The sequence below is a fragment of the Conger conger genome, chromosome 7 (assembly GCF_963514075.1).
Source record: "Conger conger chromosome 7, fConCon1.1, whole genome shotgun sequence".
NCBI lineage: Eukaryota > Metazoa > Chordata > Actinopteri > Anguilliformes > Congridae > Conger > Conger conger.
Window position 1 is genome coordinate 40,727,305 of NC_083766.1, and position 58,039 is coordinate 40,785,343.

General features: G+C 40.3%; 2 protein-coding genes across 2 annotated transcripts in view; both read right to left on the reverse strand.

The window, feature by feature from the left end:
• The window catches only part of nccrp1 (P1, F-box associated domain containing), a 19,588-nt gene extending 16,888 nt beyond the window's left edge, over positions 1 to 2,700 (reverse strand). The window contains exons 1-2 of the mRNA XM_061250470.1: positions 2,424 to 2,700; positions 1,619 to 1,699 (exon numbers count right to left, since the gene is read on the reverse strand). Of these exons, the coding sequence (XP_061106454.1) occupies positions 1,619 to 1,699; positions 2,424 to 2,568 (226 nt within the window). The 5' untranslated portion in view covers positions 2,569 to 2,700. The remainder of the gene's footprint in view (positions 1 to 1,618; positions 1,700 to 2,423) is intronic.
• An 18,589-nt stretch (positions 2,701 to 21,289) lies between these two features.
• On the reverse strand, positions 21,290 to 27,046 carry ckma (creatine kinase, muscle a). The gene is made up of 8 exons (XM_061247808.1): positions 26,888 to 27,046; positions 25,157 to 25,368; positions 24,735 to 24,889; positions 24,208 to 24,340; positions 23,139 to 23,310; positions 22,654 to 22,777; positions 21,883 to 22,072; positions 21,290 to 21,753 (listed from the first exon to the last, which is right to left on the reverse strand). The coding sequence occupies exons 2-8, from the start codon at positions 25,347 to 25,349 to the stop codon at positions 21,575 to 21,577; spliced, it is 1,146 nt and encodes a 381-aa protein (XP_061103792.1). The 5' UTR covers positions 25,350 to 25,368; positions 26,888 to 27,046; the 3' UTR covers positions 21,290 to 21,574.
• Between the last annotated feature and the right edge of the window lie 30,993 nt (positions 27,047 to 58,039).

Consider the following 58,039-nt stretch of genomic DNA (forward strand, 5'->3'; position numbering starts at 1 on the left):
AGAAAATGACCCAAACATGAACCATAGCAAAATAATTACTCCTGTTTCTTTGAGTCAATCGTCTTTGGTGTCTGACATTTGTATTATTTATAGATGGAGTACAGAGCCAAAACACACTGCCCTGAAGTGCCCCCTAAACTTTGTGACTGCTCCCCCAATCAGAGCAGTCTAGAACCAGGGCTGTCTGCATAAAAAAAAGAAGATGATCCTAATTTCAGCAATACAGTGGCCTCTGGAATTATTGGCACCCTTAATAATGATCTACTCACTGAGCACTTTATTAGGAACACCTTTACACGTTATTCATGCAATTATCTAATCAGCTAATCGGGTGGCAGCAGTGCAATGCATAAAATAATGCATAAAAAAGTGACTCTGACCATGGAAAGATTGTTGGTGCTAGACAGGGAGGTTTGAGTATCTCAGAAACTGCTGATCTCCTGGGATGCAAACTTGCCAGGAAGGGGACTGAAATGTATATTATCCCCACGGACAGAAAGGAAGATGGTGAGGGAGGCCATAAGTAACCCAAAAATCGCAGTTTAAGAATTGGAGAAATGGCTTGTCTCTTGGGATCACAAAGTAAAAATATAAAAAAATCATGAATTGGCAACTCATTCATCCATCCATCCATTATCCTAACCCGCTTATCCTGAACATGGTCGCAGGGGGGCTGGAGCCTATCCCAGCATACATTTGGGCGAAAGGCAGGAATACCCCCTGGAGAGGTCGCCAGTCCATCAGAGGGCACACACACCATTCACTCACACACTCATACCTATGGGCAATTTAGACTCTCCAATCAGCCTGCATGTCTTTGGACTGTGGGTGGAAACCCACGCGAACACGGGGAGAACATGCAAACTCCCGGCCGACCGGGATTCGAACCCAGGACCTCCTTGCTGTGAGGCGGCAGTGCTACCCACTGCACCATCCGTGCTGGAATAGGCAACTATACACTTATTTTTATTTGAAAAATGTAAGACTTAGTTTGATTCAATTGAATTATTAATAAAGCACACTGCTTTACATTTGTTGGAAAATAAAGCTAATGTCAATAACTTTTTTTTTTTTACCACATTTTTTGTGCATATTTATCAAGGGTGCCCACAGTTAAGAGTTATTCCATGGAGATTGCATGAGTCCTTTTTGACGTAAATCGCATAATTTCGCTTCAAAGGGTTAATAACTCTATAATGAATATATTATAAGTAATAAATATGCAGGCAGCATTCAACATAACATCTTTGGACCTTAAAATGCATCGTCAATTTTCTTTTGCTCATTTTGGACGACAGTCATTGAGCAAGGCATTACATCAAGGTGTCTAATGCCAAAGTGAGTTTTACTGAACTTTAAAATATGGCAGTCAATGTGATTTTCTTTTTTATTTATTTTATTTTTTAACTAGTCTAAAGTGGTGTCACGGGTCACATAGAGGGCGGAGCTGGGCCGTATGCGGGCCCTGGGCCGCCTGTTGCCCATCCCTGATCTATACTGTATGTTTTTGTACATTTCATCATGCTTTTACTGTTTTGCCTACTATGAAGCAGTTTGACCTGCCCTATGTATGAAAGGTGCTACTGTATACAAAATAGAGTTTGGTAGGCGCCCTAACCTTCTGGTTCAAAGCGCGGTGGCTCCGCCCCAAACATTCCGGCCAGCTCATGCTCAGGAGGCGCGATGCTGTGAGTCAGACCTGAGGAGAAACCATATCATAATTTTGAAGCCAAAATAAAACGTCCCTGATGATATTTTGAAACGCAACTTGAAAAAATATGTAATATATAATACAATTTAAATTTATATTAAAAATAAATATTTTCCCAAAACAAAACTGCTTTAATTTGATCTGTTAAAAATAATTGACAACTTTATTCTCCGATTGCAATTGTTGTTGGAATGAAACCTGCATACACAGGGCAGGGGTAGGCTACTCCAGGAAGTTTGGGAACCATTGACATTAAGAACTTTTGATATTTATTGATAAAGTATGCCGGTAGGCGACATCTACGCGGATATGGTCTACAGCCTACACGCGGCACATTATGCATTTTTTACGTGTAGCTACTATGTTACTACTAATCCAGAAGTATAAAACATCTTCATGCCCTGCAATAACACCGGACTTTTAACGAGTCTTACAAATCAGACATTCAGAAGACATTTTATTTTATTAACGTCCATATTCTCATACTTTTGTCTGACACTCAATCCTGAAAATAATAATACAAATACATTTAAAACGAATGTTGCAAATGTTGCCGTAGACTTGTATGTACACCTAATTACGAATTAAACTTCCTTAATCGAAAATATATAAACAGTCAAACTGCCTACCAAAATATTTTCTGCTTTATCAAAAAAACTCAAGTTTTGAGTTCTGATAGGCTGATAGAGATTTACAGACACCAAAAACCGACCGAAAGGCGTAGGGTTCTTCAGCAAGTTCCGACCAAACGGTTTCTTCTCGTAGATTGTTTTCCAGTCGACGGTGTCCGGCATCGGAATATCATCTCCCAGACTCCATTCCAGTTTGCATTTACTTTTCCAATCTGATGCAGCCATTGAGACACGTATATATCCTGCCACAGAATAAAATTTCAGTCCTAACTGACATTCGTAGTTAGCCTACTCATGCTTGCCTCACCCATTGCCAGGAAATTGTATCAGTAATTGCAACATTATCTTCCCACTCCCTCTTTAAAGCTGTATTGTCTTGCTGTTTCATACCGGTCTCCTACGCCCACTATTGAGACGCATTGGTCATAGCCTTCCCTCATTGCAGTCAAGCTGTCTGCGCTTAAAAAAAGAAAAAACTCGTTCAAACTATCCGCTTGTGAAATTAAGGTGCACAGCTATACATTGTACTGCGGTATTCCGTAAAGCACGATGTTGGAAAAGACAGATGCAGCCAATGGACTTTTTTTTACTCAGAATTAAATTATAGAATGTACCATTTTTTAAAATAGCCCATGTGATGGAAACTCAAAAACTTATTATTAAATGGAAAATTTTATTTCGAAAGGTTTCATGAAAATTAATAGCGTAACCAAATTTACATTTCATAACAAAAGGCAAAGTTAATTTTCCAAATGGCGTTTTTCATAATAACAGGCTTATTTCCCAATCATACTTATCCGAGACTTCCCATCTACTCGCCTTGTATCACTACCTCCTGTATGCCTACCTTGTGGAAACACCTGAAGCTGACAACGCGTAGGCTGCAGCCTACATGACAAAATGTATTTACACCCAGCCTAGTGTTTCTTCTCATCTACCTTAATTATATGGATTGAATGCATTGCGCTTTGCGGTAAATCGTGTTCTCACGAAAATGTACAGCTGGAAACTAATCGCACGTTCAATTCTGCACTCCTCGCACATTTGGTATTTTGTTTTTAAACATTCAATAAATAAAATAATAACTGCGGTCACGCCATCCGCACTTCTGAAAACGCCGGTCAAACTATCCGTACTTAGATTTCTTGTGCGCATATTCAATGCGGTTTACGGTAAATCGTGTTCTGATGATTTTATATAACTGAAAACTCACCCTGTGGTCACGCCATCCGCACTTCAAAAACCGTCGGTCACGCTATCTGCACTTGAAAGCTTTGTGCGCATCTACATTGCGCTTTACGGTAACACGTGTTTGACTACAATATATAGCTGAAATCTCCACGACTCGCTCGGTCAATACTCCAAATGATACCGTTTGGTTATTTGAAGCATTCAATGATTAAAATAATGACATTGAAACTCCAGTAATTATTTAGAATGCATGGCGATTAAAAAAAAATCCATAAATATCAAAGGTCGACTCGAAATGTTTTCAAAATTCCACAATAATCATGAAAACTTCAGCAAAGTATTCATTATTCAATTAAATACATGACACAAGTAGAAAAAATCCATGGGAAAAAATTTTTTCAGGAAAAACCATGCTATTCTTGAAGATCTCTAATGTTTGTTCAAAATGCTTTTATTTTAGAATAATGATTAAGTTTGATTTAAATGCTGTTTAGTACTACAATGATAATGTAAACAAGTCATAATGTTTAAAGGGTCATTTTAATGCTGTTAAAATGAATGAGTCAGCATGAGTGATTCAAACTGTGTGTCTTCAAACATATTGAGCTGCATAGTACAAGTACAAGTTTCTGATTACGGGCCAAGTAGCATGCGTCTTCATTCCATTACATTAATGGCATTTGGCAGACGCTCTTATCCAGAGCAATGTACAGTTGATTAAACTACAGCCAGATTTATACTTCTGCGTCAAGTCGACGCGGAGGCTATGGTGTAGCCTACACATAGACGCGTACCTTACGTCGTACCCTATGATGTAGCCTGGTGCACCTCCCCAGGAATGTAACTATGCGTTGCGTTGACGCGGACCATAAGAACTGTGATTGGTCTGCTTGGTAGCATTGCATTATGCATTTCCGGCTGCTCCGCCATTGATCAGTTTCAGTCGCCTTTGCTGTGTCCGAAACCAAAATCAGTCGACTTGATGCCTCGTTACCTGATTAGTAATCTGAAAGAAAGTTGTCAGAGTGAAAGTAAAGTGATTATGTGATGTGTAATAACAAGTAATTTAACTGCCTACCTCACGGAGGCTTAAAATGTTACATACGTTATTTCAGTGTGTTAAGCAATTAAAATGTTGTTTATAAAGTATAACTAAAACAAAATGTCAAGCTCGTTGTGTACTTGCACTTGTGGACAAGCTCCTTTACAGTTCTTTGTGAACTCCAGCGGTGTTTTCAGCTGCCATTAATTTAATGGAAGTAAGATCCATACAGTTAATTGCAAATTATTATGGGATATAAGGATGACGAAAACTAGCGTTTTGGCGATGTAGTTGCAAGGCGACGCAGACACCCCAATGCACAAGTATAAATGCTCTCAACGGTGTAGGGGTGTAGACTCGACGCAGAAGTATAAACCAAGCTTTAGCAGGAGACAATCCTCCCCTGGAGCAATGCAGGGTTAAGGGCCATGCTCAAGGGCCCAATGGCTGTGCATATCTTGTGGCTACAGATTCCTACACTACCCTACAGCCCACCCCACAAGGGAATTGCTTTTATTTGGTGATTGCAGGCCAGGCAGCCTGACATTGCAGAGATGGGGGATTAAGACAGCTCAGCTGTCATAGAGTGACAGAGTGAATATTAAGGTGGGTTAAGAGAGACAATGTATGACATGATTGGTTTGCTATATTGCATAAAGGCTAGGATACTTCCTACTGTTACTTTGGAATTCTCTGGTCTCTTGAAGCTTTTTGCCCGGAGCACACAGATTCATCTGTTTTATGTTTGAACTAAAGATTCTTTTTGAACTATTGACTCTTGAGTGCTTTTTCAACGTGCTGTAAATGTAACGAAAAAAGACATGCAGATGCACAAGAAATGCAGATGCAGCCACTGTAGCCAAAGCTTTGGTCATAGAAATTTTCCCGGTCTGCCAGACACATTTCACATTGTGAAATCAGTTTGCTTAATGACAGGGGTCAAACAAAAATTCTCAGCAGTTTACCATCCACAGTCAGCCGGTATAGTCGGTACATTCTCAAAAATAAAATAATCAAAGCATGCAAAGAGACAGGAACGTCATGGGTCAAGTGCCTGTCCCTAGCTCGCATGGCCATGAGAAATAGCAGGAGCAGGATAACACACTTGACACCCCATGAAATGATTATGGGGAGGGTAATGAATGTTCCAGCGACCATGCCCAGGATGGGAGAAGTAAGTTTGGAAATGTAGGAATCAGAACTTGGGGGGTATTTGAAAAACTTAAATTGGGTTGTCAATGTCATTTATTCCCAGAACAAACAGGCCCAAGGACCTCCACCAAAAGCAGAGGAAGGAGAACAGCTGGAGGTGATCCCTGGCGACTGGGTCTACGTGAAAAAATTGAAGCAGAAGTAGAAACACCCCAGACAAGTGGGACCCTATCAGGTGATACATTCCACACCCACTGCAGTTAAGGTCAAGGAAATCACACCATGGATACTGTCACAGACTGAGCCGTGACGCTTACGCAGCGCATAGCGCACAGGCAGCCATTTACCGGCATATTTAGAAGGCAAATGTTTGTACTTTATATTCCATTCAAAATGTTCGTTCAAAGCTCGTCGTCTACTTTCAAGAAATGCTCTTAAAAACATTCTCATTTATTGGTTAAAACTCTACAATTACATCACCATATTCAGTTTACTCACCACCGTACCGCCTCACACTTTACTTCCTGGTTGGGAAACCGAGGGACACTACCACTAGGGGTAAAAGTAGAGGGGTTTCCCGGGGTGATGTTGGGTCTGACTATTTTGACAGGGGTGTTTTGATATTCTTTGGTGAAATGGGGTTTGTATCTGTTTAGAAGCTATATTGGTGAAAGAAAATGGTTTTGTGCTTTTGTTTATTTTGTGTTTGTTTCTTTGAATTATTATTTTGTAGTAATGATCATGGAGTTAATTGATTTATGTTAGACAGTGGGGTTGTCCAGTAGGTGGGGCTACAGCTATCTCTAGGCTGTATTAGGCCCCATGGCCTCAGTTTTGGGGAAGAGGTGGACAAGGTAACGTGTCTGTATGAAAATTGGCTGTTGTTGCACAGGGTCTAGAGAGATATAGGCTGGTGAACTTCCATATTGATTTTGATCAGTTTTTGATTTTGCATTTTTGAGTGTTATTACACTAAATATTTGCGCATACTTTTGGAAAGGACAAATAAAAAAGTAAAATAGCTGTGGAATTTATCAGTAGATTAGCTTTGATTTGGTATTGCTTGTGAGCAATTGTAGGCCATTTAAATAGGCGTGTCAGAGCGACGCTAGCGTATATTAGACTGGCGAAAGTTGTCCTTAGTCAGTAAGTGCATCATTCTGACCAGGTGTTTAGTATCGCTGCGGGTTTCCTCTAGACGCGGTAAAGTTGATTTTTTTAAATTGCTAATTTGAACAGCAAGGGTTAGGGCTTGAGCCACGTTGTTTGTCTATTACCTGTTAATCACTTCTACTGGTTGCATACCCGTAGAGTGATTGAACATTCGTCTTAAGTAACTTAAATAGCTGTGGAATTTATCAGTAGATTAGCTTTGATTTGGTATTGCTTGTGAGCAATTGTAGGCCATTTAAATAGGCGTGTCAGAGCGACGCTAGCGTATATTAGACTGGCGAAAGTTGTCCTTAGTCAGTAAGTGCATCATTCTGACCAGGTGTTTAGTATCGCTGCGGGTTTCCTCTAGACGCGGTAAAGTTGATTTTTTTAAATTGCTAATTTGAACAGCAAGGGTTAGGGCTTGAGCCACGTTGTTTGTCTATTACCTGTTAATCACTTCTACTGGTTGCATACCCGTAGAGTGATTGAACATTCGTCTTAAGTAACTTAAATAGCTGTGGAATTCATCAGTAGATTAGCTTTGATTTGGTATTGCTTGTGAGCAATTGTAGGCCATTTAAATAGGCGTGTCAGAGCGACGCTAGCGTATATTAGACTGGCGAAAGTTGTCCTTAGTCAGTAAGTGCATCATTCTGACCAGGTGTTTAGTATCGCTGCGGGTTTCCTCTAGACGCGGTAAAGTTGATTTTTTTAAATTGCTCATTTGAACAGCAAGGGTTAGGGCTTGAGCCACGTTGTTTGTCTATTACCTGTTAATCACTTCTACTGGTTGCATACCCGTAGAGTGATTGAACATTCGTCTTAAGTAACTTAAATAGCTGTGGAATTTATCAGTAGATTAGCTTTGATTTGGTATTGCTTGTGAGCAATTGTAGGCCATTTAAATAGGCGTGTCAGTCCTCCTTCGCTGCTGATGACTTTGCTGATTTCTTCGATGAGAAGGTCACAGTCATCCGCAGATCCTTTACAACCACCACCCCCCTCACTGTGCCCCTCCCCCCCTCTAGGCCCATCCCTTCCTTTTCCACTTTCTCCCCCCTTACGGACTCTGATGTTTCTCAACTCCTGCTCTGCCACCGCCCTACAACCTGTGCCCTTGACCCTATCCCCTCTTCTCTTCTCCAAACTATCACACCTGACATTCTCCCATTTGTCACCTCCCTTGTCAACTCCTCCCTGTCTTCCGGCTGTTTTCCGGCATCCTCCAAGAGGGCCCACATCACTCCGCTGCTAAAAAAGCCTACCCTGGATCCCTCCATCATCCAGAACTACCGCCCGGTATCTCTTCTTCCTTTCCTTTCTAAAACTATAGAACGAGCTGCTTCTACTCAACTTTTTTCTTTCTTTTCTAACAACAACCTGCTAGACCCCCATCAGTCTGGCTTCAGATCGGGCCACTCGACAGAGATTGCGCTCCTCTCCGTCAGTGAGTCACTTCATGCCGCACGAGCAGCCTCCCTCTCCTCTATCCTCATTCTTCTAGATCTCTCTGCTGCCTTCGACACTGTGGATCACTCCATCCTCCTGTCTGCCCTGTCAGCAACGGGCATCTGTGGCACAGCCCTGGACTGGATTGAGTCCTACCTCTCTGGTCGCTCCTTCCAGGTTGCCTGGGCTGGTTCGGTATCGACACCTCGGCCCCTCGCCACAGGGGTTCCCCAGGGCTCAGTCCTTGGCCCGCTTCTTTTTTCTCTCTACACTCGCTCCCTTGGCCCTGTGATCACTGCACATGGGCTATCCTACCACTGCTATGCGGACGATACCCAACTCTTCGTCTCGTTCCCGCCGTCTGATACGCAGGTTTCAGCCCGTATCTCTGCTTGCCTGAGGGACATCCAGAGCTGGATGGACAACCACCATCTAAAGCTCAACCCAGGTAAAACTGAAATGATATTCATCCCTGCTAATACCTCTCCCCATCTGGATCTCTCCATTTCTCTCGGGGATACCACACTCACGCCGTCACCCAGTACAAGGAACCTCGGCGTGGTGATGGACAGCAGACTGTCCCTTTCCGAGAACATTGCGGCAGTGACCGGGTCTTGCAGGTTCTTCCTCTACAACATACGGAGAATCCGCCCCTTTCTCACCCCCTACTCGACCCAGCTCCTGGTCCAAGCGATGGTTCTGTCCCGCCTGGACTACTGCAATTCCCTCTTGGCTGGCCTCCCAGCGTCCGCCATCAGACCCCTCCAACTCATCCAGAATGCAGCAGCTCGTCTGGTCTTCAACCTTCCCAAATACTCACACGTCACCCCCCTGCTTACTTCCCTCCACTGGCTGCCTGTCATGGCTCGCATCAAATTCAAAACATTGGTGCTAGCCTTCCAAGCAGTTAAAGGGTCTTCCCCAGCTTATCTGCAAAAAATCATCAGACCCTACACCCCTGCCAGACCTCTTCGTTCAGCCTCCACAGGCCGCTTGGCACCTCCCCCTCTCAGAACCTCCACCTCACGCTCACGACTACTGTCTGTTCTGGCTCCACGGTGGTGGAACGAACTCCCTGTTGAGGTCAGAACTATAGAATCTCTCCCCACCTTCAAGCGCAAGCTGAAGACGCACCTCTTCAAGCAGCACCTCTCCCCATCCCTCCCTACCTCCCTGTGAACCTTAATTGTTGTCTCTGTGACTTCCTTTGTGTATCGGTATTTTTAGTTGGCTAGGTAAGCAGTGTTTGGATAGTTAACTTTGGTCACTTTTGCTCTTGTTTGTTTGTTTGTTTGTTCAAAAAAAAAAAAAAAAAAAAAATGGCCCTTGTCCTTATCTTTGTTGTACAGGTAGCAGTTGAAATTGTACTTACCTCTAGGGTCTTTCAGCGAACTTATCCCTGGTTATGGGTATGCACTTTGTTGTACGTCGCTCTGGATAAGAGCGTCTGCCAAATGCCAATAATGTAATGTAATGTAAAAGTGTATGTGCTATAATGCCTCACTCCACTGCTTCCCCCACCTTTCTTTTGGCCAAACCATATTCCCAGAGTGAATCATTAGGGTTAGCTTGCGCAGTGGGATATGCTGCACACAGCACTGCCCCACCCAACACCACACAACCACGTATGCTGATGTAACAGGTGAAGAATTGCCTGAGTCCGAGGTGGGATTTGAACCCCTGCCTCTCACTTGTCCAAATTATTTGTTGAACGAACGCGTTACCAGTCAGCTAAAGACAAACTCGTCTCTAGCCAAGGGCAACAACGTTCTTTTGAATTTGAGGGTTACGTCATCGGGGAGAGTTGTCGCGATAATCTGCTACCACCCTTCGCTTTCACTGCACCATCCGTGCTTACTAGCGAACTAACTGAGCTAACCATGCTACACTGACACCAGTGGGCCCATTCTTACAATGCCTTTTGGAATAGCCACTCCGTACTACCAAGCCACCAATCCCCTGTAAAAACTATTGCCCCAAAACGACCCAGAACCCTTTTTCCTGTCTGCTTCAAAGGAAGTTTAGATATGGGAACAACTACCCATTGTAAATGAACCTTAAATGCCACCAAAATGCAGGAAATGACTAACACTAATTTAACTAAAGGGACTGCTATTACACTCGACATGTATTGGCAGTGTGGGGAAAATGCTTGGAACCGCCTGCCAGTTCACTGGGGGGGAATATGTGCCCCTGTCAAACTAGTACAGTCAGTTGTCATAGTTCAAGCGAAGCTAGAGGATCTAGGAAAACATAAAATAACACATAGAAGGAGAAGACAGGTGAGCTGGGGAGCCAGGCCTTAGTCACATACCATATGACCAAAGACTTTTCAGTGGAGTAGAGATGTTCTTCTCCTCCGGTCTCAGCATACAATCCGTAGCAAATGCTAGATGGCTGCAAGTCATACGGTGGTACCTGCTTACGTTCATGAACAAAACTGTAGAAGCTCTTTCCGCTGTTAAGACTGAACTGAGGGCAAACACCATAATGACACTCCAAAATAGGAAATAGGATGGTATGAGATATGCATAACGCACATATGATAATGGGACCCTGAGCAAGGCCATAGATAAGCTCAAAGAAATTTGTGATGGGGCAGAAAAGGGAGCTGGGATCAATACAGACTGGAATCCCTTTGATTTTCTAAAAAAATGGTTTGGTAGCATGGGCCCTTGGTTAGGGAATTTAATAGCACCAGTCTTAGTGATTCTCACAATTTTATTTTGCATAATGCCTTGTTTCCTGAGCTGTTTGAAGAACATGTAACACAGGATGTTTCAAAACAATCTCATAATGTTACAGCATATACAGGGTATACCCCAGGCTCAAAGAAACCCGGATGGTCTTAGGAAAATTAATCCCGATTCTTGTGATGACATAGACATTATATCAGTAGCATCAAATGAGATAATAATATAATAATGCTATAATAATCGATAACTCTGATCCTGAAAATCCAAGTGAATGTGACGATGATGAAAGGCACCGCTTCAATTAAGTATTGTCATAAAACACAAAACCACACAAACAAGTAAGATGCAACACATAGAGACAAACATGAAGACCTAAGGCCAACAATCCAACTAAAGCCAACGGATTTGAAGATCACGGGACAAGAACTGATGTTATTCTCATATTTCTCTTATGCTTATTTAAAACAATGATTGATGTTTTTGATAGTTAAAATGATTGATGTTATTGATAGCTAATACATTTGGGGGTGCTAAAATAATTAATAAAAGAGTGATAACGTTAAAGTTAACTCTCAAGAATGTGAGACCTAGTGGTCTCAAACAGGGGAATGTTGAAGTTCGATCAAAATTCTTTTATTTTAGAATAATGATGAAGTTTGATTTCAATGCTGTTTAGTACCACAATGATAATGTAAACAAGTCATAATGTTTAAAGGATCATTTTAATGCTGTTAAAATGAATAAGTCAGCATGAGTGATTAAAATTGTGCATAGTACAAGTACATTTTATCAAAGTACAAGAAGCTCATTTAATCAGGTGGTTAAAAGGCCATGATGCTGGTTTCTGATTACGGGCCTAGTAGCATGCGTCTTCACAAGAGAAATGTTTTTGTTTGGTGATTGCAGGCCAGGCAGCCTGACATTGCAGAGATGGGGAAATGACATAGAAAGACAGAAAATATTAAGGCAGGTTAAGAGAGACAATGTGATGTTTGTATGACAGATGATTGGTTAGCTACATTGCATAAAGGCTAGGACACTTCTTACTGTTACTTTGGAATTCTCTGGTCCCTTGAAGCTTCTTGCACGTAGCACACAGATTCCACATTTTTTAACTAAAGTTGTAGTTTGAACAACTATTGACTCGAGTGCTTTTTCAACATCACTGCCGTAACAACTCTAGGGCATTTTACATAAGTGTGCCTCTCTGCAGACCCCCAAAAGGAAACAGACTGTGTTGACCATGTTGACAGAGGATCAGCAAGGTTTGATAAAAAGACAGTGCTCGTCAATATAGAACTATTGCTCAAATCATTGTGCTGCCTCTGCGCAATTCTGCCACCTCAGTGGAATGCTCCCAGAACTGTTGAGGTGAAATAGTACTGTATAGATCATGGGTTTTCCACGTGCAGTGTTTAGTTTCTTTAGATAGCTTGTGTTGTGGGAAATAGTTTGGTATCATTGGTGGTGTGGTGCACTGGTTGCTGAATAAAGATCTTGTAGGAATAAACCACAGGTAATACAAGTTACCTGTGAGTCAGAATCCAGTTGTACTACAAAGGTTAACCACATTTGTTTGACATACAGAGATAACATCAGCAGGGCCATTGTTGTTACTGCCGTGTTGTGACGCTATACAAGCCACAGGCATGTCTGCGTCTACATAGATAGATACCAATCGTATAGAGCCGCACTATTAGCGGACATTTGCAGTTCCTTTTGTTGAACTGCTAGAACAGAGGAGCAGTTGAACTTATCTTTTTGAGTCATATAAACAAGAACAAAATTGAATTAACCTTGTTCCAGTAGCACCTGATCAGACTGCATGCATTTCCTTCACCTCTCAGATACTTCCGCCTTTTGGTGTATTTGTGGGGGTTTCTTACACACCTAAAAGGGACAAGGAGGAACAGCGACAGAAATATTTCCTCAACACTAACCATTATACATGACATTGATTATGTGAATTTTTACCGTAAAAATTTGGAATTATGGGTAATTGTATGACACATGGCACTATTTAAAAATCTATTAAAAAAATGACATCAAATTGTTTTCAGGAAATACCAGGTACACCTTGAGAAGCACCATGCCAGGCAAACATGCTATTGATTACGTGACTTTTTACTGTAGGAATTTTGAATTATGGAATTGCAAACTCCTCCAAGATGGTAATTGTATTCTCTACATGGGACTTTTTAAAAAACAATCAAAAAATTTTATCAAACTTTTCAGGAAATACCAAGTAGACCTTGAAGAGCACCATGCCAGGTATACATGCGATTGATTGTGCAACTTTTTGCTGTAGGAATGTGGAATTATTGGATAGCAAAATCTTCCAAGACGGCCATTGCATTCAATACATGGCACCTTTCAAAAAATCTATAACATTTTTTTAATCAAACTGTTTTCAGAAAAGACCACATCCAACTTGAAGAGTACCATGCCAGGTATACGTTTTATAGTTTGCAATTATGCGACTGTAAAGTCCTCCTAGATGGTAGATGTATTCAATACATGGCACTTTTCAAAAATATATACAAATTTTATAGACCATGTCATTTTGTCGATTTGCATGTTCATGACTGATGCGTCATGAACATGGCAGCAGCAAATCCAGCTGAGAGTGCAGAGAGAGTTCTTCCAAAAACCCCTGGGAATTCTTTAAGCAAAAACCCAATAATATGGTGGTTTGCACACTGTGCAAAGCTGAAACGGCAGATCACAGCAGCACAATAGCTATGCACGAACACCTTAAAAGAAAGCATCCAGGATCCATTAATGGCATCAGCGATCGAGCATTTTGTAAGGCAAACAAAAGGCAACATCAGCAGTTGCTCAGAGAGAGGATCATGACAGCAGTACAGAGGAAAGTGAGTCTGCACCAAAGAAGAAAAGGGAAAAGCAACAGCAGATATCCATGCTAATGGTTACTGATGAAGAGCAGCAGACAGTTGGAGAGAGCAATGAAATTCATATATCATACTTGGAGGACCAAACAAATGTTGAGTGGAAAATGAGGAACGCTATCCTAAGCTTGGCAGAGCAACTAAGTGTGTGTACTCCATCCCTGCTATGTCCACGCCATCGGAGCGCATCTTCTCGAAGGCTTCATTATAAGCAAGATGCGGAGCTCACTTCTTCCCAACAATATGGACAAACTTGTCATAATATGAGAAGTCTGAGATAGGAGGAAATATGTGGCTGATATAGGCTATACGCTAATTGATCATTTGTTTGGCCTGTTGTGTAAAATGTGTGTTAATGTTACATTTTTGTTTGCATTCTGACCTCATGAAAAGGTTTGATTTCATGTTGAGGCTACTTTTCTGTTGGCCTGTTTATTTTTGCACAGATATTTCTCTTTTAGGTGTTTCAGTTTGCTGTATATTTATTTGTTCATTTGTATAATTTATATTTATTTACATTTTAAAAAGAAAGTAAAATATTTTCTCAATTGAGTTGTTTTAGTGTTTTAATAAATTAACAAAATGTTCAGTCTCCTTATTGGTTTTTCTGACACATTCATAATCATTACCGCTTTTGCCATTAAGCATTGTCATTAACAGATGGCTCGCTTTGTGCATGCGCTTGTCAAATTTAAATTTTAAGGTTTTGCATTTCTCTGTAATGTTAACAATGTTACTTATAACATTTTCAGCCCTGGAACGCAAACCATTTTCTGGTGCCCGAAAAATCTATATTTATTAATATCATAAACGTGCAATGACTAGTCAACTAATGGCTTGAACTAACGACTACTAGTCGACTAGGAAAATCTTTGGCAGCCCAGGTTTCAATTAAGGTACTGTAATTGTCGTATTTACTGAAAGAAACAATTTGAGTTATGGAGGCATTAAATTGAGTTTATAGAAAGAATGTGTTTACAAAGGAAGAAAGGTGAATTTTTAAAGAACACATGTTTAAAGTGAAGGCCTGAGGCAAATTAGTGTCATTTTGGTTGGTATCTTGTATATTGTTGTAGTATGCTGTTTAGGTGCAAAATGTTTTGTTACTGAAGTAACTTTAAAAGGGGGGAGATGTTATATAGATGTATATATTTGCAGTAGTCACTTGTTTGGTTGTTACAGAGTTATGCTTTACGGTGGTTTATGGTATAGGAGATACGCATGGCATAGAATAACGGAGTCTCAATGTAAGCTGATCCTGGAGTGTAATAAAGCAGGTCCTGGGTTCGAATCCCGGCCTCTGCCTTTCTGTGTGGAGTTTGCAGGTTCTCTCCGTGTCTGTGTGGGTACTCCGGTTTCCTCCCACCATACAAAGACATGCATGCTAGGCTACAGGGCATTAACAGTGTGCTCAGTCAACCTACCCTGTATAAATAAAGGTTAATAATAATAATAATAATAATAATAATAATAATAATCATCATAATAATAATAATAATCATAATAATTACATCTATGTCTATGAGAAAGCTTGATATGATTTGTCTCTTGATGTTCTTTATGATATTTAAGAGCTAACCATATCAAACATGACCACTTTAGGCTCACGTTAAGGTGAGATAATTAAATAATTACTAGCATTGTGGGCTAAAAAACACAGGAATGTGGAGTTACAAGATGGCCACAGACACTGGACATCCTATTTTTCCTATCCACTGAGTATCAGAAACCTAGTTAGTTATTTTTTTAAAGAGTAAGAGAGTAGTGATTATCTGGGCATCGAGGAGGCCACCAAATAGCAAGAGGCAAACATCTCATCTTTGGTTTACAATGCCAAGGTATCTGGTATTGTGCTTCAGCTGTATGTAAAGATGTTGTTAACACCCTCAGTGTCATTTACAGCTTTGATCTTAGGGCATGGGGTTTAAGAGGTGACATGGCTGGAGATCCAGTCAGGAAGTGGGAAATAGTGCAGGGCTGTTCAAGAGCTATCAGGGGTTTACTCAGAAATAAGACACTATGCATTTTACACTATACAGTATTTTTTACTGTAGGTATATTTTACCTTCACATCAAGTTATATCAAGTTAATGGTTATACCTTTATACCAAGTCAGACAATTCCCTGCCAAACAACACAGCCCGATACACTCAACTTATCTTGGGTGACCTGGAAAGCTAATTCGTGTTGTAGGCATAACTAGAGGTCGATTAACTATGTTCGCTTCTAAAGAAAATAGCTGGCAGAAGTAGCTGGCAATTTGAAGATGGCCATAGCTGGATTTTACAGCAGAGAATATATATAACACTCTAGTCTCAAGTCCGTCCCCGAAGTGAGCAAGGATGGTCATCAAGTGAACTTCTCCTGAGTCTCGATGTAACGCAAACATGTATTTCTTTTATTTTAAACATTTAACAAATGCAAATATTTATTGCAGCGCAATCAAAAAATTGTCCCTGTTGCCATTTACGAATAGCCTAAACCTGGTAGGTTTCATCAAAGTAGGCTAATCGTACCCAAGGTCGCCCGTGGTACAGGCTAATGAATCAGTCGAGTACATGGGACTGGGTTGTAATTGGCAAGGAATTGGTATGTAGTTATGAACATCCATCCATCCATCCATTATCTGAACCCGCTTATCCTGATCAGGGTCGCAGGGGGGCTGGAGCCTATCCCAGCATACATTGGGCGAAAGGCAGGAATACACCCTGGACAGGTCGCCAGTCCATCGCAGGGCACACGCACCATTCACTCACACACTCACACCTACGGGCAATTTAGACTCTCCAATCAGCCTAACCTGCATGTCTTTGGACTGTGGGAGGAAACCGGAGTACCCGGAGGAAACCCACGCAGACACCGGGAGAATATGCAAACTCCGCACAGAGAGGCCCCGGCCGACGGGGATTCGAACCCAGGACCTCCTTGCTGTGAGGCGGCAGTGCTACCCACTGCACCATCCGTGCCGCCTAGTTACGAACATACTGATGTTATTATTATTATTATTAGGCTACCACTATAAACAACATTGGGGTCCTTGTTGAAACCATCCCGATTGCCATTTACAAATAAAGCTGATAGAAACTGGGCTAATAGGGACTTTAAGCATCGACAGCTATGGGGGTTGCTACGGCGACCGGAAATGGATTTTGCAACTTTTGCGCTTGCACAAATTTTACCTGCTCGGCTCGCTCCCTGTAGCATCTTCATCTACAATGGTACAGTTACACATTTTGTCAAAATGCAACAACTGCGTTAATGTCAACATCAAACAAGCAATCACAGTAAGTTAACCGTTTCACTTCTATTAACTTTCTGTTAGTCTCTGAGGATGTAGCTTAACATTACTTAGTTAATCCCTTACAGAGACCCATCACCTGTGACCAAAACTATATTTTTGAGTCATGACAATATTTTTAACTGTAATGTTATCTTCTTAGCTAGCTTGCTAGTTGGCTTGTGCTGCTATGGACATTACAAAGTTAATGTTGCAGATTTCCCAATGGAGTGGACAGAAAAGCATGTGCTTCTTTGTTGGGAAATTCTTCATGAAAGGAAGTCAGGAAAAGGGTAAGTTCTGGACATATATAGCAGAGTCTCTAAACAGCTGCCAAGAAATTCAGTTCAGAGTAAGTCAGAGATAGGTCAGGGAGAGGTTTGCCTTAATGCATACCAAGTTCAGATCGAAGAATAATGCAGATGAGAGAAGTAGTGGGACTTCAGAAACCACAACAGAGCTTGATGAGCTTATCTATGAAGTCACAGAAAAAGAAAATGCAGCTGCAGAAAACCCAGGGAGTGAGGGTACCTCGAAGAGGAAGATGGAAGGTGACAGGTCCAAAGCAGAGAAGGCTAGGAGGATGGTGATGGAGAGGGTGGGGGAGACCAAGAGAAGGCAGGGAGAAGATGGGGAGGAGTGTCAGCCTAAAAGGAAAAGGAGAAGTGGAAGTGAGATCTTGGAGTACTTGAGGGAGAAGGCTCAAGCTGAAAGACATCTAAGAGAGAAAGAGTTGGAGTTGAAAAGTCTAGAGTTGGAAGCACAGGCTAGGAGAGCAGGGAATTCTCAGAATCAGATGACTCAGATGTTGGTCCTCATGCAGCAGCAGCAACAACAATTTCAGGCAGCCATGCTTGCAATGGTTCAGGACCTGTCTAGAAAGCAAGAGTGAAATGTAATTAATTGTATGAATGAATATGTAATCTAAACCTATTTTCTTTTTTGCATGCATTGGTTGGAGTTGGATAAGCAATAGTTTGGCTATATTTATATAAAATGAATCATTTTTCATATAATTGAAATGCTTTATTGACGTATTATTTTAAACTATTTCAATTGGTATGCTCATAGTGAAAGGTACACTGTATTTTTTTTTCTCCAAATATAAACAAACTTTTCAATATATATATATATATACACATCTAATAGTGTCTTTTAGCTCTGAGAGACCTCTTGATACAAGTTTTAGATGTACTTTAAAGACATAAAAGGTTTGTTTACATTTATATTGTTTGTAAACATTCAAGCAAATAGTTATGATAAATAGTCCAGAATGTGTGGGGGGTCAAGGCCAAAGAATTGAGACATCTGGTTGCCATACAAACAAGTGAGTGCATTCCTGAACAGCGCAGATACCACATACAGCTTTCCGTCACAACTTAGCTGAATTTTCTAATTCTTTTTAAAGTCCATGAACTTAAAGTAGTTTGCAATGTCCCCAAACAACCACTCAACTGACACCCTGACTTCACTCATACTCTTGTTGTATTCATTCATTTGTGGAGTGAGGTGAACATTTCGGAATGGGGCCGCATGTGCTCACGCAGCGGATATGCAGGGTCCCTGTCATACATACACATCTGCTGGCCACGTGCGGAAACTGCATGCTGTTCCAGAACAGGTAGTAAGCCGTAGTCTGCAAGCATTCCAGAGTCATGTTTCTTCCCCTCTGCAAAACCAAAGTGACAAATGCAACACAGGGCTTAATGAAGTTTTCTATTTTCTAGAGAGTAAGTTACAAGTTGGCTATTTTATATTATTAGTAATAATAATACATTATTTTTAGGAACAGCATTATCAGTGAAATACCTACTGGACCATAGAGATCTCCAATCAAGCTGTTGGGAATGGCTACAGCCTGAAATTTCAGGCTGTGTATGCACTTGTGACCATTGTACAGGATCCTCTGGTTTGTCCCGTGTCTGGCTATGGGTCGTGAAGTGCCATCAATGAACCCGAAGCAGTTGTCTAGCGGGGCTCCCTTCTGGTGTATGCAGTCAGCATAGGTTTGCAGAGCGGCGGGGCTTAATATGTTGTCATTCCATACAGTGATTTTCTGGTGACGGGTGGCATAAATGTAATCGAGTACACGCTGCATCATGTTGCTGTACCGGCAGGGGTATGTTAGCCTCTTCAACAGCATACATAGCGCCTCCATTCCTCCCGCAACACTTCTCGGTTTGCAAATTAAACTCTCATCTAAACACTCATCGTCCTCCATGTCTTCAAGATTAAAACGGGAGTACAGCTCATACGGTAAATCTCAATTTTTAGATTTATTTACATCATACAAAACAATGAACTCTTCTGAAATGACATTGTCAGCAAAAGCAAACAACAACTCCTCCCCGGCCCTTTTAAAATACATTTTCGCTAGCTAGTGTGTAACTCGTCAGCATAAACAGCTGTAACATTAGTATATCGCAGTAGCCCACTGTTGCTTAGTGGAACTTCTACTGATGGCTACGGCGTTGCCATAGCAACCCCCATAGCCGTTGATGCTTAAAGTCCCTAATAAAAGTATTTGCACATTTATTCTCAACAGTAGGTCAGGGAGATATATACTCAGGTATTTAACTTTATTAGGTATTTTTAGACTTGCTACTCAGAGTCTACTTAAAGTTATGATGCATTGTGTGTCCAGAGATGATATTCTGCATACCATAATGTGTGGTTATTTGTGTTACAGTCACCTTCCTGTCAGCTTTGACTAGTCTTGCCATTCTCCTCTCACATTTCTAATTATTATTATTATTATTATTATTATTATGAATCCTTTATTTTAATAGGTGGTCACATTGAGATAGGAATCTCTTTTTCAAGTGAGACCTATATACATAGGTAAAAAAACACATACAGGCATAGAGATAGATACAATTCAGGCAACCGTTATAAATAACAATAAACAGCATACTTTATCAAGGCGTTTCTGTCTGCAGAACTGCTGCTCACTAGATCAGCAGTTTCTGTGATACTCTAACCACCCTGTCTGCCACCAACAATCATTCCACGGTAACTTAGATTAAATTTTTCCCCTATTCTGATGGTTGATGTGAACATTAACTGACCCATATCTACATGATTGTATGCATTGCACTGCTGCCACACAATTGGGCTGATTAGATAATTGCATGAATAAGTATGTGTGATAAAGTAAAAATGCTTCTAATAAAGTGCTTGTTGAGTGTATATGTATGCTGCAAATAAAATGATATTTATGCAAGTGTTTCACATATGCATGTGTGAGTGTTTCACTTGTGTATGTGTGAGTATTTAATATGTACATATGTGCTTGAGTATACAGGAGTATGTATATACGTGCAAGTGTTTCATATGTGTACATGTGAGTGTTTCACATAGTTATTTGCAAGCAAAGTTTGAATTATGGCCTAGATGGCTCCTCACAACCTGCTGCTGTGTTGTAGGCTGTCAATGATTGTGTTTCGATTCATGTGAGCAAACCACCAAGCAAACCACATGCACTGTTTATAAAAGTGAAAGCATCTGATCACTTTAAAGATCCAAAACTAAGTAGGATGTGTTCATCTACTGTGTTCATTCGAAAATTGTTTACGAATAACAATTATGTTGTAACCTACTGTTACATTTGTATGTAGCTAGCTAACTGTACATCCACATAAGAAGTTAAGTTATAACGTTAGCATTGGAGATTATTCATTTTTAACCATGAATAATCTCCATTTTTAATTCAATTTATCATAACTGAGATTGGGAGATATTGAGATTTTGAGTGTTGAGATTTTGAATTGACAACAGCAAAATTCAAGATGACAGGTGAATTTTATTATCATTTTATTTTATTTGTATCATAAAATGTGTAATCTGTAATTTATAACATATACTACCCATTGTATAGGCCTATTAAGTTGCTTTTCCCGTAAGATTAAGTTGCCTTTTTTATCCTGTTGTATGTAAAATGCATCATCCATAAGCTTCTCCGTTCTGTCCTGCATCCCCCCAAATATTGAACAGAAAATGGTGCCCTTGTCTGACCCTACAATAAGCATTTTCAGTACCTTTAAATAAAGCATAGCCAAATAAAGACCAGAACATCTTTATTGATTGTGTCATGGGGCCAGTTTTATTGAATAATGTTCTGATTCTTCAACCAATAAAAACTCAAATTTTGGTGATGTCACCATGTCAGGAATGCCTGGTGGTGGAGGCTTGATCCCAGGATTTTACCAACAGAAAAGGAAATATGGAAAAAGGGAAGGACAAAGGATGAAGAGAAGAGAAAAAAGAATAGGGATGGAAGAATGGAGTCAAGAGTCTCTAGAAAGGCCAGAGTGTGTGTTGTGTGTTGGTTGGCTTTCACAATATAAAAGGTGCTCCATCTTTACTTCTGAGCTGGAATCATGCTGTCAATGGCCTCTCCCTTCTCCAGCTTCTTCTCCATTTCAACCATCAATTTCACACCATCAACTACCAGCTGGACCTGGTCAACCTCAGAGGAGCCCAGACGGTCAGCATTGGAGATGTCAAAAACACCCCCCACAGAGGCAGTGTCCACACCACCTGGAGGAAACAGGAAAGAGGTAATCACCGAAGAGCTCATCTACCACTTTATGCTATTATACCGGAAAGCAGTTCCCATGTCCGTTCATGTCCATATGTACATGTCAATTTAATGTCGGAGAGACGCACCTGTGCCACGTTTCTGCAGGCGCAGCCTGTTGAGGATCTCATCGAACTTGGCATGTGTGCTCAGCTTGGGCAACTTGACATGCACACCACCACGCAGGCCAGTGCCCAGATTAGAGGGGCAGGTCAGGACATAGCCCAGATGCTCGTTCCACATAAAACCGTGGTTGTGCTTCTTGAAGATCTCTTCAATCTGTCACAGATGAAGAGCAATAAGAATGGAATTCCAGATGAGGTACAACAATTTCCAAAATGTAATTAGTGCATATGTGATTATGGACCTTACACTATATGTTTATGTATGAATTTAAAACTGTGAATATACAGTATGGGTACCTAGAGCAGGGGTGCACAACTCCAGTCCTGGAGGGCCGGTCTGCGAGCTGGTTTTTGTTCCAACCAATTACCTTAATTTATTTTTCTGACAGCTCTAGAAATGATGTTGGTTCACTCCTATAGAATCTTTAGGATACACTTGCAGTGTGCAGCTGTAGCTGGTGCATATACCAATGTTTGATGAAGACATTATTTAGCTAATTAAAGAATTAAGAGCAGAAGTTTGTACAAAATCCTGAAGCGGATTGGCACTTGCTGTGCACCCTTGATCCAGAGGATATATGAGTACAGCAAAATAGTATGGTTCTGAGTAAGATATCAAATCATTTTTTTTTCGGGAACATGAAGGGTTGGATATGGACGGCATTGTGAGTTTGGACAGGGTTAAGGTTAAGATAGGGCTTCGTGCTAGGGTGATAAGGAATTTTGAATCCTCACCTTCTGAAGGCCCACACAGAAGCGTCTGAACACCTCTCTCATGTTACCACCTTGCTGCATGGAGATGACACGCAGATGGTCCTCTTCATTCACCCAGACCAGGAAGGTCTTGTTGTCATTGTGCCTTTATGAGAAGATCAGCTCAATCATCAATACAAATTTATTTCTAATATGGACAAATAAACACTATTTTAAATGTATATAATGAATATGTAAAAAGTCTCATACTCAGACAAGCCACCCTTGTAAAAATGATTTATGGAAGAACAGCCGGGGGGGTGGGGACTGGAGAGAGGTTGGTCCCCCAGCACATTATGCAACTGGGGGCTCTCCCTGAAAATTCCCTGAATTCCCACGCACTTCCTTAGCAACTGCTCGTCAATTCGTGACAGGATAATGCAAATTGCTAAATTTAATTTCTGCTTGTGCTGCAGATTGTTCTGGAGACTCCCAAACCAGGAAAGGTGGGATGCCTGCATACTCACCAAATGCCTCTTGCATCTGGCCAGTCACGAGCCATACCAGCAGCCAGCAGCAGGGGGGAGACAGGTTTGTCAAACAGGAAGTGGTCAGCAATCAGCTGCTCCTGCTCCTGATCGGTCATGCTTTTAAGGGGGTAGTACTTTCCCTTGAACTCTCCATCCAGGCTGTTCAGAGCTACAAGACATAGAAGTAAAACTTAATAATAGCCCACAGGTGCAGACATTTCATGAAATGTCAAAAGTTAATTTGCACATCATTTAATAAAAATTGCATAATTGCTAATTGAGGATGTTACTTATTTTGTAAGTCAGTAGGGCTGAATCCTGACTATTTCTGTTTGTATTATTGCTATTATCCGAAAATCCAAAATTACTTTTCCCCCAGGCTTTTTTGCTTAGTGAAAAAAAGTAAATTAACTTTTGCTTATTCTACAAAGTTAATGCAATCATCACATTTGGCAGATATCATGTCTGGTGTATCCTGGAAAAAAAAAGTATTTGTTACTAGAAACCATTGCCAATACATATCAATGAATTGTTGTGGGCGTGGGCATTTCTACTAAAACAGCTGCACTCGTGAATCAAATTTGAGGAAACAAGTAAGTTTGGGCACTTCTGGGTTTGATACCTCAACACATTCCCTTCCTTTGCTGTCTTTTTTGTCAAGTATTTTTACAAAGTTTGTGATGTTCAACAAGCTTGTGCCATACAAAAAACTTAAAAGGGGCTCTGTATTAATATTGACCACTGGAAAATCTGTGAATTCTTGAAGGCTATAACAAACGGAAATGCTGCCAAACATTTATACCACCATGAAGAACAGCAAAATTCATTGTCATGTATACTTTTTGTTGCTCCACTTAATTAAAGGCCCCCCACAGGCCTTTGCCCAAGTATCAATTCAAAAGCTTCATTTCTGTTCCACAACAAAAGGGGTTGTGCATTTAAGTATATATCAGGCTTAACAGCAATGCACTGGATAAGCATGGCTGTTACGTGATTGTTATGTAATGTAATGACGGAATAGCTGTTAGCTTGGTGCACATAGTAGTTAGCTAGGGGTGCTACTTACCCTCAACAGACAGCCGTTCAACGGCTCTGCGCTCACCACGGCTATTGTGGGGGGGAAGGGTGTATCCTTTGATGCTGCGGCCAGTACGCACACGTGAGCTCAAAACATAGTTGGGGTCAAGATCATCACCGCCCTGTTGAGTCACACTCATCATATCATTTACTTTTTCGTTTTTTTCATTTTTTACTACTTTACTTTCATTTGATACAATCATCATTACAAGTCCCAAAGATTACAACACAAAGAGAATTATACATTTTCTTAGAAATTTTGCAATATAAAGTAATAATAATAATAATAATAATAATAATAATAATAAATAGCCTGCACTGCTTGGACCACTAATTATAAAAATCATTCTAACAAAAATAGTACAGAGTAAAATATCCAGTGTTAATTAACCTGGGACCATATGTACTCTGTAAGATTTGCTTTAATACTGGGTATTTTGACCAGCTTCCAGAACCTGCTGGTTGGTCCCCTAACAATAATGACTTTACAGCTGTTCTGATGCCTGTGTAGCGTACCTTCAGATTCTCAAAATTCAGGTCAGTCTTATGCTTGTCTGTGGCCTTGTAGCCGCCATGGCGGTCAGAGATGATAGGGTCCAGCAGATCCTTGAAAATCTCATAGGTTTCCTCATCACCAGCAACACAGCCAACTGTCATGATGAAGGGATGGCCTGTGGACAGAGAGTGGAATCAAGAATCTGTGCACATCCACAATCAAGTTTAACATGATCCCTTATGACAGGGTATTGTATTTTTTTATGCATGTGGATTCATTGTTTTCAGTTTAAAGATTTCAGTGTTTCGCCATGCATTGATTGAAATACTTAATCAAGAAGCTCATCACACATGTGTTTAAAAATAATAGAATATCATGTTGGTTTGGATTCCTGAAATACATCAAAGCATTATTTGATAATGGCCTTCACTACAAACTTTACCTGGGTTGTCCACTCCAGTCTGGATGACATCATCCAGGGTGTAGCCGCTGGGGGTCTGCTTATCTCTCAGCTTGGCGTAGATATCCTTGGTCAGCGCTTTGGCCATGTGGTTGTTGTGCTGGGAGAGGTCTGGGTACTCCTCATCCACAGTGAAATTCATTTTGAAGTTGTTGTGGGTGTTTCCGAAAGGCATGATTGCGTTTTTATGTGGTCTGCAAAAGATAAGTTTTAAATGCTGTAATGGACAAGGGAAACTAAGCCCTCTCTACCAATGAGAAACTTCAGCTCCACAGGCATGAGTGGTAGGAAACAATGAGAAAAACACAATAAAATAGGGAGCATTGAACAGAATTGTTGCCCGGTCCATGAGGCAGATAATCCAAGAGAAACTATTTTAGCGAATAATCTAAAAGTTTTTGAGGAAGGGTCTGAAAAACCATGGTATCTCTAGTTACAATTCTAGGTGTCATTTGCCAAGTTTCTGAAAACCATGGTATCTCTATTTACAGTTCTAGGTGTCATTTGCCAACGCCTAATGTTACAAACTATCAATAGCAATGGCAAGAGGGGCAGCGCTTTCTGTATAACCCCCCCCCCCAACAAGCACAAATAGTTAGCTCTTTTACATGGTATTCCTGCAGAACCATTTACATTTGTTACAGTGCAAATATAAATTGCATTGGTGGCTTTGCAAAAAGTCTACAAGGCCTTTTAATACAGAATGTCTAAAGCAGCCAATAAACTGAACCAGTACCATACAAATCTTTATCTTTAGATATTTTGATATTCTCTGAAGTGGGATATATTTAATTCCCCTTTTCTATCATTGGATGACAAAAGATCAGTATATTTATTAAATTAATATATAAAATTCCAGGTTAAGCAGTGGTCTTTTTTCAGATCTGAGGGACAGCTGGGGTTATCAATGTCCAGAATGGGTGTTGGGTTTTGTTACCTACATTCTGCGGTATATCACATTACCAGAGAGTTGCATCACACAGATATACATATGGATATGCACAATTCTCACTAGAACATTCTATGCACCTACGCCTGGACAGTGCTGCACTCAAACCAAAACACCAACCAATGCAGCTACATATCAACATATGCATGACATATGAACTGGTCAGCCAACACTTTCCATCATTTTCCATCACTGGAAAAATACCCAATCAGAAGTGAAGTCCACCAAAAAAGAAATACGCATTTATAAATAAATAATCACCTTTTTTCAATAACATATAAAACCTCAAAATACAATCAGTAGTTGTGCAGTTTCACATTACTGTTTAGTTTTTTAACGTTAAGTTCATAAACCATATAAGCTGGAAGAAAGAATATTTTTTTGTGTGTGAAAATAGGAGAGTGAGACTGACTCATTATGGGAAGCTAATATATTAATCTGCAGTCATATTTCGATTACTTAGATGCACCATATCCCCCCTACAAGGTGTTGAAGGTAACAGAAAGCAGAGAGCAAGTTGCAAACTGCAAAATTCTAAAAGTATTTCTGTAAAACAATAGCATACCTCCCTCATAGCATAACATAACATGCACACGTGTAAAATCAAATCTTCAAACTAAGAGACCGTGGAGCTGTTCTTAGTAATTAAATTATTTTTCTTAAGTACCAATGGTTACATGTTTAAATATACCTTAGAAATGAAATAACAACCTAATTCCCTCCCACTTCCTCTCAATCCCAACCATTGACAAACCTGATTTTACCTGCACAAAAGAAAGAGGTAACAGTCCTTGGGATCAGATCCTGTTCACCAAAGCCAATATAAGGGGTTGCCCAAGTTTGAAGGTCTTAGCCCTTTGCTTATATACCCAGCAGGTGTGCACCCATTGGTTGGGACATGTTCTTCTTGCTAAATGCTCATTGGCTGGGTTTGCTCTCTCATACCCTGTTTAGTTTCTGAAAGGCAATAACTTACATCACAGTCGCCCAAGTTGGGACAACAGCTGTATCCCCCTTTCACAGCCCCTACCCCATACATAGCTGACAGAGAAGGGGGAGGGTAGAGACGGGAATGCTGGAGTGGAGACAGAAATACAAAAAAGCTGATCCACACTTTTGCCAAACATGCCAGAGATGCTTACATCTAGCTTATGGTTTGGAAAAAATAAGTAGTATTTCTTCTGTTATCACATGGCTTTATTTCCATGCTCACTCTCTAGGTTCCAAAGGTCATATCCATGTGCTTTAACTCCTGTTGTGTTCAAACATATACATGCTTCAAAATTAGTATGATGTCTCTTCAGCTTCAGTGACCAGAAATAAATTATATATGTGGCCCATAATTGGTGGAATCGGAGGCGCCTTGTGAAGCCTAATCCTGTCTATCACAGGCAACCAAGGCAATAGTTCAAGGGGAAACAGATAATAAATTAATTGATGTGTCTCACTGCTAGAGTGGAACACAAGACAACTTTCTCTTGGGAAACTCAAACAAAATGAAAAGAATAGAGCAAGGAACTTCAAAGCCACTTTCTGGAAGATCGCCGGTTTGATCACTTCCCTGGGTGTGTCAAAGACACCTAAGCTGACGTGCTGGTTGGCACCTTGCATGGCATACTTTCACTGTTGGTTTGTGTGTTTGAATGGGTGAATGTGAGGCATTAATTGCAAAGTGCTTTGTGTAGCTGTAGTTACTGGGAAAAGCACTGTATAAATACAGGCCATTTACCATCGTTTTTTTCAGTCATACACTAAGGTAAAAGCATATAGCTTCTTTGTTTTTTGATGGTGAGAACAGGAGTCTGCTGTCAAGTTTCAGAATTAGATAACTGTGAGAATGACTAGCGTACTATGATGTAACTGTATGCAATAGAATATGTGTGGCAGAGTGTGCAGCAGTCTATATGGATATCCTGAAATGCAATCCAACAGTAGGCACATGGGCCAAACAATCAGAGCTGGACAACAGGATGTCATACTGTTATCACAGAATAAAAATATATAAAAGAACAACAAAAAAAGTCCCCCTACCACAGGCCGGGCCAAAAGCTATACTACTCCATTCACACATACATGCACTGGACCCAGTGACACCAACCCCACTATACTGCCCTGCTCACACCTACATGGTGTTGAAGATAACACATAACACAGAAAAAGCACTGTAGCCCGATTACTTTAATTTATTTTCTGGTATTTGCTTGCTGTTACTCTGTGCAGCTTTCATAGCCCGCAGAGATGGTGCTGAAAAGTAAAAATGTGATATAAAAGGTGTCTTCTCACAGCTACTGACACCAACCTGACATCTCTAGGAACAACTTGACGTGAGGGACTAAATGGTTTGTAATGCATTTTTATAAAAACATGTCTTTTTCTCCTGAAATTTAAATATCATGTTATTGGTAAATGGAAATTCACCACCTTGCACGCTGTCTTGAATGGCCATGACACATATATGTATATTGCATTTCATACAGATCACAATGGCTACTTACAGATGGGAAAATTATGATATTTCCATTTTTTTTTGTTTTAGAGCTTGCAGGTGCTTATAGTGTGTGATCTGCATTATGATTCCCTGGTAATGGCACATCAATTAACTAATGCAATATCTCATGGGTATTAAATAAAACAGACCATACCAGATGTGATTAACCCTTGGGAAAAGAGAGGGAGAAGCCCGTGCTCAGACAGAGGAAGGACAACATAGGAAGTCTTGCCGATCTGACCCCCGGATGCCCAGGTTTCCTGTTGCAAGGTCAGTAAACCTTGGAGCAACGAATGCCCTCATCTCAAGTTTTAAACTGGCAAAAGACAAATGAATGAGAGCTGAAAAGTTGAAAGTGAATAAACTGAAACCTGGTGGAAAGGTAAATTAAACTGGATGAATAGAAACAGAGAGGATAATGCAAAATAAAAGAGAAGGATCTCAGGGGCTAGATCTGTCAGGGTGTGAGAGAGGTTGTCAGGGTGCCCTTGCCCTAAATTCATACCCAGTGTCCTGTTTCACAGCTGTCAGCCACCCGTCCATCCTTGACATGACTTACCAAATTTGTCTCTATCCTGGCTCCTGCTATCCCTCCTGCTGTTCCCATCCCACACAACCCTACCCTATTCCCTTGCACACACATCTCCTCTTGCCTGTTGTCGCAGCTTTATATGTTATATTATCAATATACTGAACCATGCATTCAATCGCGAAAAAATAAATTTTACTCATAATGAGAGAAAGAGTCATATATTTTTGCATATAGAGGAGGAAAAAGCAAGACTTCATTTTCTGTTTTAGGAATTGGTTCCTATCCTATTCCTTTTCATAATGAATCATATATTTAAATCTGGTTTTCTTACCCACATTTTCACTCAAACAATAAAAGAATCTGGTGGAATCAATATAAATAAGCATTAGTACATAACTGAACCCATATTCTAGCCAACCCCTCCCCCGGAATTCTGTACTTTACTGAGGAAAGAGGGTGTTGAATTTAATTTAAAAACATTTAGCAAATTGTTGTTATGAAATGTATAAATGAACTGATGCTGAGCAACTCTGGAATTTTGTATTGTTTTATTGTATGACACACTCTTCACCCAACAAATATTAACATGCAACTAGCTTCTCAGAGAATATGTATGGGAAGAAAATGTTTGAGGAGTGGGAGATGACTAAGCTGTATCTGTACCCAATCATGACTATGCTGTTCTTGTACAGCGAGCCTGACCAGTCAATCTGCTTGTGACCACACAGGCTGAAGTACTGGTTAAAGAACAGCATGGTTCACAGATCTATTCCTTCTCCAGGCCAAATAAGAAGCCCTACTATGTATGGAATTTACCATGTATTGCCATTATTCTTATTACAACTATAACACTATGTGTGACTACCCAAACTTCATTTTCCCTTTCTTATCTAGACCTCCCCTCTCAGTTCAAGCCCTAATGTAGTCAACTAAATTTACAGCAAATAAGAACCTTAGGCAGATGCTATTGTGACAACACAAGCTTCCTTGAGCACACAGCTAATTTGCATAAATGATGTGGATTGGCTGAACCTCAGAATGTCAGTTATAGCGAGCCTAGAGTGTAAAGAAAGCTGTTCTCAAACAAATGCTCATAATTAAAAACGTATAAGTAGGCCTACTACCCAAAAGCTGTCAACACTGAACATTGTAATTGAGTGAGTAATGACAAAAATGTGTCCAAATATTTGAACTGAACATTCCGCCATTCATTCATTCCTATGGGAAACTTTCAATATCTTGGAAATTATTGGGAATATAAAAAAGCTATAAACAAACACACCATTTAGGACCAAGCCAGACATTTTTCAGTTGGTTTGGTGTCGATCAGAAACTGTGGGAGGAGTACGCAGACAAAAAACCAGCGGAATAATAATAAATAAAACTCTGGGATAACAGTAGTGTGTTGCTTTGCAATCACACTTTTATTATTATTATTATTATTATTATTATTATTATTATTATTATTATTATATCAAACAATTTTGATCCGTTTCTTTTTTTGGTTGTTTTTGGTTGTACACCGATTGTGATGTATTTAGAAACCTAAGCAGCCAATATACACTCAGTGAACACTTTATTAGGTATTAGACTTATTTTTTAGACTTCTACTGCTGTAGCCTATCCACTTAGTTATGATGAGTTGTGTGTTCAGAGATACTCTTTCGCATACCACTGTTTTAATGTGTGGTTATTTGCGTTACTGTCACCTTCCTGTCAGCCTTGACCAGTCTGGCCATTCTCCTCTGACGTCTCTCATTAACACAGCATTTCTGTCTGCAGAACTGCTGCTCACTGGATTTATTTTGGTTTTTTTGCACCATTCTTTGCAAACTCTAGAAATCTAGTGTGCGTGAAATCCAGGAGATCAGCAGTTTCTGAGATACTCAAACCACCCTGTCTGCCACAAAAAATCATTCCCCATTCCCCATTCCCCATTCTGATGGTTGATGTGAACATAAACTGAAGCTGTATTTACATGATTGGATGCATTGCACTGCTGCCACACAATTGGCTGATTAGATAATCACATGAATAAGTAGGTGTAATAAAGTAGAAATGTTCCTAATAAAGTGCTTGGCGAGTTTAAATTGTTAATTCTTTGCTTAACAGGATATGTTGCTTTTTAGTTAACTTGTGTTCACTACAAAACTGTGAATTCTAGTCCTAGTTAAGATAACACGCCAATGAATTTGCTATGTAGCTTGATTATCAGGTGGGAAAATACAATCCTACAGAGAAAAAATGTAGTCTAGATTGGAAGCCAATTTAATCATCACTCATATTCTGTACATATGTAATGGTCAGTAGGGGAGAGTGAGGCATATTGTCACACTTGTCTCTATTTCTTACATTTCTTGGGCTCAATATATCACAAGGGAACAAATTACATGCCAAATGACAAAATGAGGAGTCACTTTTTTGTATTCATTACATCTTCATATCTTAATTCAGTACAGAGTTATAGATCATTAAGTCTAGGATGTGCACTTGTGACAACTTGCCCCATCAGTAGGGTAACTTGTAACATTGGATTTTTCAACAAATATATATATATTTTTTCAACAGCACTAAGGCATTGTGAATGTTTGATTATTATTATTTGATTTTTTTAAATTCAAAACCAAATATAACCAAAGGACCAGAGGGGCTGGATCTGGGAGGTGCTTTGCCCTGAATGTACAATTGCTGGGACCCCTGCTATTGTCAGCAGGGAACCTTTCACCATAATCCCCATGACAACAACTGCAGACCACCGCCCTTTTCCATTGCCCATCAATAATCTCAAAGAAGAACAACAGCAGAATGCAAGCTACTGACCCCCCCACCCCCAAAGTAACCAACTTGCCCCAAACTGAGATGTGTGCTAATTAGGGCTGTATCCCAATTTCAGTTTAACATAAAACTGCAGCTAAAGTATGTTAAATACACTTCATTTTCTCCTTTACTCAGTACAAAAATCTAATTTTAACAATACTAAAAAAGCCTATAACATGGTTTTTGATGAAAATGTAGATGGCCAGGACCAGAAAAGGCGGAATTGAGTTGATTTACAAGCACAGAATTATATATATAACAGTTCTGGCCGAAATTATGTGTAGCATTTTGACGGATATGACAGGCTAAAATCTTATGGAATATGTATCAGCAGGCCTATTGATGGCTTCTCCAGAAACATGGTCTGGCTAGAAACATACAAAATCAACAATGACCCACAAGTAACTGCAGGCTACTTCATACCTGCTGTCACCAACAATAACAGATGTCCACAACAGGGGCATTGCTAGACTGAAACCTTTACTGGGGCAGAGGCCCCCAGCACTGACACCCCCAAAATCTGCAGCTATAAAACTGCTTCCTATTTTCTAGCAGCTTTGTACTGACAAGCACTTGTGGTTCACAGCTGGGGCATTGTTAGGATTTGAGGATATTGGAGACTTGTAGAACATTATAGGGGGGGATGGGGGGCATCCTCCAGCAGCTGAACTTTTTTTCTTTTAAAAAAGTAAATGTATCAATTTGGTGCTCTCTGATATGAACAACAAAAGCTTACATCAAATAAGAATTTTCTTTTGAAAGTTATCTCTTTGAGTAGTAAAGATAAGAGCCGAAAGGGTCCCTTACATGGCAATAGAGTATGACCACCTGTTAGAAAAGAAATTGCCAACCCCTTTAACCCCCAGTACTATTAGATAAACCTGTTTCACTGTGTGGCAACACATAGCATGGATAGACATAGATAATGGCTGAATTTGAAGGTCACATGTGTACCATCAATTTCAAAACCTAAGATACTTTCTCATGTGTATGTGTTTGTGTATGTATGGTCATAAAAAGCAAAATAAATCGAAAATCTGCAAGGGGTAAAATTATTGTCCACAGTTCATCACTCAAAATGACTTATTTTGAACAGATAACAAAGGAAAATCAATTCTAACATGTTTGGTGTGGCCTTGCCTTCAGCCTCACAGCTACTGAAAATTTCCATTCTGCCGGATTTGTTTGTCACATTATTATTTTACATGAATGACGTAAAACAATTTCAGCTTGAACCGAACTGGGCCAGAAGACATTTGATATCTTGGAAATGTGTGTCTGGGAAATTAGGAACATTTTTACTTTACGACCTACATATTTATGCGATTATCTAATAAGCCAATTGTGTGGCAGCAGTGCAATGCATGCAATCATGTAGATATGGGTCAGGAGCTTCAGTTAATGTTCAAACCAACTATCAGAATGGGGAAGAAATGTGATCTTTGACTATGGAATGATTGTTGGTGGCAAACAGGGTGGTTTGAGTATCTTAGCGACTGCTGATCTCCTGGGATTTTCACACACACTAGTCTCTAGAGTTTGCAAACAATGGTGCAAAAGATTTTTTTAAATCCAGTGAGCAGCAGTTCTGCGGGCAAAAATGATTATTAATGAGGGAGGTTAGATGAGAACGGCCAGGCTGGTCGAAGCTGACAGGAAGGTAACAGTAACGCAAATAACCTTACAACAGTGGTATGCAGAAGACCATCTGTGAACACACAACACGTCAAACCTCTAAGTGGATAGGCTTAGTCTAAAAAATCACATGTAGTTAAAGTGTACATTGTTACATTTTAAAGGAGTAACATGGTGGTTGGTCACACTTTCTAGGTTTCCATATGCACTTTGCAAAAGCATTTTTAATTTATCATCAACAGAAAATAATGTTAGCTAGCTGGTTTGCTTTCATAAGGACGTTATAGTTGTGCTTTTATCGTAACTTGTCTAGCTAGCTAGCAAAAAGTACTATTGGATAAGCCAGCATCCTTACCTTAGCTAGTATAGTTGATATACTAAGTTAGCTGGCTTGTGAAAATTCAGTCTCCCAAGATGAGCGCATATCATGGAGGTAGCTGTGGTAACAAACAATGTGTGGAAAGTGGGAGCATGGTCTGTCAATTATAGCTAATTGAAAGTTCTCATAACCCCACCCAGACAGTTTGGGTGAACTTTTATAGTGAGAAATGTAGATAATACATTTAAATGACTGAATAATAAAAACATTATGCACATTTGTTCTGTTGTTGCCCAAAGACAACTGGCAAATGTAACATTCAACCACCATGCTACTCCTTTACAGGAGCACTGTCAGTTGAAATTATTTGGATTAAATGCTTAAATTATGTGTGCAGGCCTTTTTAAAATCACTGTCAGTGTAGCAATTTCCTAAATATGGGGCAAAAACATCTAAGGGCAAATACATCCAGTGATGTCACTGGACATGTTGGGCTTGAATCTCCAGCCTGTGTTTCCCATAAGGTAACGGGTGCTCAAAATCCACCCTTGAATACAGATTGAATAATGACAGGTTTATGGATGGCCATCCATCCAGGCGATCACATGACAATGAAAATACGGTAACGTTAGCATACAAATCACAGAACCTAACTTTGCTAGCCTGAGCAATATGAAAGACAGTTCTGACTTTGCCAAGTTAAGAGGACCAGCTTTTCAAATTTCACGAAGAAATACAGAGGAGGACGAGGCAGTTGAAGCTAACCGAGAGCAGAGAAGAGGGAATAGAAATTGCTGTCAGTGTAGGAACTGTGAATCCATGCCTAACACTACCGAGATGGAGAGCCTTTGCTGCCGCGAATGGGATCGAGGGCAACGGCTGTTGGCAGAAACCAAACACAGAGTTTGCATCACTGCCAATAATAACTTTGAACCCTTGCTACATGCTGTAGTACCCATTTTAATTCTTAATGGTGCATAGCGCAACCCTCCATTTATTGACTGTCATGAACTCTTGGCCTACGATCCACAAAGTGTCCAGCTGGGTTTTCAATTAATTCAATATTTTAGAAACATTTAAAAAGGTATTGCCTCAATCACCAGTGTATTACGATTACACTCTAAACATTAAAAGTAAATTAGGGGTTCCTCAATTTGCCACACCGGCAGAACCCCTACAGGTGTTTCCAGGAACCCCTTTTTATATCTCTTTTGGAACAGTTCCTTGAATAAATTGTCAGGGGTTGATAGGTGACTGGATGAATCTGTTATTACCCATAATAATATTATTAATAATAATAATAATAATAATAATAATAACAATAACAAGAACAATAACAACAATAAAATTGCAAAAGATCACATAAAAAGAATGTACTGTTTAGAATATATAAAATAAATATGAGTACATTTAAATAAATCTATAGTCCATGACAATTAATTCAATGTTTTTAATACATCCAGGAATCTCAACATCCCAGATGCTTCTTCAGGCAACCCTAGGATGCTTAGGAGAACCCTTTTTAAATAGGGGATCATTTTTGAAATGGTGACAGAGCAAGGCTTCTTAAATTAGCTTTAAGGTAAATTCAGGAACCTTTACTTTTTTATAGCGTATCTACTAGTTGAGTGCACATAAACTTAGTTACAGCCAAGCTGTTCTTGCCCCCCAGTTTTGTTTTCAAATAATGTGATACGTATATAATGTGTATAATGTATCTCTATAAATGCATTTCTGCTAATTGTTTTAAGAGCTGTCAGATACGTAAGAGGCTGACACTTTATTAGCTGCATAGCTATAGCCTATCCTATAGGTTAACCTACTTGAGTGGTCAATGGGATGTATTCTTGGTTACGTGTTACATAAGCAAAACTTACCCATTTTTGTTTAATATTTATTTCAATATGGCAACATGATTTTCAATATGGCAACATTATCTCAGTAGGCCTAGCTATTTATTTTGATTTGCCGATACAGACCCGTCCCCTATTAACCAACATCATCTATTTTACTATTTATTTATTTTATCACTAGTAGTAGTAGTAGCAGTAGGTATCTTTTTTATAGATATAGAAACATATATTTACAACTCAATCTTGTTACATTTACATATATGAATATTCATAGGTGTGAAAACAGTTACACTTTATTTGGAACACCTGTATACCTACTTATTCATGTGATTATCTAATCAGCCAATCTTGTGGCCACAGTAGAACGGGAACATGAATGTGCAGCTGACAAATCTGCAGAAATGATGTGATGGAATCACGTCAACATGGAACAGAATGTCAAAGGAATGTTTTCAACATCTTGTGGAATCCACGCCAGTAAGAAGTAGGCTGTTTTGAGAGCAAAGGGAGGCCCTACCCAGTATCAGTAAAGTGCTCAATGAGTGTTACTTATGTTATCTTAAGAGAATATGGCCTCTCTATGGTGTGTCAAAGAAGGGCCATAACCAGCTTTTAAAATGCACAAAAACATCCCTATTGGATTGATTACTTTTATTCTTATTTATATATTCTTATTTATCCTCAAGTTCATGAATGAAGTAAGACATTTGATTATACACATGGGATTTAATGTTTGCAGTTTAATGTTTATATTTAATGTTTATAGTTGCAATTAATCCATACACAGTGGCTTCAGAAAGTATTCATATCCGTGCCCCTTTCCCTAATGTGCTTTCACCTTGTTGTTTCACTCCGGTCCTTGTTTTTCCTCCTCCCCATTACGTGTCTCCGCCCTCCACTCCTTATATGTATTTCCTTCCGGTCTTGTCCCAGCTGTTTCTCGTCGTCTTTAGTCATCTGTTCCTCAGCACATTAATAGTTTAGTTCATTTACTTCAAATATATGTGAGCCTGCCTGTTTTGCTCTTAGGTTGATTGCTCATTTAGTCCTTGTGTTAGGCTATTTCTGTTCCTGGTCTAGCCTTTTGTTTCGGTTTGTTATCTGAGCTGTTTCTTGGATCTTCCGTTTATTTACTCTGCCTGTTATTTTGACTCTGATTCTGGACTATGTTTTTGTGTCTGTGTGGATTGCCTACCCATTGCCAAACTCTCCTGTTTACTTTTAAGCACCTTATTTCTCCTTATATACTATATTATTATTAAAGCCTGCTGTTTTTTCACCTTACCTTGAGTCTGCACCTAGTTCCTCTGTCCCGCAATTCTAGCACACTTTGTGTTGTAGATGTAATTTTAAATTGATAAAATAGCAATTTTTGGCCATCTATCAGATTGATTCCCATTCCCATCAATCGGAACTGTACTGTCCTCTCAGGTCCACTTTTGCACTTGTTCTTGTGTTTTATTTGCACTTTGTTGTACGTCGCTCTGGATAAGTTACGAGGCTAAATGCCACGTAATGTAATCTACACTCAATAACCCATAATGACAAAGTGAAAACATTTGTTTCCAAATTTTTGGACATTTTTGTACATATACAATTTTTGTATATTTTTTTACATATGTATTCAGACCCTTTGCTGTGGCACTCCAAATTGTGGTCAGGTGCAGCCTGTTTGCTTCAGTTATGGCTTGAGAGGTGTCTGTAACTTGATTGGAGTCCACCTGTGATAAATTGAATTGATAGAGAGCATGAGTGCAGAACTCCAAGCATTATGTCTGGGGAGCACCAGGCTCTGCTCATGACCTGGCTAATACCATCTATACAGTCAAGCATGGTGGTGGCAGTATCATGCCTTGGGGGTGCTTATCAGCATCAGGGACAGGGAGAGTGGTCAGAATTGCGGGAAGGATGAATGCAGCCAAATACAGAGAGATCCTTGAAAACCTGCTCCAGAGTGCATGCAACCTCAGACTGACAATGATCCGAAGCATACAGCCAAGACAGTCCTGGAGTGGCTTTGGATACGTCTCTGAGTGGCCCAGCCAAAGCCCAGGCTTAAACCCCATAGAACATCTGTGGAGACCTGATGGCAGTTCATAAATTCTTCCATCTAATCTGATGTAGCTTGACAGGATCTGCCAGGACAAATGAGAGAAACTACCCAAATTCAGGTGTGCAAAGCTGCATTTGTGACTGACCCAAAAAGACTCAAAGCTGTAATTGGGGGTGCTACAAAGTACTGAATTAAGGGTCTGAATACTTATATAAATGAGAGATTTCAGTTTTTACATTAGCAAAAAAATGTAAAACATGTTTTCACTTTTTGAAAAGTAGATTAGAGTCTACTACTCAGTATTATATACTGCCTATTCTACAGACATATCAGCATTATGGTTACATACTTTAAAACAATTACAGCAACCAAACATGACAAATAATGCAGAGAATGTATTCCAAACACTATTAATTAAATTATCTGTGATGCTGCACTTACATTTTCTTTAGCCTACTTTTCTGTAATGGCTATGCATGTGCATTGTAAAAATAATAAGAAAAAAGAAAAAAAAGAGAAAACAAGTTTCCATTTATCAATACAATGGTTCGCAATCATAGAATTTTGACAAGCACTTCACACCCCCACCGTCAGAGGAGTACGTTTTTTAAGAAATTGTTTCACAGGAGGATACTTTTTACTCTTACTCAAGTATATTTGTAAAGGAAAAAAATTGTAAAGGACATTCAGCTACGTCTCTTGCGCTACATTTTAAACTCATTTTTCTGTTCTATTTGTTCTCACATTGCAGGAATGTTCCGCCACACCTCTCAATTCAAATAAAGACACACAAGACACGCACAATAAGGAATCACTTGTAAACAGGTACTAAGCTCTATCCGGAAACCATTCCTGCTCTCAACATCTCGATGTCTTTGTGCATCTCAGTTTTTTCTAGAAGGATACAACAAAAAGTAGGATCCATAGTATTACAAAGCAGGAGTGAATGTAAAACATATACAACAGTATATCTTATCCAGACATTGTGAACGATTAGATTTTTACTCCAAGCCCTAATACCTAATAGGATTTGAAGAGCTAACAAGCTAACGGGTGGGTGAAGGAAGTAAAGGTGAAAAATGTGAAGGACAACATTGCTGTAGTTGCTGCTTTGGTATGAACATTAGCAAACTATATTTTGTGGTGAGCTGTCACCACAAAATAAAAAATAATATCCAGTCCTTGTAACGTTGTGGTCTAGTTATAACTTAAATTCCTTCTAAATTCTGATTTATGCATTGCTAAAATAAAAGTGACACTGCGGGTACTACAACCAAGTAGCCACCATCTACACTCCGCAGTTGTAATCATGCTATCAGGAATTTAGAACAACCGGACCCAATCACAGAAATCCAGAAAACGAAGTTCAGTTCAGAATCTTTATTCAAAGATTGGCAGGTCAGACAGGCGAATGGTCGATAACAAACAAGCAAAGCAGACAAAAACAGAATCCCAAGATAATCCACTCATCTTAGTAATTACCAACCAAGTAATCACGGTGCCACAATATTTACAAGCTGATGCTGGAAGTAACTAGTAGCTAACTACGCCTCCAGTTCAGACTTTACACTTGGTGCAATTAGGATTTTATTTTAGCTCACTGGCTCATGCTAGCTTGAATATGAGGATGATAGGACACATTTGAAGTAGGCCAAATTTACCAGTGACAAAATCTTATATATATTTCTGGTGTCATATCTTGCCTACTTACATTTCCACTTTTCTTTTTCCTCTGACAACCTCCTCTGTTTCTTCTTTTATACCATGAGAAACTGTCTACTGCAGAGATCACTAGAAATGCTTAATGTTAGGAAAAAGAGATTTTTTTCATTCAGTGTGTATGTAAAGTGAACAGGCTTTGAAACTACCTTACATTAATGGCATTTGGCAGACGCTCTTATCCAGAGCGGCATACAGTTGATTAGACTCAGCAGGAAACAATCCTCCCCTGGAGCAATGCAGGGTTAAGGGCCTTGCTCATGGGGCCAATGGGTGTGCGGATTTTATCATGGCTACAATGGGGATTGAACCACCGACCTTGCGTGTCCCATTTATGTACCTTAACCACTATGCTACAGGTTGCCCCGCAGAGAGAGGGGTGGTGTTTGAGATGCCAAATGCCATTAATGTAATGTAATGGTAATATGACATCTTTAGGAATCAACATTTCCTCTAGTCTGTCAGAGTTAGTCCGTCTCAACTTCAACCCACTTCTCAAAACAAAGGGCAACCTTCAACATTGGATGAATCCACCAATATCCCTCATAGGCAGAATTGCTACTGTCAAAATGATCATACTACCCATGATAAACTACCTATTCTCAATGATCCCGATCAAGCCCCCACCCTCCTGGTTCAAATCCATAGACTCACCTCGAAATTCTACTGGAAAAACAACACCAACTCAAGTACATTCATAAGCTGCTCCATCACACAACATCCATGTTTACAAAACCCAACCATAACTCTGACAGCCTGGTGGAAATTTCAATCTCACCGAACAAACACACTCCCATCTGGATTTCTTAATAAACAGAAAACTATTACATATTTCATCATGGATTAGTAAAGGTATCACTCACCTCAAACATATCTTCCATAATAACACTTTGGTCTCTTTTCCTGATTTGGTGCAGAAGTACGGCACTTTTTAGAATTCCTCCAGATCAAATCCTCTATTCAGACCTGATCAACATCACAACTAGAAAAAAAACTACTATCACAAATCTAACAATATCCATCCCTTCAGAAAGACCTAAAAAACAAGACCTAAAAATTACTTCCGGTGCTGACTTCTGGATCCAAATCTGCAAAAACATCTTCTCTATATCCACCAACACAAACATGCAACTCATTCAATACAAGATTATTCATAGAGTACACTACATGGGGGAAAGGATGTTTAAAATGGGTTTTATAGGCTCTGAGATTTGTCCACATTGCGCACAAAACATTTAGCTTTAATGTGACAGTTTTTACATCCATATCGGGTGTAGGAATTACAGCCCTTTTTATACACAGTCCCCACAATTTTAGGGGACCAAAAGTAAAGAAATTGGCTGCATTATTTCAAATTGCAGAGCCAGAACAACAAAACATGTGTCACTATCCAAATAATCACAGACTGCACTGAGACATCTTGCACACAGTGATGGTATGGCCCCCACAGAGCCCTGATCTCATCATCGAGTCTGTCTGGGATTACATGAAGAGACAGAAGCATTTGAGGTTGCCTAAATCCACAGGGGGGTTCATTTTCTGGCGTTCCTATTTCGGTATGTCCCTTCTACTGACTTAACAGAATGATTTGATGGAAGACCAAAATTTTGGCAGGTTATTACATAAAAAGTTTAAGTATTATTCATCAAATAAAATGTTGTAACCACCAGTTAATGTAATAAGTTACTACATTAAACAGCAAAAGTTATTATGTTAACCGTTCAAGATTTTCATTAAATTAACCACCAGTTATTACATTAAAGAGGACAAAGTTATTACATTAACTGTTTTTATTACATTACCCATTTTATTGCTTTAACCATTTTAATACCTCCAGGTTTCCGTTCAGCTCAGAAGTTGTCATCTGTGTCTGTACTGCTACAGTGTTTGCTTTAACTTTGATATCCTTTGAGAATTCTGATGTTGCCGTTTTCTTTAAATTTGAGTTGTAATTGAATATAAATACTTAAATAGAAATAACTCATGCTTAACAGTAAAATTGGCTGTTCAAAGTCTTATTGGACAAAGACAGTACATACTTATTCTTGGTGTGTACTATCTCCTCATGCCAGGTCAAATAAGGGTTGCCTTCAGGGCCATGCACAGACACTTTTGGGGGCAGGGGCTCAAGCAAAATAAAAAAGGGCACTCACCCCACCGAATCACACTATACCCCCCACAATGATGCCACAAGCTTGGCACACCTATCTTTGGGCAGTTTCGCCCATTCCTCTTTGCAGCACCTCTCAAGCTCCATCAGGTTGGATGGGGAGCGTCGGTGCACAGCCATTATCAGATCTCTCCAGAGATGTTCAATCGGATTTAAGTCTGGGCTCTGGCTGGGCCACTCAAGGACATTCACAGAGTTGTCCTGAAGCCGCTCCTTTGATATCTTGGCTGTGTGCTTAGGGTCGTTGTCCTGCTGAAAGATGAACTGTCGCCCCAGTCTGAGGTCAAGAGCGCTCTGGAGCAGGTTTTCATCCAGGATGTCTCTGTACATTGTTGCATTCATCTTTTCCCTCAATCCTGACTAGTGTAGGGACTACAACTTCCACATTCCCACAGGAAAATTCTGCGACGTCCACCACGAATGACGTCTAACTTGGTTCAGCAAATCCCGTAATGGCGGGAGCAATAAACGGTCCCGTATAAGAGCAAGACACGTTCTTGGGGTCTCTCTCTTCTGCTTTTTCTGCTTCTTCTGCTTCTTCTCTTCGACGCACCCTTTTTGGCCATTCGCTTCAGCTCATCTGCTCCGAGACTCGGACAGAGGTTGAATGCTGCACAGCGCACTACCAGGCCTACGGACACACCTAGTTACCTTGCGGTAACTTCGTGGCCTATAGCGAGTGGAAACTGGTGTACGCGGAACGCTACATCAGTTCACCCCTGCAAAGCTCACCAAAGAACAACAGCAACAAACTTTTCCACCCGGAAAAGGGACCAACGAACATCCTTCCAGCAACCAGGCGGACCAGACAACAACGCGCGGCTAAGACGCCCCAGCCTGCGCATCTCTCCAGGACACACATTCACAGCACCATCGCGGCTCCTACAAGGACAGCACGTCTTTTGGATCCAATGCGTATGGACTCAGTAAGAGAACAAACATTCAGGCATAGCCAGTGTTTAGTTTAGTCTTAACTGTTTTTGTGAATCTGTGTTCCCATATTTGCCGTCTTATCATTGGAATGTATTTTGTTAGCTATATATGTACGTGAATTGATTCGCCGTCTTTTGCGCATGTAAGAGTAAACTACGCAAGTAGTCTTCTCACAGCTAACAATAACTAACACACCCAGAACTCTAGCTTACCCAAGCTAGCTACTCCCACTTTTACCTTTCCTTTGTTCAAGCGACACGCGCACACACACATACTCAACTAAATTTCCTTACTAACTTCCCGTTAGTTTATCTGTTCTGTGTTTTACGTTTGTTTAATAAATATATTTTATTAAACCCCGGTGTCCGTTTTGGAATTACATAGACATGAGAGCCGAGTTAAAGCAGTCTTTCGAAGAACTTCCAACCTTCAGGTTATCGGTATGTTTAATCATTGCTTCACAACGTTTAACTGACGCCCCGGTTTCGTAGAGAGTAAAATCCCTGCGTTATTTGGCGGCCCGTGCGAGGACCCTACATAATTTGGAGACCCGTGCGAGGACCCCTACACTAGTCTCCCAGTTCCTGCCGCTGAAAAACATGATGCTGCCACCACCATGCTTCACTGTAGGGATGGTATTGGCCAGGTGATGAGCGGTGCCTGGTTTCCTCCAAACATGACGCCTGGCATTCACGCCAGAGTTCAATCTTTTTCTCATCAGACCAGAGAATTTTGTTTCTCATGGTCTGAGAGTCCTTCAGGTGCCTTTTGGCAAACTCCAGGCGGGCTGCCATGTGCCTTTTACTAAGGAGTGGCTTCCGTCTGGCCACTCTACCATACAGGCCTGATTGGTGGATTGCTGCAGAGATGGTTGTCCTTCTGGAAGGTTCTCCTCTCTCCACAGAGGAATGCTGGAGCTCTGACAGAGTGACCATCGGGTTCTTGGTCACGTAAGGCCCTTCTCCCCCGATTGCTCAGTTTAGACGGGCGGCCAGCTCTAGGAAGAGTCCTGGTGGTTCCAAACTTCTTCCATTTACGGATGATGGAGGCCACTGTGCTCATTGGGACCTTCAAAGCAGCAGAAATTTTTCTGTACCCTTCCCCAGATTTGTGCCTCGAGACAATCCCGTCTCGGAGGTCTACAGACAATTCCTTTGACTTCATGCTTGGTTTGTGCTCCGACATGCACTGTCAACTGTGGGACCTTATATAGACAGGTGTGTGCCTTTCCAAATCAGGTCCAATCAACTGAATTTACCACAGGTGGACTCCAATTAAGCTGTAGAAACATCTCAAGGTTGATCAGTGGAAACAGGATGCACCTGAGCTCAGTTTTGAGCTTCATGGCAAAGGCTGTGAATACTTATGTACATGTGATTTCTTACTTTTTTATTTTTAATAAATTTGCTAAAATTTCAAAAAAAACTTGTAATTATGGGGTGTTGTGTGTAGAATTTTTAGGAAAAAAAAGAATTTATTCCATTTTGGAATAAGGCTGTAACATATCAAAATGTGGGAAAAGTGAAGCGCTGTGAATACTTTCCGGATGCACTGTATCTCTCTCCAAATCAGAATAATATTTTCCTGTGCTTTCATTCACCCTACTGCTACTAGCTGGCCTGATCCATGAAAGGAGGGAGTTGCTACTCTAGGCTGCCTGCTGTAACTCCCCCTCTTTCTTTTTTTGTCTGCAAAAATGTCTGCAACCAGAAGAAACTGAATGACAATAATACAGTTTTACGCATCATGTTTTTAGAAAACTGGCTATAAAGAAAATGGGGTGACTAATCATTAAACTACCAAAACTATTCAAAACGTAACTACCTGCTTAGGAAATGAATTGCATATTTGTAAGTTGTGCATGATGGAGATAACGTTGTTTTAATGATAATTAGACTAGCTTGCTTGCTGACCTACTTCTTTTTTTTTTTATATCACAGAAAGTAAGTGTTGTTTAAGTGTTGAAATGAAATACCTTTATCCCTCTGTGTATATTACAATACCCTCCATATCTGCCCTCTAAAGCCTCTTGCCATCTCGGGTCATTTCCAAGAAACTAATCCATGCTCCCAAGACTGAAACTTATGAAATGTTTCAAGGGGAGATGATTATGTCATATTAAGTTTAAGCATTTTCTTTGTGTGGAAACATTTGTATTACACACTACCAACAAGCCTCCAAGGGTGCAAAAAGCCTCGCAACACCTCTCAACTTTTGCAGCAGAATACTATGTGTTAAGTTACGTATTACCCTGAAGTTTGCTGACATGCACACACACTTCTCTCTCATTTATGTTAATTTTAATAATACGTGAGTTCTAAGTAGCCTACGTTACCATTTGAAAATAGACAGCGCCGTGATGCTGAGACAAACAATGTGAGAGTTCCCCTCCAACAAACCCTAAACATCCTGAATAATTGCACAGTGAACAAACATGTTTTTAAAAACTGAGTTCATAAACTACCTTATTAATTAGTTATCCAATTAGTGTCCCTTCAACTCATTTGAGCACATAAGGTGCTGTTCACTAATCTGACTTCAATTTAGAATAGAGCTCTGTCTATTAACGCAAGTAACGGCAAGCCATTTTATCATATGGCCATAGGCTAGCCAGCAGATCACAGTTGCAGTTGCTATATGTATTACAGTGCAAAAGTTTTAGGCAGGTGCGAAAAAATGCTGTAAAGTAAGAATGCTTTCAAAAATAGATGTATTAATAGTTTATATTTTTTATCAATTAACAAAATGCAAAGTGAGTGAACAGAAGAAAAATCTGAATCAAATCAATATTTGGTGTGACCACCCTTTGCCTTAAAACCAGCATCAATTCTTCTAGGTACACTTGCACAAAGTCAGGGATTTTCAAGTGTGTGATTAACCAATAACAGGAGCTAATGATCATCAATTTAATATGTAGGTTGAAACATAATCATTAACTGAAACAGAAACAGCTGTGTAGGAGAGTTAAAACTGGGTGAGGAACAGCCAAACTCTGCCTCCAAGGTTAGGTTGCTGAAGACAGTTTAATGTCAGAAGTCATGCACCATGGCAAGACTGAGCACAACAACAAGACACAAGGTAGTTATACTGCTTCAGCAAGGTCTCTCCCAGGCAGAAATTTTAAGGCAGACAGGGGTTTCCAGATGTGATGTCCAAGCTCTGTTGAAGAAGCACAAAGAAACAGGCAACGTTGAGGACAGTAGACAGTGGTCAGCCAAGGAAACTTAGTGCAGCAGATGAAAGACCCATCATGCTTACTTCCCTTCAGAATCGGAATGTCCAGCAGTGCCATCAGCTCAGAATTCGCAGAAACCAGTGGGACCCAAAAAGCCATACCTTCAACGTGGAAACAAGGCCAAGCGACTCAACTATGCACAAAAACACAGGAACTAGCAGAAGGCAGTTTGTTCGAAGGGCAGGAGAGCGGTACAAGAATGAGTGTCTGCAGTCAACAGTGAAGCATGGTGGTGGTTCCTTGCAAGTTTGGGGCTGCATTTCTGCAAATGGGGTCAGAATGAATGGTCTCCTCAATACTGAGAAGTACAGGCAGATACTTATCCATCATGAAATACCATCAGGGAGGCATCTGATTGGCCCCAAATGTATTCTGCTGCAGGACAATGACCCCAAACATACAGCCAATGTCATTGAGAACTATCTTCAGTGTAAAGAAGAACAAGGAGTCCTGGAAGTGATGGTACACATCATTGAGTCTGTCTGGGATTACATGAAGAGACAGAAGCATTTGAGGCTGCCTAAATCCACAGAAGAACTGTTGCTAGTTCTCCAAGATGTTTGGAACAACCTACCTGCCGAGTTCCTCTAAAAACTGTGCGCAAGTATACCTAGAAGAACTGATGCTGTTTTGAAAAGGCAAAGGGTGGTCACACCAAATATTGATTTGATGTAGATTTTTCTTCTGTTCATTCTCTTCTTCTGTTCAAGCATTTTGTTAATTGATAAAACTGTTAACATTTCTATTTTTGAAAGCATTCTTATTTTACAGCATTTTTTCACACCTGCCTAAAGCTTTTGAACAGTACTGTACATACACACACACACACACACACACTCAGTGAGCACTTTATTAGGTATTTATTAGACATATTTCTTAAACTTATTGGTTTTCTGCTATAGCCTATCCACTTAGAGGTTTGATGCTCTGTGTGCTCAGAGATGCTCTTCTACATACCACTGCAATGTGTGCTTATTTGCGTTACTGTCAGCTTCCCATCAGCTTTGACCAGTCTGGTCCTTTTGACCAGTCTGGACCTCTCTCATTAACAACATGTTTTTGCCTGCAGAACTGCAGCTCCACCAGTCACTGTTGTGCATGAAAATCCCAGGAAATCCACGGTCTCTGAGATACAACCCTGTCTGGTACCAATAATCATTCCACGGTCAAAGTCACTTGGATCACATTTCAGAAATGCCTTGTTAATGAGAGAGTTCCAAGGAGAATAACCAGATTGAATGTCTCATATTTTTAAAGATCAAGCTGATGAATAATTAAATTTTTCATAGCTTTCTTTGCTTGGCTTGAGGGCACTGTAGGTGTATGTTCAGAATGGCCTGGGCTCTAAATTTAGCATGTAGTATGCAGCAAGGACAGTTATGCAACTGAACTGTGTTGGAGGCCAGGAATGGCTGGACTGTCAGCAGACCGAAAAGCCCCCCTCGTCAAAGTGAATGCTTTGGGTGAATTGGCCCGGGGGGGGGGGGGGGGGGGGGGGCAGTGTCAATTCCACATGGTACAGTATGCACTGTTAATAATTCCATGCTATTTCATTGTTTGCCTCCAAAACATGTGGGGAAGTTTTCTATTTTTTACATTTTACATCACAGTTGAAATTTGCACAATAATTTATCACATTAATGGTGGCATTTGAGCTATTATGTAGCAGTAGAGCAGTTTAGTAACACATACAGGAGGATGACAGGAAACATAGTCGTGAGAAAGCAAATTTTGTCATTATTTGTATGCAGTTAGACAGCTGCCAGAACGGTTTGTAAACATAAGTTGAGATATATGCATGTGAATTCAGGGTGACATACAGGACCAGTTAAAAGTTTGGACACACCTTGCCCTTTTCTGCTTTTTCTGATTGATGACAGAGGAAATATGTCAGATCCTTGATGACTAAAAACCATTTAATCCACAAATGTGTTCTATACTGTATCAGCATAATTTATAGCTGAATCAAGTCCCAACCCCGAATTCCCATAGAGATCCAATTAAATGCAAAGTGGTTTTAGTATTGCTTAAGGTATCCAGACTCTGGTGATTTCATTTGACTTTATGTTAATTTGCCTCAAACATTGAAATGTCTAAAAAGTGTTGTACTTGCTACATGGTAAATTTATAAATGTATAAAAATACTCTTTAATAAAAGCTGAGAATCTTCATATTGACCACAAGCTCCACATGTTTCATGAAACAGAGAAAATAAAACATTAATCAGAAAAATAACAAAAAAGGCTCCAAAATGTGTTCAAACTTTTGACTGGTTATGTACATGTGGAACATGTATTGTACAGTATCATTTAATTCTCTGATCTGTTTTGTGCAACGTGCGATATCATTTGTATGTCACATCAATGATATTGTAGCATGGCGGTGCTCCAACATGAAACTGAGACAGACCAGGAATTAAATCAATGGTTTTATTGCTCAGGAAACAGGTGATCAAGCAGTCAGGTTTCAACACAGTACAACGTTTTAATGGCGGCTGGGCTCCCCACACAGGGTAACATGCACTTTTACCATACATGCAAACCTTCACCTAGTCAACTAACACATTCTCAATTACAATTTTAGGCAGCAGTGCTCGAATAATTAAAAAAGTTATTTGGCTGGGTGCCCCCTGATCGCCAAAATATCATGTTACCCCCATGTGGAGTGGGCGCCCTGATTCTAGTTTGTGAGCTAGGCAGGCTGCCTGAAGGTCTCCCACTCAGAAGTATGAGATGGGGAAGGGGTAGGTTGACCTCAGGTTTCCCTACTTGAAGCCCAAAGTGTAATGTACTGTTCAGGAGACCCAAACACAGACCAGGGGATAATCAGAAATCATGGTTTATTTTTAGTCCGATATCAAAGCCAGCAATGCCAGAATTGAGATGCAGAAGAATAGGGAGTACACAGTCCAAGGTAAAAAAATCCAGATGATCAGAAAGACAAGGTACAAAAAGGGTAGGGCAAGAGCGTAGTCAAAAAGGCAGCAAGAAGATCCAAAAACCAAAAATGAGAAAGGCAAACAAAACAGAAGGGGTAAGGCAATCTCTGAATCAGGCAAAAGGGTGTCTCAGTATGACAGTATGACAAGTATGACAGGTTTACAAATAATCAAATCTGAAATATAGATCAACGTTCTGACAATGGAAACAACTGAGAATGGGGTTTAAATACACTGAAGGATAAGACAAACTAGGTGGGGCATGGGAGTGAGGATAATCTAACGAATATACATCAGGTGAGAAACATGAGGGCAATTATTCAATAACAAGGGGATGCACGAAGACGTGAATTGGATTCACAAAGACACACATGTAATACAAACGGCTCCGGACTAGGGAGTAGACAATTACACAGAGTTAAGGAACGTAGTGATAGTGGAGAGCAGGTGCGAACACTTTGCTGAATTAAGGCAGGCAATTTAGAGATAGAACTGACTGTTAGTAAATTAGACAGACAATTAATGTGTTAATATAATTAGTACTGTACAAAATCTATGTTAGTTGTTATTAGTAGATTAGTGCTATCTACGAACATGAATGGAGCAAAAGCAGGAAGTAAGAGAAAACGAGACTAAGAAGGAATCGTGGGAAACTTCCGAAAAAACTTCCAAAAAAACTTCCGAAAATTCTGAAAAAAACCTAAATAGTGATTCACACAGACAGGGAAGTGACTCGGGCTCAGAGATACATAAAGACACAGACATCACAGAGGAATATGGGTGCAATGAATATGAATGTGAACAGAAAACCAGACAAGATAATGAAAAATAATACATTTACAAGAATAACAAATTCAACTAACAGATAAAACCCAGGAATATAACACAAAGTTTTGTCGCATAATTGCTAATTACCCAACTCTTAATTAGCTAATACAGTTTGGAAACAACACAAATTAATCATAAGTGTCTAAAGTTTGTTTAGATACTAGCAAAACAAAAATTTAATAGATGCTTAGTCTTGTTGCAAATCAAATTATAATCAATACATTTAATCTTTCTCAAAAAGTAAATATTAGTCCGAGTCTAGTATTTCATCATGGACTATAAGTTAAGAAATTAATATCTTGTATGGGTTCCTTTGGCCTGCAGAACAGTTTCCATCCGGTTTGGCAGAGAGTCGTAGAGCTTGTTGATGAAGTCGTCGGGGATGGCATGGAAGGCCACCTTGCAGGCATCCCAAAGCTCCTCCAAGTTCTTTGGCTTGGTCCTCCAAGCTTCCTCCTTCATTCTTCCCCAGATATGCTCAATAATGTTCATATCTGGAGACTGTGCTGGCCATCCCTGAAGGACTTTGATCTTCCCCCTGAGAAACTTCATAGTGGAACCTGAGGTATGGCAAGGAGCTCCATCCTGCTGAAAAATCTGTAGTTGGGAATGTACTGGGAGGCAAGAATCTGTTGATATTTGGCACTGTCAATGTTACCATCCACCTTACAGATCTCCCTGGCACCTCCGTATTGGATGTAACCCCAAACCATAATCTTTCCACTTTTTTTCCAAATTTGACTGTCTTCTGGGTGAAACATGGATCCAGATGGGCCCCAGAGGGTTGTCGACAATATTGGCGGCACTTGGGATGGAGCTCAACTGACGATTCATCTGAAAAATCTATTTTTCGCCACTTTTCTTACCTTCCGTCAGGCTGTGGGCCTTGGCGTACGCAACACGGTTTCTTAGCTGTCTCTTGTTTAGTGCTGGTTTCTGGCCAGCAATACGACCATGGAGACCATTGCGAGCAAGAATCCGACGTACAGTTCTTGACGAAACAGGTGTTGCTGGCGTCCACTCCTCCTGGAGCTGTGAGGGGCTGGCTTTTGACAGTCGGACCAGCAAGCTGTCGTCCCGAGCAGTTGTCTTGCGCGGTCTGCCCGACCTGGGACTTTCATGGACGTCGCCAGTCTCTTGGTAGCGCTTGCGAATCCTCTCCACCTGCCGTTTGGACACATTGAAGATGTCTGCAACTTCAGCAGGAGACTTGGACTTGAGATTCTTGATGATCAGCACTTTGGTTTCTGGTTTGATCTTGGGCATATTGACAGAAGCAATGTTGATGGCTTAAAGTGTCAAATTTCTGCTTTTATAGCTCAGTTACCTACACCTGACTAATCAAGCCCCTTGTTTCTTCCTTATTCACTGTGGCCTAGAAATTGGAGTTGGCCATTGCGACTTTTGTCCGGCCAAAACTGGCCTGTTGATCATTATCAAGCTGTAACATTTAGTAACAATTTTGAAATGTCATTTTGCTAGCTTCTAATAAACTTTAGACACTTATGATTAATTTGTGTTGTTTCCTAACTTTATTAGCTAATTAAGAGTTGGGTAATTAGCAATTGTCACTTTTGTCCATTCATGCGACAAAACTTTTGGCCGGGACTGTAGGGGGGAGGGAATGGGGGATCTGTAACTTTGTTCAGCAATTAGTAAAATGTTTCAAAGAAAACATGCATTCTGGCTAGTTTGGAGGTGTATTCTGTTCTCCTTCAGCACCTTCTTAACTGGTATATATTCCTTCCGTTTGTTCTGTGTGTCCGTTGCATAATCATTGTCAAAATACACTTTGAGGATTGAGTCCAAAGTTTTGTTTTCTCTGCAACCTTCATCTTGTCCTGTTGGGATTCTGGAGGAAAGTCCTGTTGGGATTTCTGGAGGAAAGTTCTGTTGAGAAGTCCAGTGAAACATTTTTATCTTTCACCCTGTACTCCAGCAAACAGTTGGAACAGTTTAAATAATACTCACTGAAAAACAAAATCACAATTTGGTTAAAGTGCAGACTTTCAGCTTTAATTAGAGGGTTTACATCCATATTGGGTGAACGATATAGGTATTAAAAGCCTTTTGCATATATAGTCCCTCCAATTTTAGGGGACCAAAAGTAAATTGGACAAATACACAAACTGAAATAAAGTAATCATATTCAATATTTCATTGCAAATAATGACTGCCTGAAGTATACGACCCATACACATTACCAGATGCTTAGTATCTTTCCTGGTGATGCTCTGCCAGGCCTGTACTGCAGCCCTCTCTGCAGCTCCTGTTTTGTGGGCTATTTGCCTTCAGTCTGGTCTTCAGCAAGTGAAATGCATGCTCAATTGAATTGAGGATAGGTGATTGACTTGGCCAGTCAAGAAAATTCCACTTTTCCACTAAAATCTCCTAGACTGCTTTGGCTGTATGTTTTGGATCATTGTCCTGATACATTTGCCTGGATCTTAGCTGGCAAGATGTTTCTGTATATTCCAGCATTCCTCCTGCTGCTGCCATAAGCAGTGACATCATCAATGAACACAAGTGAGTAAGTAACAGAGGCAGCCATACATGCCCAAGCCATAATGGAGGGTTATGTAGGCAACCCAGGTTCGATGAATTAACGTCAACACGCCACTATATGGGTCATGCATTGCCAAGGCTGAGCTGCTCGGAGACAGAATAACAATAAATGATTGCATGGAATTACAAATACAAGTCTGCCAGCTCTATTTTGCTGACTGCTGCCAAATACAGTCATGTGAAACAATTAGGGTACCCCATGAAATATTTTGTTCTTTTTAAAGAAATATGGACATATCAATATTTGATCTTCATTCAAACAGTATCTATCGATAAAGGTGATGTAACTGAACAAAAAACAATGGAAATGTAACTTTGTTATCATATATTTAATAACAAAATGAACAAATATACCAATTCCTACTGAGGAAAAAGTTAGGACCCCATATGTCCTAATAGCTGGTATTGCCCCCCTTAGGCTGAAATAACCTCAATTAGACGTTTCCTATAACTGTCTACCAGTCTCTGACATTGACTAGGAGAAAGTTTTTCCCACTCCTTCATGCAGAATTCCATGTGTGATGTGTGAGGGCTTTCTTGTATGCACAGCCCGTTTCAAATCACCCCACAGCATCTCAATAGGATTAAGATCCTTGGCCATTCCTTGGTGAATTTACTGGAATGTTTTAGGTCATTGTCACATGGTCCACATCTGCTTCAACTTAAATTTTGGACAGATGGTCTCACGTTTTCCTCAAGCACCCTCTGATACAATAAAGAATTCATACTGGATTCTATGATGGTGAGCTGGCCAGGCTCTGCTGCAGCAAAGCAGCCCCATCCATGACATTTCCACCCCCTTGCTTCACAGTTGATATGAGGTTCTTGTGCTCAAATGCTGTCTTTGGTTTGCACCAAACATGTCTTCTGTTACTGTGCCAAACTTTGGATTAATCTGTCCAAAGCACCTTGTTTCAGAGGTCCTGGTCTTTGTCTAGGTGTTCTCTGGCAAACTTTAGTCTTGCCCTGATGTTTTTATTTGACAGCAAGGGTTTCCTCCTTGCACACCTCCCCATGTAAATCAAACTTGTGCAGTCTCTTTCTGATGGTAGATGCATGTACTTTGACATCAACTGTGGCAAGAGCTATCTGTCGATCCCATGATGAGATTTTAGGATTGTTGGAGACTTCTTTAAGCATCTTGCAATCTGCTCTTGGGTGGAACTTGCTAGGACAGCCTGACCTGGCCAGGTTGGTAGTTGTTATAAATGTCCTCCACTTGTAAATAATTTTCTGGACAGTGGAATGACTGATTTCTAATTGTTTGTATCCCTTCCCAGACTCATATGCATCTACAACCTTCTTTCTGAAGGCCTCAGAGAGCTCTTTTGATCTTGCCATGGTGATACAACGCACTTCAACAATCAAGAGCAAACCAAACTAAATGTCTGAGGTTTAAATTAGACAGGCTTCTCCAAAATTGTCTCTAATGATGTTCTAATCATTTGCACCTGATGTGGTGCACTTGGTAGTCCTAACTTTTCCTCACAAAAGTTGTTTAGTTATATTACCTCCATCCCTCAAGGTTTTAATGGGGTGTCCTATCTTTTTAACATGACTGTTCCCAGAGTGACCATGCTGATATGTTGTCCGATATGCATATTTGATATTGCTCAACACACCACCATATGGGCCAACTGCAGTCTCAAATTAGTCAGGAGGGGAACTACTCCTGACTAAGTCCAGGACTACCAGGACTTAGTCAGGAGTAGTCCAGGACTACCTTCTCAACATTAACACTTCTTACCCTGAAAGGAGGGAGAATTCCACAAATGAAGGATAAAATATCATAACATAGCCACCCTGACGAAAAAAGGTGCGATCGGGACTAATCAAGAAGGCTCTGCTACTTACAGAACAGAGGCTGTGAGGAAGCTAACCAGCTGCTGCACAAACTTCCTCCAAGGAAGCGCCTCTGAACAGCGACCAAGAAGCCGCCACCCCTCTGCTTTGCTTGAGTGAGCCACCACTCCTGTGGAAGGGGGCAACACAGCACAGCTGTAGACCAACTCTATCACACTGATCACCCAGCCAGCCAATCGCTGATTAGAAATAGCCTGGCTTTGCACTGAATCCCCAAAACAGACAAAAAGGGGATCCGTCTGTCTAATAGAGCAGGTGCGAGCAATGTAACTCCTCAGTGCCCAAACTTGGCATTCTTGGTGCAACTTAGCCACCTCTGGAGATCCATGAGGAGGGGGATGAAGGCGGTCCAAAACCAAAGGCCTCGCCACAAAGGAGTGAGGCAGAACCTTTGGCTGGAATTCTGACTTATGGAGGAGTGAGATGCATGTATCTCTGTAAGGCTGTTCAAGACCACCCTCAGGTTCCATAAGGGGACCAAACACATCTTTGGTGGGCACCACCTCCATGCCCCCTTAAGATGCAGCTGACAAGTCCCTGCATTCAACAGAACCATTTGAAACATGAAGGGACAAGGCCACCTAACTAACCTTTATGAACTGCCACTCAAAATCCATCAGGTTTTTTAATAGGGTGGCGACATTTGGATTTACTGTCTGCATCTTCTTTAAGACAGACTTGCCAGTCTTTTTAGACACCATCTTTCCACTGCTGGCCTTTGCTCCCTCTCAGGATTAATACCAGTGAATCACCTAAAACAAACAAGCCTACGGTCAGGGAATGCCACAACTCACTGAATGTAACATTTACCTATCAAAACCTGAATGGCTGATGCTGAATTAAGGTTGAGTAAATTTCATTCCCGTATGGGTAAGTGACAAGCAAATCTGTCTGATATCTCTTTTGGGCATCAGAAATGGAAAAATAATTTTTCCAGTATTTCCGTACTTTTTTTTGTTCAATAGATGATCTGATAAACAATACTACCATACCCATGAACACTGAAGAGCACATGCACCTCACAGCATTCACAGTGAAAAAGTAAAGAACTCCACAATTGCATTTCTACATGCCTCGCTGTGCGGAGTTTGCATGCTCTCTCCGTGTTCGCGTGGGTTTCCTCCGGGTACTCCGGTTTCCTCCCACAGTCCAAAGACATGCAGGTTAGGCTGATTGGAGAGTCTAAATTGCCTGTAGGTATGAGTGTGTGAGTGAATGGTGTGTGTGCCCTGTAATGGACTGGTGACCTGTCCTGGGTGTATTCCTGCCTTTCGCCCAATGTATGCTGGGATAGGCTCCAGCCCCCCTGCGACCCTGTTCGGGATAAGCGGGTTAAGATAATGGATGGATGGATGGATGGATGGATGGATGGATGGATGGATGGATGTTACTGACCTTTTTGTTGGTTTCAAGAAAGGAGGACGAATGATGATTGAACGTTGATTGTTGCATATGGCTCACTGCTCTACTACTGCAAAAAAGAAAATACTGTATTGTACTGTCAAATTTTACATTGAACGATTAATCTTGTTTCTGGCACCAAAAAAGCATCAGACTTTACAGTATTTTACCATATTTTGGAAAAACAGTACATTACTGTTAGAATTTGGCTGTATTTTTACAGCAATTTTGTGTAGCTAATAATGAAGCTAATCTCTCTCTCCCACAAATGCTCTTCCTCAAATGCTCTCTCTGGAATCAACTCTTTCTGGACCCACGACTAGCTGTTCTTGAAGGAGTAAGACAACTTTCCTCCCTGTACAAAGTCAAGTGGAGTGAGTGCTGCATCCGTACATTTTGTAAAGGTACTTCCTGTGCTCCCTGTAAACAGGAATGTGGAAATAAGCATTGTCGACTGTGGTGAACCAGTCCCTGCATCTTAAGGACAAAAGGAGGATTTCCTGCTAACTTTGAATGAAACCCCTTTCCTATTGCCTCCCAGGGCATTCAGGAAATTGCTCATTATTTTGGGATAAGCAGTAAGTAGCTTACAATTCTACTTTATCCTTCCTGCGACAATGTCAACGTTCACTACTTTGTCATGGTCAACTCAGGTAATGCTAATGTTATCTAACCTTGAAGCGGAGCACTATTTTAGCCAAACATTACGCTAGTAACGTTAGTGTCGATAGCTGGCTAACCATAGCTAGCCAACGTAAGCTATCAATAGTTTGCTACTGTTAGCGAGCTAGCTACTAACATTACCTACTAAGTGCTGTTTAATGTTACCTTTACCTCAGTTAACCATGGGCAAATTATCAAAAGTTAATGTTACCTCAGTTGACCTTGGTAAGTAGTTGTTGGGTAAGTTGCCCCTTCATGGTAGGACAAGTTTTGAAGGAATCCCAAAAAAGAGTGATGGAAATGGACAGCAGGTCTATTCTTTGATTTTGATAAGCAGTGCTATGCCTTCAGTAATCATTTGCCCCCTCTGCTGTGCTAAATTGGCATTGCATGTGTTTGTTTTTACTTGCAGAGAAGTAAGTGATTGAAAAGATATATACAATATAATTGCTACAAGAAGCTGCTGCCATCTGGGTGTAGGGAGTGTAAAACCGCATGGCAGAACTGGATCCTGATGAGGCTGTGCTTCCTGGAGCCTTACATCAGGAAGAGTAACTCCCTGGGATGCTCGCTGTCCTCTTCTCCAAGGACTTCTGGAGCAAGCACCCATTAAAGACTCCACCATCTGACACCCACCCATTGCCCCCAACATGAATGAAGAGAAACCAATAGTTGCTGTCGACCAGCGTCATCAGCACACCCAAAAAACTGTGCTAATAATTGTAAAAGGTTGAGCCAGTGCCAGGTGGTGGGTGGAGGGTGACATGCTTCCCATCTAGAGCCCTGATGCAATTGGGGAAGTTCCATTGTTCCTAAAACCCTTTTGCAACCAATTTCCACTCTTATGTGGTCTTTAGACACTGAGAAATATGTATGGTATAATAACAATAATAATCCTACTACTATAATTGGAGTGCTATTGTGTGTCTTATATTCACATATTCACAGGAAGATGCAGCAGAAGATGAGAGGGAGGAGAGTGAAGAAGTGGTGGTGGAGAAGGATGAGGAAGAAGGGGGAAGAAGACCAGGACAGCAGAGATAAAGACAGAGAAGGAACTGTTCCTCAGTTAAAAGTCCCTTGAGCTAGAGGGAAGCATAAGCAGGCCGATTTCTTTAATGAAATATCGTTGATGACGTCGACCATGAAATTTCGTCAAATTGCATGTTCATGGCGCATTGGTCGTCGGTTGTTTGAGCCGTCTTTGAATGTCATATTCAAAATACAGTATAAATAACTTCTCTTAAAATATGTTTATTCAACAAATTTGAATTTCAGTGTTTCCATGTTCAAGTCCAATGTTTACCATTACCCTAATAAACACGTAGCCTAATAAACAAGTAGCCACGTGCAAACTGTGTAGCGCACAGGCAAATACAAATTCAACCATTCACAAGTAATCTGTAATCATAGTGCAGCCCCTTCATTGGATAATCTCATTCATTTTTTCAGCATGTAGCTACAGGCATAGATAAATTGTATATAAAATGTCATAGTAACTGGAGATAATAAAATAGCTATGAGTCAATACATTAAAAGCAGTAAGACATGGCATGTAGGTGACTCGCCCTACTAGTATACTATAGTAGGCATCCACACTACACAGCATTTACGGGCATAAAGAAACATAATGGCTCATAGTGAATATTATTATCAATATTATTCATATATTCTTATCAATAAGTACAAATCTTAATATAAAATCTAATTTTATAAATGTAAAATTGTGCAACTGCAAACTAAATAAGTTACTGCTACTTTTTTCTCGCACTTTCTTTCTCCGAGTAAAAAACTAATCCGTGTGGATGATTTGAGTTCTTTACTCATAGATGGTCTATTCTGGGACTTCAGCCGGTGGTGTCTGAGAGGCAACTACCCAAGTGATCGAAGGATAGTAGTATCAC

What these genes read in the sequence shown, in the direction of transcription:
- ckma (XM_061247808.1), bottom strand. Translation starts at nt 25,349, where the DNA reads ATGCCTTTCGGAAACACCCACAACAACTTCAAAATGAATTTCACTGTG. An exon ending in CCAGATGCAAGAGGCATTTG is followed by an intron (nt 22,778 to 23,138) that starts GTGAGTATGCAG and finishes CTTCTCATAAAG; the next exon opens with GCACAATGACAACAAGACCT. An exon ending in TCTGTGTGGGCCTTCAGAAG is followed by an intron (nt 22,073 to 22,653) that starts GTGAGGATTCAA and finishes CATCTGTGACAG; the next exon opens with ATTGAAGAGATCTTCAAGAA.